The sequence below is a fragment of the Diadema setosum genome, chromosome 18 (assembly GCF_964275005.1).
Source record: "Diadema setosum chromosome 18, eeDiaSeto1, whole genome shotgun sequence".
NCBI classification, from domain to species: domain Eukaryota; kingdom Metazoa; phylum Echinodermata; class Echinoidea; order Diadematoida; family Diadematidae; genus Diadema; species Diadema setosum.
Window position 1 is genome coordinate 19,594,737 of NC_092702.1, and position 60,948 is coordinate 19,655,684.

The window sequence follows — 60,948 nt, forward strand, 5'->3', positions numbered from 1 at the left end:
TCGAACACGCTTTGGACAAGGTTTCATTTTTCGTCAGAAATTATTTTTCTTTTTCTCACAAAGATATGAATTAGTTTTGAATAAGGATAACGTTAGTAAACTGTTTTTAACCACTAGTACGGTATATTTATGGTGCTTACGGTGTATGTATAATCATAACAAGATATGACGAACATACAGAATAAAAGATTGTGCTTTTCAATTCATTTCTTCTCTTTAGTTCGCAGACATATTCATCTATCTCTTTATTTCTTGCTCCCCTGTCTGCTTTTATTTCTCATCCAAAGTATATTCAAATATTTCATTTCATTTCATTTCATTTCATTTTTCATTTCATTTCATTTATTTCCACTTTCATAATTGGTTTACAAACATTGCATTAAAAACAAACAGACAGACAAACAAACAAACAAAAATACATGGTGTCAAATAATGATAGTGGCGGAATCATGAGAAGCACAAAGTAGGCTTATTGAAAATGATCCCTTAAGAAATATCATGATGTAAATATGTGTAATCATTTATAATCATTTGTAATTGAGTTGAAACAAACATAAATACAAAATGCGATAAGATTCACAACTTGAAATCAATAAAAAAAAAACCCGGATACATGTATGTGTAGATATGAAAGAAAAGAAGAAAAGAAGAAAACTCCATATTTAACTATTCATCAACTTGTAGCGTGATTGCATCAATTCAATTCAATTCAATTCAATTCAATTCAATTGAATTGAACATCAGGAAGAACACTATTATTAAGTTTATACATGAATATTGCAGACTCTAATGAAATCAAATCTCGAAAAGGTAATATCTGTATTTCTAAAAACAGAGGAAAACTGGGGAAAGCATAAGTTGAATTGGTTATTAAACGTATTCCCCATTTTTGTAATTTATGTATGCGATCAATATTCTTATTAAAAGTGAAACCCCATACAATATTGCAGTAATGAATATGTGGTGAAATCAAAGCATGATATAACATTTTAAGGACATTCCTAGGAAGATACTGCAATTTATACAAAACCCCTATGTTTCTTCATATAAGAGGTATTGTTTACCATTGGTAGCAGTGATTTTTTAAAAAATGTTCGAGTTATCAAATTTGATGAATATGTGTAATCAGTAGTTGTATAAAAAAAATCCTACCATATAAAAAATGGTTGCAATAAAGCCTATAAAGAGATATTGCTATTTTTTCAACTGCAGAGAGTTTATTCTAGAAACAATTATATCATAAGTATTGTTCACATTTTGTATATTTAGCAATACTTAACATTGATTTTACAGTTAATTTGTTGTTGTTGTTGCACTGGTTGTTTCTATCCCTGACTCACATTTTAGAACTATTTTGAAACTCTAAAGCTGGGTTTTGGTTTCATCTGCAAATGGAATTAGTAATGCCTTTAAACAAGGCTCTATATCCAAAACTGGCATGGTACACAATTTATGACATATTAGGAGACCTTTTTTTGTCAACATACATGTACTAGTATAAGTGAAGTGGTGAAAATCAAATTTAGATAAGAAGATATTTCACTGCGAGCCCTGTACCGTTTTGGTTGAATTCACGACTTGTCTGGTCTGCTGACGGTAATATCTAGAACGCTGTTCGGGGGACTTATTTTGGTGCCGCTTGTGTGGTAATCTTGCTATCAGTAGCAGTACCGGGAAATCATCGCATCGTGTATAGAAGGGAGAGGAGAGAGAAATGGGTCCAGTGAGTACATTGCAGCCATTCGAAATAAATCGCAGAATTACTTCACCCCTATCCATATACGAGATTCGGGTATCCCTATTGAGTTTGAAGAGGGTGCAACTCGATCCGTTCCGCGTATAACGGCGTCGTGTAAGGTGCCATTTAAACATGACTTTTGGCGTATTTTCATTACTTATAAATCAAACAGAAAATCACATTATTCATAGAGGATTTAAGAGAGCATCGTTGTCCGTGTTTGAGAAAGAAAAGAAAGAAAACGACAGTGGAATATATATAAAGAGAGAGAAGGAGGGAGAGAAAGAGATAAAGAGAAAGAGAGGGAGAGAAAGAAATATAGAAAGTCGGTTTTCTAGCGCCAAGCTCAGTTTTCAGATGTCCTGAGGTCTCATATCCACCGGAATCATGAGCAAAGCTCCCGAGATCGTAACCGCCTAGATTATTGCTCCGTCTGCTTGTTTTTTCTGCTCTCTCAATGTCTTAATTGCCCTATTATACGACCGTCATTTTATCCCAGCAGTACAGAGGAGGAAGTGTATAAATACAGGTAAAAAAAAAAGAAAAGAAAAAGAAAAAGGGTTATGTGTGAGCGGGGACCAACAAAATAACCTGGTCAGATCTGCATGCTTGTGTGTATGTGTGTATTGCTTTTGTCTTGTGTGTTTGTTCGATGGCTTTAATTGCGTTCTGTAGAGGCGTGCGTGTGTTTGTGTACGTGTGGATGTGTACACAAATTCAGTGTGTGTGTGTGTGGGAATCTCCTCACATATCTTACTCTGATAGTTTAATTGCCACCGCCAGGCGAGGCTGCTTGGTGATTTTTACACGATAGCATCTTCCGATTCTCTCACTGGGTTGTCAGCCACTCTGTCACGCCATCTACTCTCCTAATACTGCCTCAACCCTACCTATGTGGGGTTTGTTCTCCTTATGATGTCTCTCCTGTCTTTTCTTCCTCCCCCCCCCCCATCTGTCTGTTCCTCTTTATAGTGCCCCACCCTGCTGCTGCAACGATTTCATTTCCGCAACACTTGCTGCGCTGTTCTAACGCACTCAATCATGTTATCATTCTGCGCGCGTGTGCACGTATGGGTTTGTGCGTGAGTGGGCTTGCGAATTGACGAATGTTCTCTCTCAATATATACATGAATGTAAGTAAAGTAAATGTAGTTTTCCCTCCCACGTTCATATATTGATGAGAGGTATGTGGAATATGCCATTCTTTTCGTATACTGTATTACATTCTTTAAATCAAGAACATGATTTCATTACAGAATATTGCGGCTAGCAAACACAATAATAGTGAATAAAAGTCTCTCAGTACGTTTATATCATGGGTAGCTATTTCCACGTAATGCAACAATATTATCGCAACAAACAATTCCCTTGCAATAGCATTAATTGTTACCCAAAGTCGGTAAAATTTGAGTGCGAAATGAATGCAACAAACGACCTCGACTCTTACACACAATTTTGACTGAATCCGATTTGAACTTAAAAAGTTCAAGTACAAACTTCAGTGCAATGTTCAATGTCATCTGTATCTGATATGCAACTGATTGTGACACAAGAGTGAGTCATGTTCACTCTCGATATAGTTTTAAACTAAATCCATTGAAAAAAAAAAACCTCTGCCATCTCTCTCTGAATTGTGAACCATATCATGCAAACACCATTTACCATTACATTTCAGCTATTTCAATAAGCTAGCCCGAATTAACAGCAATGTAGGCCAATGCAGCCAGCGACGGCTTTATTTACTGCAGTTATAGTTATGTATTCATTTGTTACTAAATTAGTGTGAGTTCTAACAGATATTACTTGATTGCTAAACGAAATTTTTCTAAGAGCGACAGTTCTTCAGAAGTGTACCTTTATGATTATTTTTTGCCTCGTTACGTGTTCATGGTTAATTTAAGTGCTAGCTTCTAGAGTTCATGTGATTTGAGCGAATGTGTCGCTTGTAGAGGCACTCTATCGCCTATCATCATAGATGGGCACGATGACCGATCTACATTAAAAAAGGGATTGCCATTGGTTATCCAGCCCACTAATTGTTAGCACCTTGGAAATCAAGTGGTTGATGATTTGATTGAAAAACAAAATGATTGAAAGTTTAAACGCAAAGTAGCTTCATCTGCGTGAGATATGTCTTCTGATTCTATCACAAACTTGTTGACACCAGTCATTCTCAGAATGCTTTAGCCCCAAATGTATGATGAAGGGTGCTTTATATTTGATGTGTAATCTCAACCCCACTTTTTCTCTCTTTTTTATCCATTCATTCGTCTATCACAAGTTGGGTGTACAGATGGAACCATTGGTCTGGGAATGGGGTTGCGACTGTTTGAAACTGGCTTGGGAGGTCTAAAACAGGGATTTCCAACGTTAGCATATACACATGACTCATGAGGCTTTCGGACAGACGAAGACCTGGTCCATACTCTGCCCTTCGCCCTCTTATGTCTTAACGACACCATAACGGTAAGCGCTACCTTCTTCCTCGTTTATCTCTACCTCGTTGACGATGGTTGAGCTTCAGCGCGCGGTGTAGCTGCGTATGCGCCGACGCTCGCTCCATCTTCCGCGCGTTTTTTATCGTCTGCTATCGCACGCTGACAGAAAGTTGAACTTTTGTGGAACCAAATCCCGCAGCCACTTAGCTGAGACCTACTTTAGGCAGGAGGCGGGAATATAGGGCGCGGAGGGATCGAGAGGTGCGCTGAGGTGGCCTAAATAAGAACGAAGGCGGCTCGGAGTTGAATTTGGCCCTTATCATCGGGGCTATGAAATGGTAACTGCGAGGCTGTTAGTGGTGACAATGTAAATAAATATCCGTGTGGTGGATGGGGAGGTAATGAGTTTCGCTCAATCACCACATTTCAGCGATTGGCTCTTGGGCTACGCCCGGGCGTTGATCCCGGGGTTTAACCGCTGACCATGTTTTTCTCGAATTCTCTTCTTTTCTTTCCACTTCTATATTGAACGTTTCGAGCTTCATATTGTTTTATCGCTATTTTTTTTTCTCTCCTGAGCTTGAAAACGTTGAAAAAGAGAATTATGAAAAAATAGCACCTCGTACCTCTAGTTCCAAAGAAAACATACATCAATCTGGATGGGATTTGTGAGCTAATCCCCGTCTAGGTTGTTATGAAAGGAGGTAGTAAAGTTTGATTGCATTTAGAGTGTGCCTCCCTTTACAATAACTATGACAACATGATGAAACTTAAACACATTTTGGCACTCACATGACAGAACTGAACGAATGGAGAGTATGTAAGAAAAACAATTATTCACTCCAATTTTGAAGAAAAATAATGCTTGTATATTTGAATCTAAATCTTCTGTCAGAAGTGGACTTTATGATCCATCTGTGATCTTTGTTTTTCTGTGAGAAAGACACTTACCCATCGCATGCCGCGAATTTAGCAGTGACTACTTTGGGTGAGATTAAATCTGTCATGGCGCATTTTATCACAATTGATTGCACTTATACAATCACATTAATTGTACGTCACAGTACAACATCGCTGAAACACCTCAATCTCACGATACATATAAAGATCAATTTCAATCGACAAAAATCAACAGTAAAAAACGAAGAAGAACTGAAACAATCGATACATTCATGTCGAAGGAGAGAGGAGTTATCTATTGTGGCAACATCGAAATTAAACATTGACGGAATATTTCTAACACAGTTGTCGCTTTTACACTTAATATTTCATTCAATCTTTGTTGTTGACAAGTTTGTTTGTTTTTTTTACTTTATATGCGTCATAAGAGTAATATTGCGATATAGCTTTTCTTACGCGTTTCTATATTGTTGCAAATTGAATTCATATCACCCAGATATTTGGCCCCCTTTATTTTCAGACTTAACTCATAAATCATTGAGTTTCTTAATGATAAAAAAGGAAAATAATATCTATGTATATGTACATATGTATATGTATATGTATATGTATATGTATATGTATATGTATATGTATATGTATATGTATATGTATATGTAAGAAAATAACATTTCTGAAAATTGTTATAGGTCGGACAATATAGAAATAGATAGTCCTTGCTTCAGTTGTAGATGTCGGTTTAATGTATTAGGTTATGATTGTATGTTACATTGTATGTCAATATGTTTCAGTTTCAGTTCCATTAGTATATGATATATATCGTATATTCCATGGAATATGCAATGCACCGGGAATTTCCCATCGTGAACAATGAATCAATCAATCAATCACCAAGCAATATAGACGTTTTTAATCAATTCGTGTTGCAAAAGCATTGAATGCTCGTTAAAAGTAGATCTTACGCCTGCATGAGATTTTGACTTAGCATTTGTAAAACCCTGCTTTAAAAAGTGTCCCTCCACCCCCCCCCCCCCCCCTGCACATGTCTTAAACCAACCATTCATTGTTATGGTCAGCATATTTGTTTTGAAGAAAGATTTTGCCGATTGATTTGACTGTCTCATTTGCGTGCAGTGTTCATTTATGTTCTGTTGAAAAATGAACTAAATTTTGACATGAATTGAAAGCGCTGAAAATGCGTTCTAACTAATTCAACCGTACTTAACATAAGCTTTGCATGGATTTGTGCAATCAACGCATATCAAATGTAAGTTGTACAATTCATATCATTTGATATTCTTTTTAGAGATATGATTGAGAGAATAGAATTCTACGTTATTTCTTTCAATGTTTATATGTGTTTGTATCAAAATAAAGTTTGACATTATCATAACAAGATCTTCTAGTTAGCTTATCCTTATATAAACAGAAAATTTAGTTTTTAGAATATTCAACGATAACTTATTGCAAACAAGCTAATAATAATTTCATTCAAAATCGATATTGATCTTACTAAACAAGTTCTTACAATTTACACGAGAGGCCAATAAAGTCGAATCATCAGCAAATAGAACAAACTTCACAAATTTTGAACAATTTACCAAATTATATATGTACAAAATGTTATCAAAATAACAATGGTCTAAGGATTGAACCTTGAGGTACACCTGATGAAATATTTTGGGGATCGAAGGAATGCCTTTGATATATAGAAAAATGTTTCCGGATTAAATGGAAGATGGAGTATACCTCTTTTCCATAATACTGCAACTTTGACAACAGTATTAAGTGTGACAAAGTATCGAAAGCCTTTGATAAATCCATAAAAATGGCAACCGCACGTCTCTTAGTATTAATATTATTCCAAAATTTGATCATAATCTATAAACTGATAACTGCAAATTCAGTGGAACATTTTTTCCTAAATCCACATTGATGAGGGGTAAACAGACTACTCGTCAAATAATAACAATAATAACAGCTCTCGACTATCTTAGAAAAATGATGCTAGAAATGGGTCTATAGTTATCATGGTCAGACGTAGTATCCTTCTTGTGGACTGGTGTAACTTTTGCTTGTGTCATTTTTGACAGATGAATGTCTGTCTGTAAAGATATATAAGTCGAAGATTTAAATACTTTAAATACTTTCAAAATTTTTACAATGATTGATTCTCCTGGTGACATTGATGATTTCGCATTCAGTTATGAGATTAAAGAACATTGATTGTTCGAATATTTTCGGCAGGAGCTAGATAAAACTCACATCGTACATAATATCCTACTGTCTGGCGTCAATGGGGTTGATCCAATGAACAAAATGCTTGATATATGTGATAAATTATTACAATGAAAGATATTTTGTGATGACCACATATACGACACAGATTGTGCGATATGTGTTTGTAGCTTTCTTGTACAATGTACGTTTCCTGAATGAAATGTGTAAACACAGCTCCGAAAATGCATTTTATCGTGATATGTACATCATGTGTGAATGTGTGTGTGTGTGTGTGTGTTAGTGTGTTAAAAACAATTGTGACTTGAAGATGTTTATTGGAAATGTATCAACAGTCACGTCAAAAAATCTTATTTCATCGTTGCGCATGTACATTTCCAAATGATTTCAAATTAGCCATATCGATTTAGATAAATTGATTTTTTTTTCCTGAAAGGGACTACAATAGAGAGAAAAAACAAAACAAAACAAAACTAAGCTTTTTAGCACTTCCCTCCATTTTCAACAGTTTACCTAATTACCCATTATTTGATTAATGATATGTGACTTTGTCTAACTGTTGTCACCTTACCATTAATTCACGTACTGATGTATGTATTTGAAATATACTTTGTATTCAGATAATTACGTTGTGTTTATGATTGTGTATATTTTTTGTTGGAAATGCTAGAGTAATATTTTTTGTTGGAAATGGAAAATAAATGAAATTATCAAATAAAAAATGAAACAATTTGATCGTTATGTCATTTCCCTACAGCTGGCTTATACAAATGATCATTTCATGAAATAATGGTACAGATGGCAACTAAAAAAAAAAAAAAAAGAAACAGATAGGTCCCTGCTTGCTTGCATGACTTCCGAGATAAAGATGTTTCCGAATGGGTCGTCAGAACTCTTACTAATAATCATTAGTGTGTATGTAATGGGTGGAAGGGAAGAGGAACCAGAAAGATAAAAGCTGGAGAGGTAAGACATTCGGTGGCTATTTATCGTAGCCTGGATGACGAGGAATATCGAGAAAGAGTCTCTTCGATGGAGGGATCGAGGAGACGAGGTCTAACCGAGTCATGTGAAGTAATTGTGGGCATCCCTCAAAATGTCTGACACTCTCGCTCCAAGCGACAGCTTCGGCATTTGCGGTATAATGACTTCATCACCTCAGCTCTTTAATACTTCTCTGATAGCCGGCGATGTAATGATCCCATTCTCTTCTTTTCCCATTTCCGTGTCCCGGCCTATGCCCGTCCTCATTCCTTCTCCGTTTTTTAACTAAGTTTTCTCGATCTCCGCTGCCGGCTCATTTTCCCTTCATTGTTTGCCTCCGCCATCCCCAAGCCCCGGCAAAGAGTCAAGTTGAGGATCGTTTTTCCATTTCTCGTACCTGTAATCCGTCTTGTAATTGATCGCTTTAATTTCCTCGATTGCGAGCACCCTAATCGTCGAAGGAGGGGGTAGGTAGGGGTATAACTGGCCGAGTGGCGGGAAAACTCGGGCTGATAGGGGGCTTTCAGAAATGACAAATCGTACTTCCGCCATTCTCCAGCCAGGATGAATAAAATGTCACGGGCTTCTGGCCGGGAAAAGGTGTCCCCACACAAATCTGGCGGTATTCCGATTACCAGTAATTCCTCTCTCGTTCCACCCATTCTTTTGATTTTCTTTTTCTCTTTCTGTTTCTAAATTCTTGTTTAAGTCTCTCTCTTTACTTTCTTTACTCTTTTTCTCTATCTCTGTTTAACTGTTTCGTTTGGGTGTGTGTCTGTCTGTCTGTTTATCTTAATTTCTTTTTCTAATCTTTCTCTCCTACAGCAGTTTTTCATCATCACTTGTCATGGAATTGGTTATGACATCAAAATTACTTGAGTACATATCATCTATCAATATAAATCTTATGTCTAACCACAAACTGTTCTGCTTATGGAAAGTACAAACCACCTTTTCCCGCTCATCTCCTTCCTCTGTGTTCGATGATGATTGTGTATAGTTGTGTCTCCGTGTGTGATGTAGTCAATACTCCAGCTACACTCACTTGTTGGAATTGCGCAAAATTTGAGCATTATTTCACCGATCACAGACACGGTAGCCATCCCAATGGATACTTGGATATCCTCTCTTTTTGGCAGCTGTCGGAATAGACTGAAAAATACCTAACCGATATAGATTAACCCAAACAGAGACTGATAGAACAGGAATGACTATTGTACCACAACTTTTCACGTACAAAAGCGAAATAAGTGTTACCCAAATACAAATGCTTAGTACACCTGCATGGTAAGAAAAAAAAAAAAAACCTGACAGTATACGAGTCAAGTAGATTATGTCAACAGCTCATGTTATGCGCAATCCAGTTGGTAACAGTCAACACAGACGCTTTTATATCATGTGTATATGCGTGCATTCATAGATAAACTAATGTTTAAAGATAGATAAACTCGATTTATTTCCATTGTTAGGGGAAACACACTTGAAACGAAGTGAGTCATTGTTATATACCAGACGAGGATGTGCATTTCTCCGAATTTACTGGGGCAGACGTTATTTGCACCAAGGACCACATTTACAGGGACACTTGTCCCTCTCTTTCGAGTAGCGATAGGGCCGCGTCTAGCGGACGAGCTACCGACTCGAGCACCCGCTATCAGCCCGTGACCGTCTCTCATGAGACCACGCATGTCCTCAAATGGTGCTTCATCTACGGGGTCCCATCATCCGACCGACATAACGACCGTCTCGGTCAAACATCCCTTGTCCGGTTGCATCGCTATACCTCTGATCGAAGAATCAAGGGGGGAAATAAAAAGGAAGGGCCCCTCTCGAAACTCTAATACCATTTCGCGCCGAACCCCTCCCCTCTCCCTTTCATAGCCCTGGCAAGTAATTTGTATTGCGGGTTGATTGGCTTTAGTTTGAGGGGGTGGTTATTACAATCTCTGCACGTCGTATTTGTTGCGAATTCTTCGCAGTCGCAATCTCGTCGACCGATTTGGCCTGCTCGGCGACTAGCGCGGCAAATCGATGGTCTCTCAGCCACAAACCCCTCGAGTCCTCAGCTCCGATCTCTTGCAGCTCTTTCGGGAAGCCATTTTACTGTCTGTATAGTTTTTCTACCGAGCGATACGACAGCGCCTTGTTGACTTTCTCTTCTTCGAGATAACTTGATTCATGCCCCTACTTGATGTTGCAGCTGGCAATAAATGGCTATAAGGACTCAATTACTTGCCAAGCTTAACCGCCATGAAATGAAAGGGAGATATTTTCTCATTTTTGGAATGCATTGTTTATCAAACTCAGCTATAATCCCCAGTGTTGTGATCACTGCAAAATATCACATGACAGGTGGATTTGGGGGTGTTACTATTAACTAGCAACATCAAACTGACTATCCTTTACGATACGTATCTGGGTTTGTGTGTGCTGTTTAATTCTTAGTATCTGTATTTGCAAAGAACTTGGATTATGGGAAGGTTGAAATTGTGCTTTCACACTTTGCACCTCAGGCCCTCACTAAGCAAACCGTCTTCATCACTTTTGCTCTAGAAGTGCAACAATTCAGATATAGCTAATGTTTGATACACCCTTCCCATGAGGCTCAAAGCGCTTAAAAATTACATAAATGGAACATTGATTATAACCGCAGTTCAGAATGATAAATATAAAACAAAATGACCAAGTTTCAATCCACTGTTTGGATGTCACATAATTATTGGTCCACTCAAATAAGAAAAAAAAAATTAGAATACATTCACATTTCTTGCCTTGACAGTGTCATGAAGGTATGTTCTTGGATAGAAATGAGATGATCACCACATTTACGTTCAGTCTGTGTATACCACCATTTCTCTGAACACATTGCTTGCACCTAGTTATGCACGATGTTTCACGATGGCTGCCCTTGTACTATCGTGGGCTCATGACACGCTGCCATTGTCATGTGACGAGCATGTCCAATTGCTTGATTGTGGCTCCAAACATGTTCATTTTGACGTGTATGAAGTATATTTACTATAAGAGAGGCAAAGTGTGTGTGAGACCGTTCTCTAGATCTGTTGTAATACCAAACCTATTCCGAAAACATCTTATAGATCATCAGAAATAAAATCATGATGTTGATATCAAATTGCATTGCATTCCTTTACGTGATTGACAATATAACTTTGCTACTTTTTCATGGATATGGTCAATGCAATAATGGTAGTTTGACATAGTAACAATGATATAAAAACATATACATATAATGATATCATATTATATTAAACTATATATAGTATAATATGATATGATATAATGTAATATGATATGATATGATATAATATAATATAATATAATATAATATAATATAATAATAATAATACAATATAATATAATATAATATAATATAATATAATATAGTATAATACAAGATAATAATGAGCAGAGAATATGAAGTAAACAATAATAGGCATATCTCTATATTCGAGTTTTAAACGCTCGCCACATAAATATGCGATATCTGAACAATCACATTTCTTTATCCTTCATCTCTCTTTCTGCTCTTTGGTGGTTTTATTTTTATCTCCTTTTTCCTCCTCTCATCCATTCCCTGTCCTCACCGTGTTTATGTCTTCCACTCTTAGTTTCTACACAACGAACACTCTCATCCCGGAGGTTTCGATGGCTGAGTCTTATGAAGTCTAAGGCACTCTGCCCGGGGCGAAATATTCGCTTTGATTATTTTCATATCCATCTCAACAGCGACTCCAGCGAGGTGAGAGTTGCTTTTAGTCTGAGATGCAAACCCAATGATTTGCCTGGGGGACCAGAAAGACCTACATACCCTAGACAAACCCAGACGTTAACGCAAACCGAAACGCAGCATTTTGTAAATAGTATTGTAAATTTTGGTTTTTTTCCCCCCTCTTTTTGAAAGTGATGAGGGAAGTCGTTTTATGATGTCAGACAATTGTATAATGATAGTGATTGAAAGAAATGCATGCACATGATAAAAAGCAAGCAAATAAAAAAAAAACAACAACTTACAATCGTTGTAACACTATCAGTGAGTATTAGCGAATAACAGGACGCAAATGATGTCATAACCATGCAGCAACACTTCATAGTCATGGTCTGAGGATGGTTAAGCCTGTGTACCAGAAACGAGATATGAGGAAAAAGTAAATCAAAGCATGAGACAGACCTCAATAATAGGTGATTGTCACCCCCACCATCCCCGCCCGGCCCCATCGTGCCTTATCAGATTTGTCAATAAAGGAACTTTTTCACTTTTCGAAGTCTTACTTTAAAACCGGTTGGAGAGAACTTTTATCAACCTGTTTGATAGGAACTTCGCAATAACCTTTATTGTAAGTGTAGTTCTAACGATTTGTTTGAGAACTGTAGGAGATGCCACAACTGAGAGATGTATTCATTCAAAACCTCTTCGATGTAAGATCCGCCTCCCACTGTGTGAGAAGTTAGTACACACAGTAAGAGGAAAAGACCGACCGTCACTGCTCCACCATCTAGCTGGTCGACGTTCCGCAGAGCGGGACAAAGTTCCTGAAGCGAAGCGTTACCCCCTGGAAACTGGAGATGAAGTAAGAATTGGGTCAAAGGAGGGTTGAACGAGCGACGCGAGGGGCAATAATCCCGATGATGAACTCGTTCGGCTCAAAAGACTGACCGTGAAAGTCAATTTTTTTTTTCTCTCTCTCTCTCGGATTGTTAATTTCTAACTGGTAACTGTCAGACAGAATACAGATACGGAGTGCTGCTCGGTAGCATTATAAACAACTATTTACGACGACAAACGAGACAAGAAAAAGAACAACACAAGCACAAACACATAAAGAACCGAAGGTAATAGAGAATGGGGATTTTTCGACGATCGCAACGATTGATAATGCTATTGTTACATATTGCGTTGGATGCGCAAATTCATAGCTGCACAATGAGGGACGTGAAGCTACAACGGAGTTCACGGTTGGCGCATATTTCATTTGACCCTACACCACAGACTTTTAGATAACATGAAAAAGTTTTGTAATGAAGCATTCTTTGTTGAAGCATACCATCTTCGTAATCAATGTAAATGAAATGCGTGGAGAGCTTTTGTTAAACATTGTTGATGAGTCGCTTTCACCTGTACGTTGGAACAAGTGTGAAACCACATAAATTAACATTCGAGATCCTCATTTGCCTGTGGGCATCAGTCCATTCTGTCAGAATGGCAATTAAGCTCATGACTTCACGACTTGGGATTATTTCCGTTCTTGAATATGTCCCTAAGTTTTTAAAGAAATATTGTAACGTCGTAAAATACCAAGCTAGTGTATGGTTTGCTGGATGATTTGAAATGAAATGCAAAGAAAACAAAACAAGACATATCGAACTGAAACTTTTCAAAGGTGATGTGTCATAGAAAACTATATATTATGTGTACAATGGATACTTACAATCGTTAACATGCAATCCGTGCAGGAAGTGCAAGTGTCATGTGTAATGGTATGTATTTTCCACTGTTATACAATATGACGGACTGTATTTTCCATAACTTAAAGCAGAATTCCAGACATGTACAAATTTGTCTGGTAAGAAAAAGTAAAATCTAATCAGCTCAACAGTGAAAATTTGATCGAAATTGGATGGAAATTAGGGAGGTTAGGAAAGTGTGAACGTCACTAATGTTTTGAACAGTAAATAAGAATATATAAATGAATAAGTTGATGATGTTTCGTCTCTTAACTTGCCATATAGATTGTACACAAAATCCTGACATTTCCATCTTTTTATTTTGTTCAAACGCAATTATCTCACAGTCTCAAATTATTACATGTCTGACTGATCATTACTTGAATTTTCCAACCAGGAATAACATCAAGTTTTGCATTCTTATAGCAAAAAGATAACTTTTATTAGCTTTTTGGATACGATCAATAGATATTGTGAGGCGTTGAAATCCCCAGATCACTCTTTGCATATTCATACCAACTGCTCGGGGACTGTTTTGTCAAAGATTAGGAGAAATATACAATGTCATAACTTCCCTAATCTTTATCCGATTCTGGTTAAATTTTCACTGTTTGGCTTATGAAGTTTTTCTCTTTCATTTCAGACCTGGGTATGACGGGTCTAGAATTAGATTTTAAGCCGCAGGGCGAACAGCTCAGTCTTTGGATACATGATATTCATCGACATTTCAAATTTTATTGTTCGATAACTTACGTTGATTCATCAACCTGTATTCAATGAGATTCCCTTTTGCAATTATTCTCCTTATTTTTATTTGGATAATTCGCCTACGACATTATAGATTATATTATCTACAGACATGCAAAATAAAACTCTTTTCAATTAGGGCATCCTCTTTACACGTTTCATTCGTGAAGAAGAGACATGAGGGGTGCTGATATTGACACTGTAGGATGAGTTAACACCCCAATCAATGTGGGAGTATTTGAAGTCAACGAATTCATAGATGGTCGTTTAATCGGAAAACATAAGGTTAAGATTTGGTAGAATGCTTTGCGTAAGTATGAATTGGGTCATGAATCCGTGTAAATGAGCAAAGTTGTTTCAAGGTTAAGTGACGCCGAAGAAACCAGGATTGAATTTTGATAACCCAGCTTTGCTGAAATTCTGTGGTATTTTTTTTTTCTCGAGTGTCTGGTAAACTTTTTATTTGTAAATAAGAATAATCCTTTCTATGACAAAAAATATAATGCCTATCATATCTTTAACGTCTCCAAACATTATGAAAAAAAAAGAAGAAATCGGAATGTTTCCAAGAGTGAACCACTTGAAGAAAATAATATGTTTTAGTAGCAACATGGCGACACGCTCAAACTTGATAGAAAGAAAGGGACAACGACAAATTAAGGGGGTTAGAACATTGAGAATGTTATAGACCAAAATTATATCATTTCTGTTTTATACAAATATAAATATAATCTTATCTACTCATGAAAACACTTGAAAAGGAATATGGACGAACATATTCAACTACAAGAGTGTTATATTTCATTATGAGAAAACGTATGTTTTAGGACATTGAATGCTTGGAAATAAACAATGAAAGAGAACAGCAACAACGAAAAAGAAAGAAAGAAACCGTCACTTCAGTCTGGAATCCAAGACTATCTTGGCATTATTTGCATGTACGCCTTCGCATTATGATACGTCGGCTTACTCAAAGTCGGTACATTAGCTCATCGAAGATGAACATCAACTCTAATACAATAACCTCTGGCTGCGGAGGTCGCGCGTAAGTGTTGCGAGCACGTGAGAGAACAACAACCAATCGTCGCTTGATAATATTTCCGATTCGACAGAGTCACTTGATGTTGGCCGGACTGATTTAACATCGACTCCGTCAATTAGTCGAAGTAATTACTCATTAAGATGTTTTAATTGATTGCCACGTTATAAGAACACATCTCGGCCCAAGAGCAAAACGCCCTTTAGCACTTGCCTCGAATCATGTCAGGGTCTTGTCTGATGTGCACACCTATGATCAGTACAGCTGCCAATCATAAATTGCCTACGCCATTATATTAATTGCTTCAAACGCGTGGTATCATACCAGCATGTGCATCTTCTCACTTCATTCTATCCAAAATTGATATAACAGATACACACAAAATATTAAGATAAAAACACTCTAAGCAAATGAAATAACTCGATTAGTCGGCGGCAAAGCAGCTTGTATCTGGCGCAATCACGAATGTGATCTACCTAATAATCAATGCTTACAACCTTTGTGAAGAGGTTCAAGAGAAGGCAAGTTCTACTTAAATAAGGTTAAATCACAACAGAAGAAGAAGAAGGACGCAACAGTCACCAGAAGAGGAGTGTAATGTTGTGTCTTTGACTCTGGTTACCAAGTTAAAAGATCTAATCAATCTGAAGAGCGTCTACCCTCGAAGTGGCATGTTTCCCGAGTGTTTCTGTGGATTCAGTGAAATGCAGAACGTCGAACAAAATGTATAAACAAACAAACAAACAAACGATCAAACAATAAAGCAAAAGCACCCGGCAAGTTAAAAAAAAATTGAACAATCTGTTCAGAAGTATTCAATCATATAGACTTGTCAAAAGTTTGCATAATGTCATATGCCGCCCTCTGTAGATGGAAACTATTTGTATAATGTAAAACAGCAGAACGATATCAAGAAAATATCAAAAACAAAATTTAGAGTTTATCAAAGCCTACTAAGAAAAATGTAGGAGACATGTTAAGACAGATATCTTTCTCATTTAATTCTGGCGGAGTTAGATAAGTAGCCTCTTGAATATCTTTCAAGTTTAAAGGGATCGTATATTATTGGTGGAGATGAGGATTGGGCCTTTAACTTTTTTTGTGAGATATCAAGAACCCACTAATAGTACGAAGCATACCATTCTAAGAGGGATTCAAAGTCTATTTGAAGAAAATCGGTTTTGGAATGGCTGAGACATGCAAAAACAAAGTAAAACAAAGCGATCGTAATAAAAGGTGTGTCCCACCTTTTATTAGGATCACTCTGTTTTGGATATCTCAGCCATTTCAAATTAATTTTCATCAAATAAACGTTGAATTCCTCTTGGAATTACATCCTCTTTCACATTTCATATGAGGTTTTTCATTATCTGACCAAAAATATTAGAAACCTGAAGTTAGGTCTCAACCAAAACTATACGATCCCTTTAAAGGAGTTATAAAAAAACCCAACAACTATGAGTTGTGTATACTGATTGTCTGGTTTCCCTCAACTCTCAAAAGGTGATTTTACTCATCTTTTTTGTCTATATTATATATATATATATATATATATATATATATATATATATATATATATATATATACATATATGGGGAAATTGCTCATTAAATATTCCGCAACTTTGAGAAGCTAGTTACTTAAAATTCCAACTTAGTAATTCTGCATTTATTTTTCATGACAGCACTCTTAGCAATCGAAAAAGAGACTTGGCTCACACTACTATAGTGGTTGTCTACTCGTCTTTGTTACCACTCACTTCGCTACTAAAAGCATTATACTGTATTATGATCCTTGCGTCGTTTATCAGTGGATGATTATCATCTCGAAAGTGTTAACCCAAGTTCGACGGACACCTGACAGCTTTTCCGCGAAATTGATTATCGTCATGCTTTCCTCTTAATCCAGTTTGGAATGGCAGAAAAAACAAACGCTATAGCGTTATAATATGATCAGTTTAAATGCTTCTTAGAATGTGGCCGGTTTCCCCTGGCCGCGACCCGATCAAAGATCTCAGTGTGTTTTAAGTGATGTTCAGTTTGCAGAAGAACGTGAATAACGGCACAATTATAAAGAGGTTACAGTTCGGTATCCCTGAGATTGATTATTCCGAAAGTTCGTCAATCCGAAAACGAAATGAGGTTCGTTATTCCGAAGGTTCTTTAGTATACGCACCTTCTTTTCAGCTTCTGGTTGACGAACTTTCGTAATAACGAAGCTCATTTCATTTTCGGATTAACGAACCTTCGGAATAACGAAACTTATTTCATTTTCGGATTAACGAACATCCAAATAGGGAATTTGTGTGTTTCGGAATAACGAACCTTCTGAATACAGAACATGACCCGATAAATATTACCTTACGATCACAGTGCCTTGGCTGGCATGGAATGCTGCTGTATATTTTGCGCTGATTAAAAACAATGATTCATTGATTAATTGACAGTTGGAAAAGACTGTAAGCTACTTGAAGGTGACAATCTGACCATGGATGCGACTCATTAGCACGAACAAAATACTGTTTCTTTTAAAGTCTTTAATATATAGTTACAGATGTCGTTTTAAGTTTATCACTTCATCTTAAATTTTTTTTTTTGTAATGGTAATTGGTAATTGGTAATTGGTAATTTCTTTTCTTTACTTTACTTTATTTTTTTCGCTCATGCCGCTGCTGTAATCGAAATGAATATCCTTCTCTGTTGCACCATTCTTTACTTTTGACGTTGACACAAACGCATTTCCGACCAACCACTGTTTGTTGGAGGAGATGGGGTGGGAGGGGGTAGGGGTGGTTCCACTTTCCTTGTTGGCTAGTGGTGGTGATGACACAAATAGTTAGTCATCTTTTCCCTTTTAACTGCATTCAAGTAAAAGACTCCATTTGTATTCTCTCTTTTTTTTAACAAGCATCTGAAACAGAAAGAAATCTTTTAAATCGAGTGATCACTGCCTTCCCAACCACCTGTTACCATGACAACGAATATATAGCTAGCTGTGGCCCTTCCAAATTTATGACTTTTGGAATTTGCCAAGGTCAAGAGTGGGAGTGGTGCACACTTGGAATCAGGAGGACTGAAACCAATTACTAAGCCCGCGATGACTTCTTTCCTCCGATGGAAAATAGTTTCGCGTATTTTATAGTCCCGCGTCAAGAAATGTAAGTTTGTTATGAATAACGGACAATGGCATCTTTCACTCGTAGCAATCAATGGCCATCTTCAAAAACTCTGCTATCAACTTAAGTTAAGTCGCAAGTGTGCAAAGAGAGTCGTATTTTGATGTAAAATGTGATATCGAAACCACGCAGTTGGCCCACTGACCGAGCGCGAAACAGCCCAGTTCTAGTGATGTCGTCTGCACGGAGAAGACTTGGAATGGTCTACATCTGGTTTAATGACTGGTGAAGGGGCCGTTTGTGAAAAAAAGAAATGGAGTTTCTAGAATCTGGAATGAATGCTAAGATCACACACTTTCGACGTGCCTTTGATAGAAGTTTCAAAACTTATTCACCGACTTCAAAGTAAGAGCGCAGAAAGAGTTTATTGCTTATTGATATCATTGTTAACCACACCGATGCTCTTCACATTACCACGTTAAAAAATAAAGGTTTACAGCTCTTTGATTATGATACATAGCTAAAATATTTCACCCTGCAGTATGAATGTTTATATGACGTCATTATGTACTGATTCTGGTTACTGTATATCAGTCAATGATGGATATTTTTTCCTCTTACGGAAAGTATTAAAATGAGAGGACAACAAACTAAAGATATGGATTAAAATTCTTGTTTAAGATCAGAAATGCATCAAAAAAATCTAACGGTTCTTGTTATCGAATGCACACAGAAGTAAGTAATGAGTGAATTGCAAAGAAAAGTATGTAAACAGTGACTTGTTTGCATGTGTGATCGAGGAATTGTTATCCATATAGTGATGGATCGTTTGATCATACGTCGTTCGAATCCAGTGCTGTACATTTAACAGACAGTATGGTATAAAACATTTTGAAACTGTTATGTATCAAGTAATTGTATGCTTAGATACAGAAATAAGACTTGCTGCCGGGCGGAAGCCCGGTGGTCTAGTGGAGATGACGCCTGTCCGGAGATCAGGTCGTAGGTTCGAATCCTGCTCGAGTAATCGTATGTAAGCCCATTATGTTCTATCATGGCTACTACTAAAACACTAATCAATCCAGTGATTATTTACGTCGATGTAGGGCAATTTGTCAATCACTTGCAAAGAAACGTTATCAAATGTAAAGGCAGTCTATTGTATCATGGCAAAGATAATGATGTTTGAAAGCGCACTTTCCTTTAGGTCTCTGCTTTATTTGCTATAAGCTGTAAGAATGTTACGATGTGTATTATTAATCCTGTATATTCAGACAGTCTCTCCCAACAGAAAGCTGTAGCGGGGTACAACGACCTCTACGGCCATGGAAAAGGGGAGCTTCAAGCGCAGCTACGCTGATGGCTATACGCTGAGGCTCACAACATGTTTCTGATATTCACTGGCTCAGCTAACGTACTCCGGTAAGTTTCTCTTCAATTTTGAGTCGCCGAGGAAAGCACGTCTTTACTCTCTGTGGATGTGTAGTGTAATAAAAAGTTGAAGTTCAGCAGTGCAGTTTATGAGGTCATAGCGTGATGCAAAGGAGTTGTAAGTTAAGTATTGGGTGCTGGTTAGAGTCTGTTGGAGCAAAATTTTGTTGATCTCAGTTCATAATTCACCACGCCTTCGTTAATGATGGAACAAATAAATTTCATGTTTTGCGGCAACACAATGGTTGCTGTATGTCGAATTTTGATGCAATCAGAATTTACAAACGAATTCCCCACTTTGAGGTAGATGTTATTATCTTATTCTAAAATATCCGAAATTCTTGAAGAGCTTTGTGAGATTTTGAGAACCTCTTCATTTTTTTTTTTTTTTTGGCAGATGGTTTTTAATGGTCGCCTGTCCCAGTCCTTGGTTAAATTCTTCCACATCCAAGGTTTTGATGGGTACTAAAAACTTGCATCTGATATGACAATTAAGGCAATTGTTATCTTTCGATACATCAAAATAACATCAAGCTCGAGAATGACTTATGATAAAGATAATGGATGTCATATTTTCTAATCCCCTCCTGGTACCCGAATGGAAACTGAGAGCTGAGGGAAGGTGTATTAAGTTTGCCGCGTGACTACATGCTAATTACTCCAAGGGAGGAGGAGGGGGGGGGGGGAGGAAGAAGAAGCATCACGGATGCTCCTTGGACGAGATGAGACGGCCCAGTCTGACAGGTTAAATCGAGTTTGAACATTGAGAAGCCGAGAAATTGAATTAGTCGTGTCGCTGTCTTCACTTGATCCTTCGTCATCGACCCGTGCGGAATAAACAACACGGTGGATAATGAGGGGAGAATTAGGGCTGGCGGAAACGAGCACTAATGAACGCACCATTTCGCCTCAGTGCGCGCTCACCAGCGTATATCTAGATCCGAAGACGGCCGAATGTTCATCTTTTTTTGTGACCCCGCTGGGCTCGGCCAAGAACCAGCGTTTGGTCTCGTCTTCTTAATTATTCTGATATGTATGTAATATTCCTCAGCAAATTGTTCACATTTATTATCTCGTTCCCGTTTCTAAGCCTTCTTTAGTATGTATATGATTACTAGGAACAAACGCTACGTACGTTTATCAAAAAGAACCCAAGATTGGATCACATTTGGAAAAAAACAAAGATCTGGAGACGCTAAAACAAAATAAGACTCTGGCAATAGCTAAGGAATCAAAGAAGACATTCAGATAAGATGTTATAGATAATTATTAGCATTAACAATCGACTCTTTGTGTGCATTGAATTAACACAACTCGAGTGAAAAATGCACTTTTTTTTTTTGGTCAAAAATGTAGCCGTCATCTGGGTCCTAGCGTTAGATGAAATTGGCAACTTTGTAAATATTTGGGAGAATATAACACACGAAAAGCAATTTTACGATGATGCGATTTGTAAAAGCGTGTCGCCTTGATGGTAGGCCAGCTATAAAGTCATCTAAAAAAGGCCATTACCATTGTTTTTATTTCCCCACTCCGGTTGGCCACTTGACTGGGTGGCTGTTGTTCCAGTCTGACCCGCAGCGGTACCTCGGGCGACTCGTTCCGCGTTCCCCCCTCAGTCCCACGCATTGACGTGAGTGGTGTATCTGACACTTTTGCCCATGAGGGGAAAATCATATCTAAAACGATACATTTTTTTTTTTATTCTCTCCTCCCGCCCTTCATTCCCTCACTGTCGTTTTGTGGGATAAGGGTCGAGTCTTGTCGCTCTCTAATGGCACCAATTAGCGCCTGCTGAGTAGCCGTATTGACAAGTACCAGGCTTAAATCTCACTTGGGAGCTGTTGGGTACCTGGGTGGGAGTGAGGAGGGAACTCAACTCTGAAGAATCTCGGAAGAGAAAAGAGGACCAGGAGAAAGGGAGAGAAAGAGAAAAAGGGAGAGGAAAAGAAGATCCATGAAGATTGAGGTCGAGGGGGAGAAAGATTTGGTAAACGATGCTATAATAACGATTTTGACTTCTCGCTTGAATGAAGGCCCGTGGGTGGTACGAAGGCTCGCAGTTGATGTTGCTAAGCTGAGCTGAGACGATGGGCTAAGCCCCAGGTATTTTCGCCTCATTATGACGACCAAGTTCTGCGGCGTAAATCCCAAAGCACACACGACATTAGCCTGGCTCGAGGCTCCCCTACTGATTTCTTTCCAAAACGGTTCAAAACCAGTCTTCTTTGACCTGATCGGAAACCCTGCCCGTTCCTAGATTCTTATATTCTTCATATCCTCCTTTTTTTCGTTCTCTATTTCTTCCTTTTTCTTCTTTAACTTGTATCCTTCTTATATAAGATGATAACGTTACGACAAGCTTTCTTCTCTCTGACGGTGGCTGAAGGCACATGGAATAAATAAAGTATTGCTAGAGGTCGGTATGACTGTTCAAACATCTAAGAAATATAGTGACAGACACAGCTGCCACAAAGAATTTTAATTGTTTAACAGAAGTAAGAGGCATATCTATATAGTGGAGAATAAAATTCCGGTTAAAACATCTTGAAATCATTGTTGTTGTTGTTTTTTTTTAAGAATCAGTGACGGCTTTCATCTCGAGAAAGTTCTCATTCCTCATTTATGAGTTCCCATCCGTTTTAAGTTTAATCGCTCATTTACATGATTGGTATACGTTTACTGCACACTACTATTGCTCATTATGTTTATCTATTTGTGTAATGTTATGTTATCATATTAAATCATTGCACTTGTTACTCCTTGTCTTTGTGTCTTTGAAACTTGTTATCAATTTGTATTTGATTGAATGCGAAAATAAATCAAATCAAATAAGAAATAAAATTCCTGTTCAGTTCCGTTTGTCAGCCTGTTTATTCTTCAAGGCGATATTATGGAATATTTATATATATTCACACAAAGAGTCTTCATGACTACGGCTAGATGAATTTACCAGGTTAACATGCCAGTGACGATTGTATTGCATGGTACTCCAGTAAGATGTTACGAAGCGCAAGTGTTTCTTAAAGTTCTTATCTGTACCGCATTGTGATGGTACAATGCAAGGATATAATATAACTCCCCAAAGCAAAATCGCGAATAGAATGTAGGCTTATCACTTATACGTGACGTTCGCTGTCTTGTGAATTCTGCAGCTTGTATCAGTTTCCTTAGGACATGGATTGTCGCCGGTTTAGTGTGCCAATGTGACACTGATTAATTTCCAAATCAATTGGTGCAATTACTTAACCGACATATTGTAAACACACTAGTAAGTAGTAAGATACTTTAGCAACCTTCCCTGTACACGATAAAGATCGCAATTTATTGTGCCTCTATACCTACTGTAAATTGTTCACCACGCTCACACTTAACGCAAGTACAATTCTTGGTGGCTACTACCTTTGTCCGTATAATGAGTATGTGTGTGTGTGTTTTCTTTCTTGGTCATCGCACAAACGTTTCTCATTACGTTTATCTATCCACCAATCTGTGCTAACGCCAATTTGTCACAGTACGTCAGATGCAGTCGATCGTTTTCGACCAATTAGAATGCTGTCGGTGGACATTCGCACCGCAAGCGCTTCATCAATACAATTACAAGAGTGTCGTCTGCCGATGACTAATTGGCGGGTATTTCATGTGCATGTTCACGGTACGGTTGGAAATCTATCTAGAAGGATGGATTGCACCCTATGCTAACGAAAACGAAATAGGAAACTCTGTTTCCTTCCAGTGATGAAAAAAAAAGAAGAAAAACGACGTTTGACCAATCGATTTAGTGATAAGCGCTAGAAATCACAGGAACCATATGGGTAATGATAACGTTGATTGTAAAGAGATTGAGAAAATGCCAGTGCACATGTCAGCAATGTTCTCAGGAACAACACCAATAATAATAATAATAATAATAATAATAATAATAATAATAATAATAATAATAATAATAATAATAATAATAATAATAATAATAACGAAGTAAAATATGTGAGATAGTGGAAAAGTAACTTCCGTAATAACCGTCCTAGCGACCGTTGCTATAGAAGGTGTAATTTGGGCTTCTAACACCGTGTAGTTTAATGGGAATATCTCTCAATACAATGTAGTCAAATTGATTGTGTTTTGAGTGAATATTCGTGCCGAGCTATGATGGGCTATGATGGGTATCTTTTTCTTTTTTCCATTTCCTTTCATTTAAACATTAAATTAGATATTACAATTAAATATTTCAGAAGTGTAACGAACCCAAACGAACAGAATTAAATATGCTCCAACTTAAGTGTGTATATACGCGTTATGCTTTCCTCTGTGTTGCTTTGTTATGCTGAACTACTTTCCTAAGAGGCGCTTCTTTTAATCTAATGTCGTAAACAATGATGGCTTTGTAGTTGAAAGATTATCCGTCTATTATACAATACATAGGCCCTATAATATAAAAACAAGCGTCTTTCTTTGGGAGGTTTACCCGATAATTAGTTTCGAAAAAGAGATAAAAATGACCGCTGAGGTAACAGAACTTATGTATATGTATATATATATATATATATATATGAAGAGCTTGCTTCCAAAAAGGAGCTAAATCCGTCATTTTTCAATGGATTTAGCGCCTTTTGGTTGCAAGCTCTTCATATATATATATATATATATATATATATATATATATATATATATTCAATTTAGTTACTTTAGTGTTGATATTTTTGTTGTTTCTTTTTATGTTTAAATTATTGGGTAAACTTGAGAAAGAAACATGTTTTGCAGGAGCGCCCGCATTCTACACAGACTACTGAGTCCACCAGAATGTGCACGTGATGCAATTCAACATTTGAATCATTACCAGTGCTAAAATATGAATTCTTAGATGCTCGTAAAACTCTAGTTGATTTACGAGCAATCGCGGTAGGGTTAAGCCCATGTGTGATACTAGTATGCTCCTAAAGCAACCAGTTCACCTAACGAGAACGCTGCAAACAGACGGTTGGAGAGACAGACTAGCCAGTGGATGAGAGGGTCGCAGAGCGCATGCGCACGCCATCGTGACGTAGAGGGGAAGGGACAGCCCCCCTTTTCCGACTGTCCCCCCGTCCGTCCTTGCGCGGAGGAGATCACAACAAATGACTTCACTTCACGCAGCCCACACCGGCCATCTACCGAGGGGGGAAACTCCGGCTCGCTGACAGGACCAAACGCGAAAACAATCGCCAGGGCGTTGATAGCTCGTTGGTCGCCCAAGAGGTGCCGCTCGTAGGCATCCTCCCTGTCGCGATTATATCTCCTGCAGGATACTCACTCACGCACCCAGCAGCACCTCGGAGGACCTATTTAAATCAAAGCGGTTCGTCACCGCCTGTCACTGTAAAATCTTAGGCGAACCCGACCTGGAAGGACCCGCGTTCGTCATTCAAGCCCAGTTTGGAATTTCCTGTTTTCTCCGAGACCCAGCTTTGCGGGATTCCAGGTCTCATCAACGGTTCGACATTCAAACAACGTTATTTTCAATTGTTTTCAAATGTGAACGAAATATCAGTGTCTTCTTTTAGACCTGGGACAGGATTTAGAATGTCTTACCAGGTCCTCGTGTGTTTGGACAACATCAAGTGAGATAAGACAACATTCACCGTGGTTATATGCGAGAATAAATGATTTATGTATTCGAACTGGATTTGACTTCTTTGAGAGCTTCTGTGGGCACGCTGCTGTGACATAAATGCTCATTTTCCTTCTTCTTTTTTTTTCAATTTTGGAGACCACTTTTAAGATTGCATTCAGATCGCCCAATAATTGGAAAGGCTTGGATTTATGACTCTTTCCATTAAGGATACATAACCAAGACTTTGGGATAACTGAAGACGAAGTGGCAGAAAATAGACATTCTTCGTTAAGCTGTATAGAGTGGTGTAATTTTCCTAACTTCCTGTGTAAAGACGTAGAGAAGTCTTGATTTCTGTGTAATGTTTCCTCATTGTCCACCCGAACTCATGGCTTTTACCCCAGTCCACTCGGCAAAGTTTCCCCACCATCCCCCCTTTTCCCCTCTGGGTCCTGCTTTCCCTCCAGTGGTAGCCATCGGGACATGGCATCCCCACACGTACCGCCCACCGACAAAGCGCCCTACCCCGTACTTCATCACCGACATTCTCGGCCTCACCGACCCGGCAACGGCGGCGGCGGCGGCGGCGATGGCCGTCGACCGTCAGCACCACCACTTCCACTACGCAGCGACGGGCGCTCTACCACGCTCGCCGCCCTGCCCGTGGGACACGGCCAGCCTGGCGCAAGCGGCCGACTTCCACGCGCACTGCCGAGGGTTGCGCGCCTCATTCAAACAGGTCGTGGAGAAGGCTGGTTTCGAGAAATCCAAACACGATTCGTCATCCTGCGAAGGGCACATTTTGTTAGGCCATAAACAAGCCAAACTCGGGGCAGACGACAAAACAATCGACCTACTCCATGCGGACACAGGTGGTGAGTACAATTAAACCATCCATTTACGCCATCCAGACCCCTGTAAAGTAATGTATATCCTTCATTGTCTAATTACCGCTGATTGTACATTTCGGTGGCGGTAACAGGCATTTATATTGCACCGGGGGTCTGTAACCAACCACCATTTGCCACTTTTCACCGCCGCAGCCTCTCCATTTTATCGCAACCATTTTAGTTTTTATTGAGGTTCGTCACCATTTTACGAGCAACAGTAAAGCAATTAGCAAGCGCATTGTGTAATTTTCTAGCCATTAAAGCCAAATTATAAGTGTAGTAATGGGCCATTTAATACCCGTGTGTGTGGGAGAGGCAGGGGGTAATGTTTTACGTGACGTATTTATTGTTGAATTACTAAATTGTCACGTCGACTCGTGTACCCGCTTCTCTGCCTTTCAGTGGGGAAAGGTAAGTCGCCAAGTTGGCGATTCTCTCGCATATTCACCGTGACCTCCAAAATAAAGACACTCCGGAGTGACTGGTGATTAAGCATGCACATTTGCGGGCTGTTTTCGCAAGGATTGGGTCGGGTGTTTATCCTGCTAGGCGCTGACGGTGTCTCGTATCGCGACAGAAGCGCGGGTAGCAACTCAAGCACGCTTGGCCCAGCGCATCCCGTGTCGAATGGCTCGCCGCTGGAGATGTGCAAATTCGAGAGAAGAAGAAGAAGATAAAAAGGACAATCAAAACATTTTCCCGAACGATTTAGTAGACGATGGCAGATCTTTTTTTTCCCCTCTCAGCAGCGAGTCTGACTCGCGACTAGTATGATTAGCCGTGGGTCATTGTATCCACAAGTGCATTTAAGATGGTCTCTATTAAGTTACACGGACCAGAGTGGAGCGATTCAAAGAGGGCAATAGCCAGCGAGGATAAGAAAGTCAAATCAGTTCATGGCTTACACAGAGCATCAGTTTGTAACCGTCTTTCCCTTATTCTATTTTCCCTCTTTTAAATACTTTTCCGGAAGCAACTGTCAGCGTCCACTCGGCAACTATAAATAGGTGATATCTGTCGTAGAGTTTGAGGTGATGAATCGATACCTAATCGTGTCAGTGGGCGCCTGCAACTTTTTAGGCAATAAAATACACGTATATCAAAGCTTTCAGGATGAAAATTAATCTTGAGTGGAGAACATAGTTTTAGCAGACACACAATTCGTACAACCCCAGCTAAAGCATTTTCTGCCTTTCAAAGAATCATTACTCATAGTAATTACCAGGGAGGCGTGTCTCATACCTCCCTTCCCAGAAAAACGGAGTACATTAAAGCTTAACGTTTAACAGGTTCTGAGTAATACCAGGAACATAAATGGAACACATTTTCAAGTTGAGACTACCATGACAGTATAAGGTCTTATTTACTCAGGGTAGCCTCTTTAGTATTGCCACTGCTCTACCAGAGGGCCCTGTCATTATTATTACCCTAGCGTTGCCAGGTACCCATTTATACACCTGGGTCGAGAGGGACATGGTGGGTAAAACATCTTGTCCAAGGACGTAAGCACTGGGCGGGATTCGAACTCGGGTCCTCCGATCGGGAGTCGGGAGCCTTTCCCCACATGCCACAGTGATAACTGAATATACGCATTTTTTAGAGGTAAAATAGGCATAGTTTGATTTCCTGCCTGTTCAGTCCGTGATTTCGTTCTTGTCCTTGTCCTTGTCATAGTCCTTTTTTTATTTTCTGATTATTTCCCCTGACGTCAGGATATCAAAATTTTTATACATGGAGTCCTTGACGGATCTTGAGATGCCCTCACCTTCCAGAGTAATTCACAAATTTTTCAAGCTATGTTTTTCTTGTGAATTTCTCTTTTCCATGTAGAGTTACAAATTAAGATTGTATTGCTTACTTGTTTATTTATCCAAACTAAAGTTGATATCTAATATTGTATTCATGTACGTTTTGTTGAAACTTATGTGATTTAAAGTTCCTTGAAATATTATGTACTCATGTAAGCATTATTTATATTACTTTGTATTACTTTATATGGAAATAAATTTTTATTTTAATTCATTTTGAATTGAAATGACTTGACTTGAATTGAATTGAATTGAAATGAATTGAACTGAATTGAATTGAATTGACTTGAATTGAATTGAATTGAGTTGAATTGAATTGAATAGTAGTTACAAATTAGAAGATCTCAGTAAGTAATAGGTACCATAAGCAATAAAGAAATTTGACTCAATTTGTTTTTTCTGTGGTGTTAGACAGTATGCAAGTAGGCCTATTTGGGGAAGAACTTTCTAAAACTCTGATGTGATGTGTAGATTAAAGGAGAAATCAAAAGACATACACGGAGAACAGAGGTGGAACATGATTATTTATATACTTATTTATTTACAAACACATACGCTCACGTGCACATGTAATACATAATTTTACACAGAAACATTTGGAGGAAGTTATTCGCACATCTCATGAAAGATACCTCTCTATACTTCTTTTATTATCAGAAATTCGGGATTGAAGGGGGTGTGGTTGAAAGCAGGGGTGTAATTTCGTCTCAGTTTGTCTTATCTATTCCCTCTATTTCTTTTCTTTCCTTCCAATCTCTTTCCCATCTCTTTCTCATAATGCGGAGCTTCGGTTTTAGTTTTAGTTTTAGTTTTAGTTTTAGTTGTTGTCGTTGTTGTTGTTGTTGTTCTTCTTCTTCTTTATGCCATTCTGGTATAATTCATACTCTGTTATTGTTATATGTTTGATTGTCTCACTAAGTTATACAAGCTGTGCTTTTGATTCAGGCTCCCCCACTTTGGTTCTTATGACTACTACTTATTTTCCATTTGTTGCAGATGTTATGTTTGCATTAATAGAATAGACGTTTCGAATATCTTTATACGTAAAAAAAAGACAAAATGTTATTGTATAGTAAAATAATTGTAACTCAGTTATGTTTGTTTCTTTGTTGTTTGTGAACTAAAGAGGAAATGAATTCAAATCAATCAACCAATCAATCAATCAATCAATCAATCAATCAATCAATCAATCAATCAATCAATCAATCAATCAATCAATCAATCAATCAATCAATCCATCCATCCATCCATCCATTCCATCCATCCATCCATCCATCCATTCATCCATCCGTCCATCAATCAAGTAACAATACATTTACTTGCTTAACAGCATAAAATAAGTTTGCTCACTGCTATAATGAGCAATTCTACGTCGTAACGTGGAACAAGAAAAGAAAAAAACTAGTATTGCAAAGAAAAAAAAAATTTTCAACACTGCGAGTCCAGTCATACAAATGCAAATTTTACACCGAAATGTGACCAAGAAAATGTAGTTCAAAGTTTATCTTCCAAAAAAAGTGGAAATGTTTCACCTCAGGAGCTTCAAACACCTGAGAGCGATCGTTTGCTGAGATTTTATGGTCAGGCCACAAAGAATATTATTGGCAGAGCCGAGGTATGTCCCTTTTATACTGCAGATCGAGTGGCACACTAACCTTTTGGTGTGTATTTCTGAATGACAAACGATTAACTTCTCGGAATTAGTCGTGGTTTCATGTATAGAGCTCTGTTTGATAGAAATCGTCGCACTCGGCCGTTTGTACCTATCCTCTTCTTTGATGACGTCATAATGAAAATGAATAAACAACTGCACCCCGCTACCAATCAGCAATCAGTAAAGTGTGAGGTTGCTGTGAAAATCATTTTATTTAATCATTTCTAAATAGGAACATGGTGTTGTTTTAGTCTACCGTCACATTTAAAGATTCGATGTAATCTAGATAGATATAATAATTACAATTTAGACGTTCAAGATGTATGAACGACAGTTTGAATTTTGTGTAGTAGTGGAGGGAGAGAAAGAGAGAGAAGGAAAGAAAGAGAGGGAGCGATAGCTATGATACATTGTCTTAGTTTACAACCTTGTTCAATTTTAGTCGTCAGTCCTTCGCTCATGTTGCGAACACATGGGGCTAACCATTTCTGAATCATAATTATGTCAGAAATTCCGTTGTTCTCAATGCAGTCAGTATTGTAACCACAGAGATGAAGCCAATGAATTTGTTTTGTAAATATTAAGTCTCAGGCATTGACGTAATCTGTTCTCGTAGCAGTCTCAATCTCAGGAACGTCTATCGTAGATCAAGTAGAGTATGGCGTCACTTTTGCGGTCTTGGGGCGTGTTCGATACGGTTCCTTTCGATACTACGTCCGACGTCACTATAGGGCCCTCACTATGTAAGTCGTCCTTAGCGTCGAATAGAATGTGAACAGAAATAAATGTGTTCTCATGAATAGGACATGCACACACACACACACATACACCACATAAACACACAAGCGTGCTCACGCTAGTCGCACTGATCTTTGGCATGCCATGGAATAATAAGAAAAAACAACAACAGCAGAAAGTTATATACGTCATATCACGTTTTATCTGTTTAAAGCTGCACATTCACGGTTAAATCTGCGCTAGGGAGGAAAGATTTTTTTTTTTTTAAAGAGGTTAAACGTCAATAAACTCATGAATGTTAAATGAATGCAAAGTACTTGTCAATGAAATATGAAAAGAGTTATGAAAATTGTAACAAGTTTTATACCATTTGAGTGATGAAATGGCGCCTCAAGGGTGACGCAAATGGTCATCAGGGTCACGTGAAAATATAAATTCTTGCACTGGAATCTCGCCAACCAATTTAGTTAAGTATAAACAAATAAAAACTGAAGCTTCCCTGCTGTTTATGACGATCTTGACTGTTTTCACAGACGAAGGAACACAGTGCCGTTAAGACACCAGTGATGCAAGAAAACAAATTAGGCCCACAGGTATGCAAATTGTGCAGCATGACTATATGATATTAGACATGTTTACGCTTTGTGACCTAAGGAATCCAACGCAAAGAACATCATGGACAAGCATGTATTGTTTTACTGTCCTACAAGAGCACCATATCAAAAATAGATAAGATCAATACACACACACACACACACACACACACACACACATATATATATATATATATATATATATATATATATATATATATATATATATATATATATATATATATATATAGTCATTGGAATGATAAATGAGTGAACTATTAAGTTTTGAAATGTACTCTGTATTTGGAAGGGGAGGTGAGAGTTGGGTCTCACTTAATTTCGACGCGATTTTTTTCCATTTTCAATAAGTCGTCTACGTTAGCCTGACTATTAATTGATAGTCACGTGACATTGTGTGTACATCAAACTTATAAATAAATTGCTAGTCATGTGACACTATGTTTGTTGGTTGGCTCTGATTCTTTGATTTTGAACAAGCCGCTATTATCTGCTGGTGAAGGGTTACCTTTACTCAGCAGAATATTAACGCAAATGCCGTTAACATTGGTTTCACTAAAAATATTACGCTCTCTTATTTCGAAGGCGATTTTTAGCTCTTTATTTTGTAATGTTTATGGGTCTTAAATAAAGTACACGTCCATGAAGAAGAGAATTACAAGTTCATCAGCTACGTACTGACGTAAAGATTATCATTCACTCGACATGAAGGTTGTTTTTAATATAATATGACCTGAGGTATAAACGTTTAGCTGAATAATTTCTTAATACCGAAGATGATCGCTGGGTGCACATCAAAACACGAACATGTATGGCTAGCTTTTGTGCACAGTAGTCAAGCTGTTGGTGTGACAATGAATTGATCAGCGTATACACAATTCGCTTCTCCACAATCATTTGCCTTTGACGCTAAATGTTAGCGTGCAATGGTTTCGATTGTTTGTTGTTGTTGTCGCACGTATTTAACATCGTTTGTCAAATAGTGCAACCGAGAAGGGGAGGGGTCATCAAGACTTAGTGCTCAAGGCCTTGTCGATAGCGCTAGATTTGCATGTAACTGTCCGGGCCCGCGGTCGAATGGCTTTTAACATGGGGGCGAGGAATCAATATCACTAAATGCTCGGCTAATACTGTAATAATTGGACTAGCTCCAGACGCGCCTATTGATCGAAACCAAAGTGTTCTCTTGCGATCATTTGGCGTTTGGACCCATTATGCTTTGGGGATTGAGAGTTACCAAGAGGCATAGCGAGGCTTCGAGAAAGACAGACGTATGAGGAAGTGGAGGAGGAGGGGGGGGGGGGGGAGATAGGGAGGGGCGGGGCGGGTCGAAAACCACGCTAATATGGGCATTCTGCCGCTTTGTCGGTATAAAAGCACTCTAAGTGATGTGAGACTGGTGATGAAAAACAAGAACAAAAACAAAAACCAACCACTCAACAACGATTGAATGAACAATGAGACATGTTAAATCACAATAGCTTTAATAATTATGACATTTTATGGCACAAAAAGATAAAGTGATGAAAATAGATATTTTGCTGGCAGAAAAAGACCCAGAGACTATTTTCCAAAAGGACATTTTACATTCACGAACGGTTTCAGTGTTTTATTTCTTACCATTTATTATATTGCATCATATTGAAACTTAGGATACCGAACTGCAATGACAAAGACTCAGTGCATTAGTTATCGTTCCAGAGCCTGAGCTTGCTCGCATCGATAGATGTGTAGCAAGCATAGCTGGGGTGGGGGGGGGGGGGGTCAGAAATCGAAACGGAAACACTCGTGTTACGTCTATCATTAGAGAGGTGTTAATCTGTACCCTCCCACTTCAGAGGATATTTCCAGTGGAATATAATGTCCATGTGCAAGGCTGCAATTCACAATAGAAGTGCCTTTTTTTTCTACCTTTACTGCTTTTATTGAAAGTACAAAAAGCAACAAAAAGCAACAACAACAAAATTCATAGTTCATCGACACATTAAACCGTGACTACATACACTCTTCTCACGTAAATGTTGAACCCCATCTCATCCCCCACGAGTCTTATGGCCTGAAGTGGAGTGAGTATAAGGATAGTAGACTAGAATGGCATTTAAACAAAAGTCTTTTGACTTCATTATCAATCAAGATACCGAACGGAATATGTCGCTAATGGGCTCCATTGATTAGTTGTCTGTCAAGTCGCTTTGATTTCTCCAGTGTTTACTCGATGTGTCGATTGCTAGTATTGCACTGGTGTGTCAGAATTGTAACTCTCCCCTATAAATGTCTTTGTTTTTAAGATATCGTACTGTATACTGAATAACAGAAAAGAGTGCTTGTCAATTATCAGATATCTGTATATTCAGCTAGAATATAGAGATTATGATGTTTCTCATATTTGACTTGACACAACTAGATCAGCTGTCGAAACCTTGACTAACAGACGTACTCTTACGAAGCAAACATATCACGATGTGTCATCATTATTTTCCTTCTATCTTTTTTTTTTCTCTTTTTTTTTTTTTGCTGACGTATAGATACAGCAGCTTTGCACCGCAATTTCACCTGCTAAATCTCACTTGTTTTGTGAAAAAAACTACATAAAAAATATTTCCCCTTTAAAAGTTTCTGATTGGAACATGACAAAAGAGGACATCGGAAAAAGTAAGTTCATTGTCTTTACTAGAAACACATTGCAATTTGTATGACATGATATCTTTATGAAGGTAAACTCTTCAACACCGCACAATGCAGAAAAGGATTTTACTCAATTCACAATTTAGAGTTGGTTGTTGTCCTCATCTGAATGTCTTTTAACAGAGTAGTATTGTCGTGACACAGAGTAGTTGAACTGTCTGATTTTAATCTTAATCTGATTAAACACAAACATATATTTCACTGTTTTTCACGGTCAAGAACAAAATCAAAGTTGGTTGCAAGACATGACGCCTTAAGCAAAAATTTTGATAATCTCTTCTCAGCCGATCATCTTTACAAACCAAAAATAGTCTAATGACGGACGAAATAAGTATCTGAATTTCAACTACATAAAATGATCGTGTGCCAATGGCGTACATTGTTGAGAAATAAATAATAATTCCATGCTTTTGTTGATTTTTCTGAAAGAAAAGTAGAATCAAATCACCCAGAGTATGGGAGAATATTGGATTTTTGGCAAGGAATAACAATGCTTTGGGATTTTAAACTTTCATAATTATGGTGAACTGTAATAGTGAAATATCTGTCACGTCACATTATGCAAATCAGACGAGATGATGGTTTCTTGGCCTCGCACTTTTGATTGATTGATTGATTGAGTGATTGATTGATTGATTGATTGATTGATTGATTGATTGATTGATTGATTGATTGATTGTTTATTGAACTTATTGATCGATTGATTGATTGATTGATTTGTTGACTTTATTTCTGCATTTCTTTTTCATACATCAATGTAACCAAAACTCAATTGAACAAAGTTATCGAGTATGAATCTAACAGTTGAAACAGATAGGTGATTAGCAAAAATGTACAGTATTATTAAGTGATAATACAAAATATATATATATATATATATATATATATATATATATATATATATATATATGAATTCAAGAAAGCTAAATTATATCCTTCGTATTTCAGTAAAACTTGTTTTACTGTTCTACACATGTTTGACTATATATCATTCCTGATAAAGTGTACTTGAACACTTAGCTAAATTTCACTTCTGTTTTACATGGACTCTTACCCCTCTACTATAAGTATATAGATAACGGTCAAAGTAATTCAAGGGGCAAGTGCCGCCTAGTTTCATCTTCTTAACGGTGACTTCCCTTTCCCCTGCAGGGAGGGGGGGGGGCATAGGTAAACTTTTTTAAGGGCATGAAAACGTCTTACTATCGCCTAAAGAAGAGAAGAATAAAAGTTGAATGTAAGTAAATGATACAATGTGCAAATCTCTTTTGAAACTTTCCCATTATGTACACATAAAACGCCATTGCATTGAAGGGATATTCCAGACGATTTGTATAATTTCACATCGTGTAGTACCTAAGTTGATAGTGCCGTATATACATAGATTTGTCGAATTTTATATGATCCTTGAGCAGATAAGCCAATACTCTAAAAACACCAAATAGAAAACACTGAACGAGAATGATGACATAGGACTCTCACATATTCCAGCAATGTAGCAATGTGATTCCATTACAATACTACTTGCTCAACAAGTCCACATGTGTATAATTTGTGCATACTTTCTTCTTATGTTCTGCTTCCTTCCCAGTTATATGAAGCTGTTGTGTCATCGTCCTCGTTCATTATCATTTGTTATCAATTTTGAATACACTCTTATTCTTCATGCCAAACACTATAGATTCTGATACTTTCTACCCAGTATAACCAATTAAAGGATGTTCAAATGCAAAAGAATGAGAACCGTCCGGAAGTTTCCTTATACACCCAGTTATCCCAAGCTACCATTCATCAAGGAATCACGTGATCATGTCGCAATCTCCACCTGATTTAAACTCGCATGATGTACATTTCACTTTACACATTGTCTGTCTTTGTCATTCTATACTAGTTAAATCATCGCTGTTGCCTCGGATTCTCATCCCCTCTTTATCTCCCTCTCATGTGTTTTTTTTTCACTGTCATTTTGCTTTTGTTTTAATGATCCACTTCTTAATTATCACATGATCTCCACCAAGTTTAATTAACCCCTCTCAGATCCTGTTTACAAGAAGGAATGCATCACCGTCCGGGGCGATAATTGATAAACATATTAATCATCATGTTATGGACATCCCTCCCCCTTCCCCACAACTAACTACCGCGTCTCACGACAGTTTCTGTCATGTGATCATCGGATATCCGACTACCGATGACTCAAATGTTTTGGAAAACCTTGGTCATTGTCACAGTTGCTGTTAAATTACCAGTAGCAAATTTAATTTCGTCACTATAGGTATATATACATAATCTGTGATACCCATTGTGAAACTTGCTGGCCACGGATTAAAAAAGAAAGAATGAGAAAAACCATGCATACAAGTATAGTATCAGTCAACACGATTTGTTTTTAGACATTGCTTTATAAATCTAATTCTGCGAATATTGCCACTATTGAAACATCGTTATACATCGAAACTCAATGACTCACAGTGTTATGCATCAAGCTGAACGATAATTGCAACATTTAATATCCAAAGGGTCAAAGCGGTAAACAGTTACGAATGTTCGTTTTATTAACCCGTTGACTGAGGGAAACGGCTGTATTTTGTGTTAACTCTGTTGGGGAAGTTACTCTCACGGAGGCAGCAAGAGTATTACTCGCATTTGGATTGTACAGTGAATGATACAGTGGTTTTGCAATCTGGAATAAGTTACTGGAATAAGTTACTGATATAAATTAGCAGTGCTCATGCACCTTTCGTATAGTATTTAAGACACAAACACACACAGTATCTCCTCCCCCCCCCCTCTCTCTCACACACATACACACACGCTCACACGAATATGTTAAACAAAACTTCCAGTTATCATATCAGCTTGTTTTATGATTTAAGAAAGTGCTTTAATCCCACTACTAGAGGGAATGCTCTAGAAACAAAGCCGAATTCCCTCATTGATATTCAATTCTAAGACCCAGTATTGATGTCACCTCATTATAAAGAGTTGTGATAAACGATTACATGTAGCTATAAAAACAGTAATGCTGTATGCGCTCAAAAAGTGTCAAATCTAGTTTTATCTTGTCGGCTATTGCAATATTTATTAGTCACACATAATATACTTCATTGCATCTTTTGATTTTAGATAACATTAATGAAGTCTGACAAACTTGCAGAAGAGAACGTGCAGTGACTTGACTTTAGTCATGCAGTCTAACTATAAATGGCAGCAAGTTTTATTTGATCAAAGTTGCATCATATTCGTTTAGATTGAGAGATATCTTCTCTGATATTGCCGGAAATAATATAAGAATTTCACACAATTACAAACATCTTCTTCCTACATCTTTCATGTGATGGATCGCCTGTTTTGTCTCTATCTTGTGAGAAGGAAACAAAGTGGAAGACAAAAAAAAAAGAAAAGAAAAGAAAGAGAACATCAAATGTCAATATATCTTAATTGAATCTTGCCAAAAGGAGAAACAAAAATGAAATGATGAAATGGATAAGATTCTGGATGCTTTGGTATGATGGTTATGCAACAACACTAGACTTACAGAAAACAAAATGGATAAGAATGTTCCATCTGCATTCCATCCTTTGAAGCTCGGTCTTCCTTGTGACAATAAACTGACCAATGGTCACATGAGAAAAGAGAAGAAAGTGGGGGGAGAACATCGGCTTCGATCGCCGAGGAGAGAAGAAGACATTGATTCACCATCAGACTCGGTCCCCCATTCAGACACTTAATTGTCAAGCCCATTACACAACAATTAGTGGCAATTAGTGAACAAGGTTTGGCGGCGGAAGCAATGTGGATCAGATTTACGGGACGCGAGTCTTGTAATGCCCCTTACTGACTCGCAGCAAGTGCTCAAAGGCCATGAGGTTCTGTGAAGGACAATTTCGTCCTTTTTATTTCTTCAGCTCTCCCTCTCTAGTATACATGCATAACAGAATGTATTTATGTGTGTATGTGTATGTGTATGTGTATGTATGTACGTATGTATGTATGTATGTATGCATGTATGTGTGTGTATATTATGTATGTATGCATGTGTGTGTGTACATACATGTACATATATAATACTATTTCAATTCAATTCAATTCAAGATATTTCAATTCAATTCAATATATATAATACTATGTTGCCACACCGTCGTCATTATCTTCACCTCCCGAGGCAGTCCTTCTTTTTCTTACGTTAGATCTTCCCTTTAAACACAATAGGTTTTTTTTATAACTTCTTCAATTTTCCCCATCTCTTTCAGAATATCAATTCTGCTTGAACTTAACAACTCTTGTTGACAACTTGTTTAAAAACCATAATTTGTTTACTTTAGTTTTCTTCTCCCCACCCCACCCCTCCCCCTTTTCTCGTGCTCTAAAAGGTCATGAAAAAACGTGAATTGACTACCACCAGTGTAGCCTTTCCCCTTTGTGTTAGTGGGTATTGTCGCCGTAAAAGTTAAAGACCAGCAATCCTGGGGAACCATTAGCACAACCCACTAATAGGTGCCAATTAACGCAACACTCGTCACCGGACTGCTATCTGGCTCGTTAAGTGTCGCACCAGTCACGGTAAATGTTGCCACTCAGACCCGACAAGTGTCCTACCATGAATCTCTCATCCCTCGTTCATCACTTTCACTAAAGTCCTAACGATGATAACACTATCGCAGTACAATTCATCTGGCCTTAACCGACAACTGACGTGTGCATTGAGTCTCAGAAATACGATTTTGATTTAATGATAGTATAATCTTTTACCACAGTCATGCAAATTGCATTAAAACATTTGGATATGGAACGTTCTCTGATGAAGGCATTTATACCTGCACATGTTTGTTTACTTAACTATTTTTCATTTCGATTCACGGAATGAATAAAAACCGTGACATATTTCGATGCTAACTTGTTCGATGCAAACTTGTTGACAGTATTATGTCGGATACGACTCGTTTCGGACAATTTCGACAAGGGGGACGAGTATTTTTCCTTCTTGCCGGCTCCTTTATCAAGCCTGTTGTCTGTCCAGGTAATGCGATAAATATGACGAAACTGTCTGACAAGACTTTGACGGACAGCGGACAGCAGCCCTTATACACTCTGCACCGATGAAGTGACCGATGTTTACCTATTTCTGGACTGACTGGCTGACTGACTACTGACTGACCAATGTTTGGGTGGGCATTCTCCGGCCGCCCTGCCTCGGGTGACTCTCAATGCTCAAACTCTTCAACACTCATTGTCGACACATCTTGATTCAAAAGAACCAAGTCTGAAAGCGCACGTCCGACTTTACTGTCTCCGTTAGATAGCGTCTCGCAATCACGCGTCCTTTTCAATCAAAAAGGAAGCTGTCTCTTTTATCTTTCTTTCTTGTCCTCCATCATCTCCTTGTTTTTCTGTCAGCTGTTGTCCACGTCACTTGTAGTTTTGCTGTCCTCTCCTTCTTGTTAATGATGTATTCATTATTTGTCTGAAATCTTATGTATTCGCGAATAGGACATATGAGATTCAGATGTATTGTTACTTTTCTTTGACTTTTCCCCATTTTTGGAGTATTGTACTGAAGGTTCTCCACTAAACGTGTTCTTTTAGGTGAATAATGTGTCTTTGTATCAATTTCTTTCTCTCTGCCATTTCAACTTCATTTGTGATTTGGCAGGATCGTGCCATTTGAATCCGAATCTCCCTTAGCGTTGTTTGTGTTGTCTGTTTGTTGTCTCTTGAGTAAATTTTGTTTTGTTTTGTCTCGCTTTATTTTCATTCGGATGTTATTCCACATTCAACCGATATAGGAGCTAGCCTCAAACTCTTGCCTCGCCCCGGGCGATCAACTGCAAATTCTTTCCCCCCTAAACCACGACCAGCACCAAACGGGAATCGCAACACGCCACTCATGTCTTATGTAGCGACTAAGTGCTTCCAAATGGCGTCTAATTGTGTATTTATCACGTCAGATGTTTTTTAACTCCCATACCCCTCTAGTCCGCCATGGACGGCGAGGCTTAGGGTGGTGTTGTTGTCGTTGTTTTTCCAAAGGTGTTTTCAATACGATAGAGTAGTTGCGCTGCGAGAAAGGACGGGGCAAAGAGCAGATACAGGCATAGTGGATGCAATTAGTGGAGGAAGTCGGATTGATATGCGTGTTGCTACTTCACTCGCAAACTGTAGTGACACATCGTCGATACCCGCTGAAAGTCTAATGACGTGGTTAGCAAGGCAAAACGTGTCGGGGCGGCAGGGGCAGAAAAACTTGCTTAACCCGTGGCAGTACGTCGTCGTACTCGGCAGGAGAGAGAGAGAGAGAATCTCTGCTTTTCGCACGGCCTAGCTCTCGCGTAACCTGATAGCACCCACCCGATTCATATTCCCGCTGTGTACGAGTGTTCGATCTTATTCATGCTGCCTTGTATCGAAAGCCAAGCAAAGTGTCCAAAAATGCTTGTGAAGGATTCATTGCTGACGTAACAATTAAAAAGAGATCCCTCGTTTACTTCTCAGCAGTATTTGGCCAATAATGTCTCAGGAGTGCGTTTAAATGAAATTGAAATAATTGACGAAAGACATTAAGATGTGGGCCATGAATTAAAGACTGATGAAATATTACATTATCAGAAAATAAGCTGTATATGATAAATAATGATGAATTTTTCTCTTTCCGTTCAATTCAATTAGATTCAAATGAATTTGTTAGGAATTTTCTGCATTGAATAAATATTACAAATGAAATGCAGTCATTTCTTTTTACTTTCGAGACAATAAAACATACAGTGTGTACATCCGAACATAACTGAGATATACGTATACAGATTGAAGAAAAGAATAAGAGAACACGTCAATTGGGAACCACTCGGGATATATTGAAACAAATGATCTGACTGAATTATGGCGCATGTATTGGGAGTGTGAATGCAGAAGACTGTCGTCAAATGAGCATACAGCTTGAAGATACGACAGCCTTAAAAGAGTACACTTTTCTGCAAATTTTGTGTAGAACAAATAATACACTTTCATGACGTCTGTCTCTTATTAACATCCCGGCGTATAACAAGATATTGAACAAGCCATGATACAGTATTGGTTTAGTGGAAGTAAAGATAAAGAAAGATACTCTAGGATACCCTTAACTAACTAACTACTACTACTACTACTACTACTACTACTACTACTACTACTACTACTACTACTACTACTACTACTACTCCTACTACTACTACTACTACTATACGACTACTACAACTACTACTACTATTACTATTACTATATACTACTACTACCATACTACTACTACTACTACTGCTGCTGCTGCTGCTGCTACTACTACTACTAATTATGGTACAAATAATAATACATGCATATAAAGAAATATATTGTAAATAAAATTACCACTTCTGAGAAAAGAGAGAAAATGAAATATGTCAATCATATTTATATTTGTTTCTCGTGTGTCTGTAGGGCCATATAATGAGTGTAAAGAATGCAAAATCTACTTTTCAGTGTTTTTAACTTCGTTATATCACTTCTTACTCAATGGTTTGGAGTCACCATCCGTGTAAATTTTCGTCTTCAAGTAAATGAATGCTGCCACTGAGGTGTGGTTTGGGAATCCTTTGTCCAACCACCCCTAGAGGACACGGGCACTGTCTTGAAATGGGCTAAGGCTTCCATTTTTTTTTTTTCGTAATGCCTTCTTTTTGTAATCCACATTAGTCCATTAAAGGGCCTTCAAATTTGAGAGATGTTTGAAACATTCCCAGTTTGAAAAAGAAAGAAGTCCCTCCTTAAAAATAGATTTACCCATATAATTGTCTCCTTTTTTAAGGAGGAGGTAACACATGAATAGCGCCGCCACATTCAACAGTCCGTCATTCTGACAGATTTTCGCCAGCAGTGAATGCGGAGCGATTTCTCTTTTATGTGCGACTACAAGACGTTATAGAAGATGTCTCAATTTACAAATCAATAGTCGCGACACAAGCGAACATTTTACTTTTGTCGTCAATGGCCGAGCTTGTGTCGAAGGCAGTAAGTGTGAGGCGAAGGACATTCTCGTGTTTGTCTGAAGTGGATCGTGTGAGACGGTCGGGAGAAAAAAAAAGAGACAGGGTTCTTAACGTCTAATAACTTTTAAAGTCTATCAAAGCTCTTGATTGTGCACGCGGTGAGGAACTGGTAACACTTGCGACAATGCCGACAAATGGCTATTAACGCTCCGTGACACTTCGACTAAATTGATGAAAAACCCTTTTCTGTGCGTCCTTTCGCTCCATTATCCTGGGCCAGCGGCCATAGTGGGAAAAAAAAAAAACCCGGAGTGCAGCAGACAATCACCTGATTACTCACTGAGGGGGAATCCAAATGGATGCCGCGCTAAACCGATCGATCAAAAGCAGAAGACAGTGTAAAAAGGGGGTAAATATGACTTGAGCGACAAGTTTTTTTCTTACCACCATAGTATACTGTCTCAAACACTCGGTGGGGCAAAATCCTACTAGCAAGAGAGAAGGGAGTCGAATGAAAAAAAAAAATCTAACCCGATTAATGCTCGACACAGGTAAACCGGCATAATCTATACGCGTCAACAGCTTCATAAAAAGGGGATTTACGTTTCAAAATGACACCCAGACTTACTTATTGCTTTCATCTATTGACAAAATTATCAACTTGTCTTGCTTCGAATCCCATGAAATTAGCAGTGCGCTCGTCAATGATGTCGATGTTGTTGGAACTTATAGTCCGGGAGCCAGCGGGGGTCAGCCTAGCTGAAAAGGTTACCAATTTTTATGTATATAGCAATTTAGTACATATGCCCCTAAGTATGGAAATGCACGTCTGGCTGGTCATCGGTGGTGGGTGTGGCCAGGAGGGCCAAAAAAAGGACCCCTCAAAATTAGGCTAGCCTAGCTGGAAAAGTAACCCCATGAAAACCACTGGAACTTGTTCGTTACACTTACAGGATAAATGAATGACCATTGCCAGACGTTTTAAGTGGTGGGGGGTAGCCGCCAGACGCTCTTAAAGGCCCAACTCCAGCTAGGCTAGCCTAGCTGAAAAAGTAACCTCATGAAAACCACTGGAACTTGTTCGTTACACTTACAGGATAAATGAATGACCATTGCCAGACGTTTTAAGTGGTGGGGTGTAGCCGCCAGACGCCCTTAAAGACCCAAATTTTTCCAGCTAGGCTAGCCTAGCTGAAAAAGTAACCTAATGAAACCCACTGGAACTTGTTCGTTACACTTACAGGATAAATGAATGACCATTGCCAGACGTTTTAAGTGGTGGGGGGTAGCCGCCAGACGCCCTTAAAGACCCAAATTTTTCCAGCTAGGCTAGCCTAGCTGAAAAAGTAACCTAATGAAACCCACTGGAACTTGTTCGTTACACTTACAGGATAAATGCATGACCATTGCCAGACGTTTTAAGTGGTGGGGGGTAGCCGCCAGACGCCCTTAAAGACCCAAAGTTTTCCAGCTAGGCTAGCCTAGCTGAAAAAGTAACCTCATGAAACCCACTGGAACTTGTTCGTTACACTTACAGGATAAATGAATGACCACTGCCAGACGTTTTAAGTGGTGGGGGGTAGCCGCCAGACGCCCTTAAAGGGACTGTACAGTACTGGCTGAGGTGGGGATTCATGTTTTGAACATTCCTAAGTGAGATAATGAAAAGCCTCTTATGAAATATGAAAGAGCATGTAATTTTAAGAAGGATTCAACGTTTATTTGATGAAAATTGGTTTTCAAATGGCTGAGATATCCAGAAAAGCGCTAATAATAAAAGGCGACATGCCACAACTTTATTACGATCTCAATGTTTCACCTTGTTTTTGGATATCTCAGCCATTTCAAAACCGATTTTCATCGAATAAACTTTTGATACCCCTTAGAACAACATGCTCTTTGACATCTCATAGAGTGGTTTCTGAATATCTCGCAAAACGTTAAAAGCTAAATCCTCACCTCGACCAGAACTGTACACACCCTTTAAAGACCCAAATTTTTCCAGCTATATAGGCTAGACTATAGCTGAAAATATAACCTAATGAAACCCACTGGAACGTGTTATTTACACTTACAGGATATATGCATGGCCGTTGCAAGACGTTTTAAGAAGTGGGGGGGGGGGGGGAGTGTAGCCGCCATGATGCCCTCAAAGACCCAATTTTACCAGCTAGACTATAACCCTGGCTGGAAAAGTAACCTCCTGAAACCCACTGGAACTTGTTCTATGTTTGTATCTCACCTGATAAACACTGTCGACATAGTATTCTTGTGTTCTTTCAATAACTTTCCACACTTTTGAGCTATATGATCACCAAATTCACTCCTCAGATCATCTAATGATTGCTGTCAAGTGTTAATATTGGTGAAGTCCGACTACGTCAACAGTCAAAAAGTCAATGAACTAGGCCTATGCCATTTGAAAATCTCTGTAATCACAAAGTCGATATGTGGACGAGACATCACTTCGCTTTTGCCTTGTTAAATGGTGAATATTAAATTAATTTGTAAGCTTCCGTTTCTAATTCATACAGCACCAGCATATATGTCATGTCTGAGAATAGCGGTAAAGAAGATTAGAGTCTTTGGCAACAAGTGCAAAATTAAATTCTGTGCCTTATTTGCTAAACAAACATGGTAGGAGGACAACGACCTGTTAGGCAATATGGCGGACCAATAGCTCTATATTATTAGTGTTATAGAATACTAATGACAATGATGTAGTTCTGAAGCATACTTTTCATTAGATGCTTTTGCAATGACTCAATGTATACTTTTAATCGAACTAAGTATATATCCATGACTTGCTCATGAATTACGGCAGAACGATTCCGTGAGGAAAGTTTTCTGTCATGTCATTACGGAAGAAGTGAACGTGTCAATATTTTGCTATTTGTTCCATAATTATTTCTGAAGTGGTTAAATGTATTTTCCTAAAACATTTTTTTCTTTTATATAATACCTACGTTGCATCCAAATGCCTATTCGTTGAAAAAATGCGGGCCATGTATTCAAAGGTCAAAGATCATAGGTTAATGGAAGTAGGGCATACATTGTACAACATTTCACTAAGTTGTTGTTGTTGTTGTTGTTGTTGTTGTTTTTTTTTTTTTGGGGGGGGGGGGGTGATTCAAAGTGTCCTAAAACCTTGTATTTTAATACATCTATTTAGTTTTGTAGTCACGACTCTTGCTATGTATGATGCCAAACTCTTCCCGCTCATACAAATGCAGCCGTTTCAGGGAAATAATTATGATAATGATTGGTAATGCTGAAGTGGTTCATAACATTCCATTGATACTATGTATAGAACAGAAAGTGAATTTGACAATGGTATATGATATCCGCAATTTACTCTTTGACAGGTTCTATCATCCGATTAATAATGTATAAATTGAATATACAGTAGTCCCCTATTCAGTAACTACAAGTTAGTTAGATAAGCTGCATTCATTTTGCACGCGACCATGGCAGCTCATGGCGTTATAGCCAAAGATGATTGAATTCTGTAAATCTCTGTGTGCCTGCACAGGATTGGAAAACGAAACAACTTTCTGTGTATAGAACAACGAAACAGAAACTGGTGCATGCATTATCTCAGTCACTTTGTTATGCATCATGATGGTTTGCTCATTGCAGTTCCGGAATCTCAGCTCGAGGGACTCGAATTGATCCTAAATCAGTCGGCATGCGTGTATCACCCAAAACAATATCTGAACACAATTATAACTGCAGTCCTCCATAGTCTGTATTGGTTGTCGATAAGGGCTGGTATCAAGTTTGATTTTCATATTATTTACAGTACCGAAGTTGTATTTAATTGTTTTCATCGAAATGCCCGTATACGGTATGCGTATCTCAGTTAACTCTTTAAACCATAGTTGTAATCTACGTGCCAAGAATCTCATGTTTTCAATAAGCGTGAACTCCAAGACATGTCGTGATAAGGACTTTAAGACAATTGGCATCGTCATTATAAAACGAATTCCCCTTTTACAAGACACGTTTTAGATTTTAGATAGAAATATGGATTCGTTTGAATGCATACAAACAGCTTCTTAAATCCTCTTACATTTTGTTTTTAAGATATGGTGTATACTTTAGAAGTGTAAGAAGCATGCTCTTGTTTGAGAGGCTTTGAGTACTGGTAAGAAGCATATGCTATTCTTATAGATTATGTGAATAAGTACGCATTCAAGAACGTTTTGAATAAAACGTATCCAGACAACTGCATATCATATTTTCACCTCTTCCTTGAACATGCAGATGTATACTCTTGCCGAGAAGGTTAACTGTTTGATAGATATAGTGCTCACCTTATTGAAAAGGTAATTGGGTAAATTTTTGGTTTCAGTATATTATTCAAACACCACTAAGTTAACTTTTACATTAACATTTTCACAACTCACAAATTCTGCACGCACACACATTTCATTCATGATTCACAAGATCCAAGTTACACTAATCCTATTTACTTTGCAGAGTGCAACAACAACATACATGTAAGTTATATGCTGAGCAAATACGCTTACATCAGTTCGCACTATTCAAGGTTTAGAGTAGTTAAGGAACTGAATCGTACCCGATTTTGTGATGCTAAGTTGCACCTTGAGATGATGGGCAATATTGCCCCTGTAAAGGAGCAGGCAGTGACACTGACTTGCTCCTTTGAAGGAGCAATTTTGCAGCAGTCATGGAGCAAATAAGCACCACATAGGTGCAACATCATACCAATAAGGCACAAGGTTGCACCCTCAAGAGAGGGTACATTCTTGCATCCTTCGGGCATAAAGTTGCACCTAAAGGTACGAGGTTGCGCCTTTTTCAAGGGGGCAAAGTTGCTCCCGAGGGTGTAACTTTCACCCTTTCTTGCGGGTACAAAGTAGCATCCAAAGTTCCAAGATTGCACCCTCAAAACAAGACACAATCTTGGAACTTTGGGTGTTTCTTTGCACCCTCACGAAAGGATGTAAAGTTGCACCAAGATGTAAAGGCTACACGGGGTGCAAAGGTGCGCCGAAAGGTAAATGGTGCAAGATAGCACCCTCAAGAAAGGTGCAACTTAGCACCACTTAATGTGGGTGGAAAGATGCACCCTCACGAAGAGGTGCAATCTAGCACCACTTAGTGTGGATGGAAAGATGTACCCAAGGGAACATTTTCGCACCCTCAGTAAAGGGTTCAACTTTGCACCCTCTCTGCAGTATTATTTTATACACACGTGAATTCCTTGTTCCTGTGAGCTACGTTTAATATGAGCGTGACCCAGTATTAGACACGTGTCAAGCCTTTGCAGACACAGAATTTTTTTCTTCATATTCTTTAAAGGTCATTTAAAACAAATTTAAATATATATTTATTTCTTTTAAGTTAAGAGGAGCAAATGTGGAGATCATGACCTGTGATACATGTTACGGGAAGTCTATATTTTTACGTCTACTCGTTTTTTTTTTTTTTTTCAACTACAAGGAATTACCTATGAGCTAATTGGATAAAGAAGCTGAGCATTCCTTTTTTTTCATCAGTTAATGTCAGTGCTGGTGTATTATTCTTGAAAAGTTGGCATCTAAATGTCCACCAAACCAAGTACTTACTGTATAAAATTATATTTCTGTGAGTTACATTTCTTATGAGCATGACAGATCTGTAGACACGTGTCATCAGTGGTTACAAACACTAAGTTTCCTTTGCTTTCATCGTTATCAAGAAGCGATTTTGAACAATTTCAGATGTTCATTTTTTTTCAATTTCGTTACAAGAAGGCAATAATGATTTCATGTAAAATATGTTAAGGAAAGTTGATAGTTTGGTTATTTTATCATTACTCATCTTCGTCTTCTCAACAAGAAGATGATACACATGAGCTCATTTGCTAAAGAAGTTGAAGGATGTTTAATTGCTGGTAGCCACGTAGGGGCTTTTGTCATAACATTTTGCATCTTAATCCCTCGAAACTAAGTACATGCAGTATTAGTTTATAGAAAACATAATATTTTTGTTGTTGCTGTGACTGAGCTTATATGAATTTTAGACATGTTTCTCATATGTTTCTGTCATATGCTTTACTGAAGAACAGCAAATGTTGAGTTTATTGGCAAGAGAGGTTGATCATTACTTTACATTTAAGCTCATTGAAGTGCCGGATCATAAACTTGTCTTGAAATATTAGCATCCAAAACCCTCCAAACCAAAAACGTGCAATACTAGACACGACAGGAATTCCTTGTTGTTGTGAGTAATGTTTCTTAAAAACACTGATTTTTTCTTCTTTTGCAGTGTATATGTTCAAAAACACTCTTGAACAATTATCAGATTTCGTTTCTTTCTTAAGAGAAGAAAACGGTGAGGTAATGTGAAGCATGTTCCTATAAGTTTTATTTCGTTAATAATTTTTCTTTACCCATCTCCTCAACCGTAAGGTGATATGGTACCTAACAAGTCATAGGCCAAAGGTGTTGAGCTTTACTTCCCCTTTTTAAAGTAAATTTAAGAGCGGGGGCATTATTTTTTTAAAAGTTGGCATTTTAACCTATGTACACCGAGGACGAGTCTTACTGAATGGATTTCTTGTTGCAGTAGAATTGTATTTTTTATGAGCTTTGTATAGCTTTGTAGAATTGTATAAAGTGTTTGCAAAAACTGTTAATGTATTCCCTTTTGCTAATGTCCAAAGAGTTCATTTGCCAAGTTTTGATTGTCTTTTGTTTTAATCATCAGGGGTCTGTTTTATCATGGTCATAGAGGAAAGAAACTTAATTATAAAAAAGCCTTCATATAAGAAGAGATACGTGTACTGTAGGACACAATTTCATCAAAAGTTGTGATTTTCAACATTTCCAAAATGCAATTGATGAATATTTCTCCCCAGGGCACAGAAAGAAAGTAGTTTTTGGTCTTGTTTTGTTTTTTGTTTTTTTTTTTCACGTCAGTTTGTTATAATACCCGCGGGTTTACGCCCATCCCACCAATTTCCATCCGGATACTGTACTCGGCCCTGGATTTTTTTTTTTTTAACACTGTAAAGAAAATGAGAACACTGATGTTTGAGAAAAATCCCGACATGTTTGATTGGGCAATTCTTTTTTGATGTCTATTATTCTTTCCAAATAAGTTTTTTGGTTATCACTGAGGACAAATACAGATACCCTATTTCTTCTACCAAAACCACAGCACTGTATATTCTCATATTTCTACAGTATTTTGTCTCAACACTTGCCCTATTAATATTTCAAAGCATGTTTCCATGTGCGCTCAAGAAACTCCCCCATTAAAGGAGACCTCCGGGTGATTCTCAGATGTTTACATTTGTACAACTATGAATTAGTTATACTGAGGACTGAGTTTCAGAATTTGTGATAATTGGGATGAGGAATAAGAATATTTTAAAAAATAGAGCAAATTGCAATGAACAAGGATGATGACATGGGAGAGTCACCATAAGAATGCATGAGTTGGGGCTCAAGGAAGCAGAGCAAAAGAATAAGGCATGCATAGATTATACACAGGTGAACTCGCAAGCTAGCGGTATTGTTATGGAATTACACTGCTATCATTTCTGAAATATGTGAACCTTATAGCTGGTAAAATTGTGTCTTTGAGAGCGTCTGGGGGCTACGCCCCACCACTTAAAGCATCTGGCAACGGTCATGCATTTATTTTGTAAGTGTAAGAACAAGTTCCAGTGGGTTTCATGGGGTTACTTTCCTAATTTTCAGCTGGGCTAGCCTAGCTGGTCATAAGAGTTTGGTCTTTGGGGCGTCTGGCGGCTATTGTCTGGCAACGATCATTCAATTATCCTTTGATTGTATCACAAGAACAAGTTCCATTGGGTTTCAGGAGGTTATTTTTCCAGCTATATATAGGCTATAGCTTAGTCTAGCTGGAAAAATTGGGTCTTTAAGGGCGTCTGGCGGCTTCCCCCCCCCCCCCCCCCCAACCACCACCATTTAAAACGTCTGGCAACGGCCATGCATATCCTGTAAGTATGAAGAACAAGTTCCAGTGGGTTTCACAAGGTTACTTGTTCAGCAAGGCAAGCCTAGCTGGAAAAAGTTTGGTCTTTAAGGGCGTCTGGCGGCTATATACCCCCCACCACTTAAAACGTCTGGCAGTGGTCATTCATTTATCCTGTAAGTGTAACGAATAAGTTCCAGTGGGTTACATTAGGTTACTTTTTCAGCTAGGCTAGCCTAGCTGGAAAAATTTGGGTCTTTAAGGGCGTCTGGCGGCTACCCCCCACCACTTAAAACGTCTGGCAGTGGTCATTCATTTATCCTGTAAGTGTAACGAATAAGTTCCAGTGGGTTACATTAGGTTACTTTTTCAGCTAGGCTAGCCTAGCTGGAAAAATTTGGGTCTTTAAGGGCGTCTGGCGGCTACCCCCCACCACTTAAAACGTCTGGCAGTGGTCATTCATTTATCCTGTAAGTGTAACGAACAAGTTCCAGTGGGTTTCATTAGGTTACTTTTTCAGCTAGGCTAGCCTAGCTGGAAAAATTTGGGTCTTTAAGGGCGTCTGGCGGCTACCCCCCACCACTTAAAACGTCTGGCAGTGGTCATTCATTTATCCTGTAAGTGTAACGAACAAGTTCCAGTGGGTTTCATGAGGTTACTTTTTCAGCTAGGCTAGCCTAGCTGGAAAAATTTGGGTCTTTAAGGGCGTCTGGCGGCTACCCCCCACCACGTAAAACGTCTGGCAATGGTCATTCATTTATCCTGTAAGTGTAACGAACAAGTTCCAGTGGTTTTCATGAGGTTACTTTTTCAGCTAGGCTAGCCTAGCTGGAGTTGGGCCTTTAAGAGCGTCTGGCGGCTACCCCCCACCACTTAAAACGTCTGGCAATGGTCATTCATTTATCCTGTAAGTGTAACGAACAAGTTCCAGTGGTTTTCATGGGGTTACTTTTCCAGCTAGGCTAGCCTAATTTTGGGGGGTCATTTTTGTGGCCCTCCTGGCCACACCCACCACCGATGACCAGCCAGACGTGCATTTCCATACTCAGGGGCATATGTACTAAATTGCTATACACATAAAAATTGGTAACCTTTTCAGCTAGGCTGACCCCCGCTGGCTCCCGGACTATTATGCGTAAGTGGTTCTTTCCTCAGTGTGCGGAACGGAAATGGAGGTTCTAAATGCAACACTAAAAGTGCGCGATTAAACTTAACTCAGCACATTTTTGATGTTAAAGGAATCCTTCATGTTCTAACTTCTTTCTTTTTCTTGACATTTTGCAGGCAAAGGCTAAGAAATATTTTTCAATACCTTGACAGCAATAGATTTACGAAAACGATGCCAATGTGATATCAACCAAAGTCTTGTAGGTCTACATGATAAATTATCATGAGTAAATAAGTGAAAAATGTAGGGATGTATTCTGTTTGTATTTTGTTCTTTTTCTTCTTATATATATATATATATATATATATATATATATATATATTATATGCATAAAGAGAGAGAGAGAGAGAGAGAGTGTGTGTGTGTGTGTGTGTGTGTGTGTATTGTGTATATCAACAGCAGGCCCTTGGAAGATTAATGAAATGGAAGCCTGATATAAAGTATCCACCAATCTTAACCGAAAAAAAGATGATTCTTAATTTTTCAAGTTTACAAAAAATACTTGAAAAAAAATATTCATGCACGATTGTAAGGATCAATCAGTGATGATTTCAATATATATACAGGAATTTGTAAATGGAAGAGTCGGTAATCACGGTGAAAATGTGTCGCGAAACCGCGAAGTGGAATTTCGAGGGGAAAATAACCTTGCCTGTAAGTACGTAATTTTACTTCTCAGCGTATTTTTCCCCGTAAAATTACACACTTACAGGCAAGGTTATTTTCCCCTCGAAACTCCACTTCGCGGTTTCTCGAAATAGCAAAAATCAATATTGGTACCTTTTCTACTTGTCTTTGAGGTCTTCTCTTTGCATAAAAAGATGCAATCAAACTTAAGTCACAAAATCAAACATAATTATAAGTCAGGTATCAGCCGATCAGAATTGAGTATTCGGGGACCAATGTTAGTTTTTTTGACTTGCGTTTGATCGCATCGTTTTATGCAACAGGACCCTGGTTATCTTGGGCACCTCTGAAAAAAAGGCAAAAACAATGGTTGTGATATTTTCTCAATTTGTATTCTATTTACAACCTTTCTAGTAACGTGTCATGTCACTATACATTAGGTATATAAAGCTAAGGCTTATGTCATTATTGTTACCCTTGGAATTAAAAGGCTTCGGAATAGAGAGAGTGGGTAAGAGAAATGGTACCAGATACAATTCACAAATCATCATGGAGTCATTACCAGGTAATCATTAATAGTTAGATTTTGTGAACAGTACTGAATTTGTGAAACACGCTCGCATGTATATCATGTCAGCCTTACGTTTTAAAGTTAATAATTTGTGTATTGTGCATGTGTTTGTGTGTGTGTGTGTGTGTGTGTGTGTGTGTGTGTGTGTGTGTGTGTGGGTTGATTTATGATTAATTTGAATGAAATCAATAAAATATCATTGAAAAACAAAAAGTGTGTGTGTCGTGAGTGAGTGTTTGATTCTTCATGAATATTGCCTCCCGGCAATGTGTATTCAGATATGACTTTATTCACAGGATTGTTTACTCACGCCAAGCAAAAGGCCAGAGCCACATAACGCGCGGGGAGACGATCGAGGGTATCATTAGCCACACACAGGGTCCGTCGCGTGCCACTTGCTTTTGAGCGTTTTTGACGGCGTTCTGTCGCCTATGCTCGGCGGTACAGTGGTGCCGCGTTGCGGCGGGAGCACGCTCCGCAGTCGAGCGTTTAATGCTACGCGGGAGGAAGCGCTACCCTTCTACATACGGAAAATGGGGGAAAAAAGCGAATACACAGAGAGACAGAGAAGGAAACCAAAACATATATCTGTTAAAGCCCAGTGCTGATGTTTTATGAAAAGTACGCATAATACCCACTCTCCCAGTCCGTATTTTTTTTTTTCAATTCTCCCCCTCCTTATTGCCTTCCACACCTCTACTATATCGTTGTAAATGTTGTGTTGATACAGTCGTCGCTGTGCATAATGATTAACAGTGCTGAATATCAAGTATATTATTCTATGTGATTACTAGCACGAATGGCCGTTGAGACAATTCTCAATCACTCGCTGCCCTGTATAACTGAAAGTATAGTGAAATCAGAAAATCCGATGGGGGCAGACCTGTGTGTATGGTTGAATTTCCCTCCGTATCCTTATTTTCACTGCGTAAATGTATTAAAGTCCTGAACTCCTGCAATCCTTAGTGAAACATACATTTAACAAAACCGAAGTCATACTGTATCGTGTCTCCAATGCAGCACCAACTTCAAACGTTTTAATATTCATCGTTTTTAACATAATTGATTTGTATCAACATTCTACTAACATAATTGATTTGTATCAACATTCTACTAGGAAAATTCGGCAAGTAAAAAAAAAAATCAATATGACACTCTTTGAAAAAAAAATGTTTAAAGAGTTGAGATCTACTCGGTAAAAAACAAAAAACAAAACTGTAACCTACGTCGTCCCCAGTTATGGATAGAATAGACATCAGCAAAAAAAAAAAAAAAAACAAAAAAAAAAAAAACTTCACCCAAATCGAACAGGTTTATAAATGGTGTTCTTCATACTGCAGATATGCCTATTTTTATTTTGTGTTATTGTTGATCTTCCTCCTGTCCATTCCAAGCTGAGAAGTAGAAATAAAAAGAAGGTCAATGATTCTTCTGTCGTCTTTGACCCCCCCCCCGTCATATTTTCAATTCAATTCAATTCAAATTATAATATTCATTTGTCCTGATTCATCTTGCGGTAATATCAAGCTTTTCAACACCTTGCTATATGTCCTCCTCACAGGTCACGACAGCGACATCTCTGACTGCAAGTCGGACACGAGTTCGATATCGAAGAGGAAACACCCCGCGGACGACGACGACGACGACTCGTCATCGCACGACGCGTCGAGCAAGGAGAAGAAGAAGAAGGCGCGGACGACGTTCAGCGGGAGGCAGATATTCGAGCTGGAAAAGCAGTTTGAAGTGAAGAAGTACCTGTCGGCCAGCGAGCGGGCTGAGCTTGCTTCACTGCTGAACGTCACAGACACACAGGTATATGACCATATACTCCATCTCTCAGACTTATTATGAATTAAAGAGATTGTGTAGTTTTGGTTGAGATGGGTGTTTGGGCTTCCAACTTTTTTTGTGAGATAATGAAACACCTCTTATGAAATATGAAAGAAGATACAATTCTACGAGGAATTAAAGGTTTATTTGATGAAAATTGGTTTTGAAATAAAACCAAAGACAAAGAGGTCCTGATGTATAAAAGGTGAGACCCACCTTTTTTAAGGACCACTTTGTTTTATGTTGTTTTTGGATATCTCAGCCATTTCAAAACGATTTTCATCTAATAAACTTTGAATTCATCGTAGAATTGTGTGCTCTGTAATATGTCACAACAGTTTCTAATTATTTCGTAAAAAGTTAAAATCTGAATCCCCATCTAAACCAAAACTATACCATCCCCTTAAATTGTTCTCGTTCCGTTCTCCCAGCATGCACTCGTGCACTGCAAGAACAAAAAAAAAAAAAGAATATGCACAAGAGCCCAAAGGCAGCAGTTTCGATCATTTCGAAATCTCGAACTTTACCACCAACAAATAATTGCTCTTTATCGGCGTCATCGGGCACGGGGAGAACATTTGTAGCGGGTCATTGTTTCTCTTTAATGCTGTTAATTGTGTTTATCTCAAACGTTTCGTGGGCCCAGAACAAACAATTATAGAGCGATAAAGACATCCGCAAAGGGGTTGGGCTTGTAAAGTGATATGGTAACCTCTTGAGGTGATACATCGGAATGCGAAGGAAAGAAATTGATATCTTGATATTTAATATCAGACATGGGTAATGTAATGCATATCGATCGGTTTGTATATAAACACTCACACCCAGAGATAAGGACATTTTTCATTCACTTGATTCAGCTATGCATTTTGAGAGATAAAACAAATTGTACCAAATTTCTCTCTACTGGGGACAATTTTCATAACCTTTTCAGACAAGTCACTGTAGTATTCATAAGTTACGGACACTTTTATTAATCCAATTAATCATTGCAAGAAAAGCTTACAAAAAGATGTGACATAATTTTTCATGATCGTTACAGATTATGAGCTTGCGAAGTCTTTTTCAACTCGGGGCAATGAACTAAAATCGATTTATTATAGTGAATTGGCATAGGCAGGGAACAAAAAAAAAAAAATCAGTTAGATATATTGTTTCTCGTCACCATTTAGTTTATTTTTTACTTAATTTTCCGAGGTAGAGATTCAGACATGCTCTCGACACGCATGGCCGTGCTTCGTTTTAGGGCACTCGATCTCCGCGATTTTAGTGTCTTGAAACAATCCAGTGATTCAGAGGAGATATTAAAATTTGATACACTGAACCAAATTTCCTCGGTCAGCTGAAATGTCATGAAAGGCAATTACGTCCCCATTTTGATACCATGTGAACAAAACCGGAAAATGTTTCCATTAGTAGAGCTAGTCCATCTCCCCCTTCGTACACCGATATATGACCGCTCTCCCCCTCTCTGTCCTCTACCCCGCCCCCCCCCCCCCGCTCTCTCTTTCTCGTGCCTCTTTTAGATTGTAATGTATTTTCTTATCCTACGGGTAGATTACAGTTTTTGATTCCACTCATTCTCTTCCTCTGGATTTCATTTTCGTTTTATGTCATGGGCGAGTGAAATGATGTTTCCATCCATTGAGACGGCGCCCACTGGGGCGCGCAACGCATCAAGCCGAGCTTGAATTGCCGCCTCCGTCCAGAGCTTGATGCATCGTAGACCCGGCGATCGTCATGGTCGACTTTTGAGACGAGATCGTTTTGATATCTAAATAGACTTGTTAATGATCATAATTGCTCGGCATTCGAGGGCACGTGCCGCTACGGACAAGCAACTTGCGGTTTTAATATGATTTTTACCCCTTTTTTTTCAACGTCAGGAAGGGAGGCAAGGACAGGGAAGATTCGCTTTAGATTCATTTCCAGGGTTGTTCGAGATTCGAGCATTGCTACTCAAAAAGCAGGGAAATGCACAACAACGCATTTCCACTAATCCCTCATTCTATTTACATCAGATACTTTTCTCGCATCGAGCTACCTACGCGGTCACGGAAGAGCGCGCGCTCGTACAAGTGCATTCGATATCAATTTCCGTTAAATCTTTATGGAATTTCGAGTGATAGAAGGAGTACGGAGGAAGAGAGAAGGAAAAAAAAGATAGAGAGAGGACGAAGGGAGATAGAGGCTGTGGCCAAAACTCATCAAATGATCACGTTTATTTGCTCGGTATCGTCTTTGCATCTTGAGAAGAATGCACGGTTCGAGTGAAAACTAATCCGTGAATCATTCGCCAATTACATGCTCTCCCTTTTCCTCAGAACACTCATGCGCTTACTGTGTACAATTTGCGGAATCGTTCTTTTTACTCTTTATTGCTTGTTTACCCCCTCCACGCGGACAAAAGCCATACTGTAGAAACTTTTTTTGTCTTACACTTCGTGTATTTCTTTCAGAGTTTGGCTGCCCACGTATCTCCGCCAAAAGTTATAATCAATCAAATTTTCGTCACTGGATATCTTAGACAGGATGATCAATCAATTCCCATTGATTCTTGCGAAAGAAACAGTGGCGGGAAAATAAGAATGAAATTGAGACGGGGCAGAACGTTTGAAGTCACTCTGCTACATAAGGGCCGGGCGGCGCGAATGGGAAAGAGGAGAATAGAGAGGGGGTGGAATGATTAAAATGGATGGCCGTCGGATCATGCAGCGACAGATCTCGAAAATTAATTTCGAGCGCGGACGCATGCGTACGCACATACCTTGGATCTCGATAACGGGGGTAGAAAAAAGAAAGAAAGAAAGAAAGAAATGCAAAGACAGCTTAACCAGGCAATTATGCGCGGGAAGGATTCAAGTGCGTTTTGTTTCCTGTCATTTGTAAGGATTATTGCATTGGAGCGTGACTAAGAAAGGTAATGATGACAGATCTCAGGAAATTCACGCCGTTGTCGACATGTACAGCAATTCTTTTCTATCACACACACACACACACAAAAAAACACACACTCAAGTGAGAGTGTGTGAGAGAAAAGAGAGAAAAAAAAAACATTAAGGAAACCGAAAGAAAGAGATACTTCTTTTTTTTTTTAGAATTGTGAAAAAGTTGCGTGCACTTTCTCCCTCTGGATTGATCAATGGTTTTCGATAATCTTTTGCGTGATCTTAAATTTTGAATCGCAATCAAAAGTGCTCTCTATCAGTGAATTGTGACTACATGCTGATTTGGATTTCTTTTTTTTTTTCTCTCGCTCTTTTTTTTTTTTTTTTTTTTTTACAGAAATAGCTTGCACTGTCTGACTGATTTCGCTGGCGTTAACACACTTAAGATGGCGACGAAGTATTTGACTGCTATAAGAAACAGGCCGATTATCTCAGTGATAACAGGCGACTTTTTAAGTGCGCACAGAGAGAAGAGGCGATTTTTTCGATGTTCCCAAGGTGCAATTACGCATGTCTCGCTCCATCATGCTAATAATTTGTCGTCGCGTGTTCTCCCGCGAGCTAGTTTTGTGGAATTCTCAAGCTATTAACAACACGCCACCGTTTCGCGACCAATTTGTCTCTGTTCATACTTTGATTGCGCTAAACGCCGTAATGGGCGCTCCAGGAAACCTATTAGTTGCGTTCAGGAAATGTAGCAACTCGTCCGGCTCTTTGTTAGCAGGAGGCGCGAGATCCCGTCGGATCGTGGGCAGGAAGAGCAACATTTTACTCCGACCCTGTGGTTTCTCGCGTCCTTTTTTTCCCCCTACATCCTGGCGCGAAAACGTCCTCTCCATTGGCTGCGTCACAAAGCGACGTCCGTGCTCCGTTGAGGGATTGCTCGTTAAAGACGCAAGCGTGCGCGCACGTGTCTACACGAACGGAAATGCTAATTTGCATTTTACTTATCGAACTAGCGTGTTAACAAGATAATGGACCGCACGAATTTCCTCGTGTCTTTTTTTTCGTTCGTCATCCCTTCAAATCTACATGCCTATCCCCCTCACTATCTCTCATTGTTGTCTTTGCTTGCCCCAGGTTAAAATATGGTTCCAAAATCGCCGCACGAAATGGAAAAAGACGGAAGGGATTTCGAACGCCGAGGCGGCGGAGCACAAGATTGGCGGTCCCAAGCACATCGACACAATCCGACAGAAACAGCTCGACGCCAACAAAGGCAAACTCTGTCAGGACACTATCGCCACCAAGAGCGAGAATCCAGACGACGCAGAGACCCCGACGAAACATCCCGCCGACGAAGTCGTTGTCGAAGGTGCGCCGAGTCTGACGTCGATAAACGGAGCCGCCGAGCCCGCAGGCGACACACGCGCCGAGTATGGGACGAGCACCCAGACGGACATCGACATCAATGATCAGGACAACGAGACGCAACGAGAAGCCGATCCCGTGAAACACAGCGTGCGCGATGTCTGCATCGAACTCTGTCGAGCTCCGGTTGAGCGATGCCAGTTTGGGGTGGGACTTCTCCCGTTAGTCTCGAAGGAAGAAAAGCAGGACCTACCAGAGTCCATCTTAAAACCAGAGAACATCAGCCCCCCACTGCAGAGACCACTCGAACAAGACGAACCTACCTCGGACGTATGATAATATATTGAACTCTGCCGACATCTTATATCATGTACACTTGATTTTGACCACTTTATGTATATTATGAATCCATTTATATCATGCCCTCAGATTTGTGTACTGTGTAACTGTTCTGATTATTCTTAGACGCGCTTATATAACTTTGGAGACCCTCTAGAACAAACACACAAACATAACCTGAAACAAATATTTGTAACGTGAGTTCTATATGTAATCGATGTGAATGCCGTCATCTATTGATTGATGAACGCTTGAAATGACTGGGGACGTCTTCTGGTTGCTGCGAACGATTTCTGGTCTGAAGACTATCATGTTCGCTGAGTTTCAACCAAGAAACGAGTAAACGAGTTGATGGATTGCTGCAGGTCATCACAACACACAAGTAGTGAAGGAAAATATAATATCGTCATAATAACAACTTTCTTCTAGTATGATATGCAGCAACATTCAAAACCAATTGAAGTTATCATTGTCCAAATCAAATTTATATGATTTTAAAGCAAAATGTTGTCTATGGTTACACACGCACGCACACACACACACAACAGCAACGTGAGAATCAATAATTATGGCGCCCTACATGCACTCACACATGGTTGATAGTCACACATATACACACGAAAAAAAAAATCATTTGAATTCATCGCTGACCAAACTGTATCTTCATGCTCTGGGTTTCTGTGATGCTCATTACGTAGGCTCCTACAATTCCGATTGAAGTTCATAGGGTTTGATACAGTCTAACAGCTGGTCGTATTAACCAGTAAATTATATCCCGTGATCAGCCAATAACATTGTTCTATTACAACGGGTATACAGCTATATGCGGGAACCAAGATCTGCTCTCTCATCACCCAAAGTTGGTTGCGTGTGGTATATGTAATCATTGAATCCGACGACGTTCTAGCAATCCTCCCATTGTGAAGGTAATCGAAACACAAATTTCCCGCTTTTTAATTGGGTCGTAGCATTTGGCAGGTAGGTGTAAAAACATGGCTATTGTGCTGTAGTGTGGGGAAAGCAAACTGCGATGTCACCAAGGGGGGCACATTGCGCCCCTTCATGTGTCAATGAAAATGTTCATTCAGCTATTCACTCAGTAGGGCCAGCGTGTTTTGTTTGCCGCCCCTTGTATCTATTTAGACACCATGTTGACGCCTGTATTCAAAGTGTAATGGCCTGTTGATTCAGAATACTGTCACGTGGTTTTTATGAGAAAAACCTGACTGAATAGACTGATCGATTTCTGAAACGGGTTAATTCATCTTCTCTTGTTCATTTATTCCTTATTTTCAGCATTATCATCATTTCTAATACTGTTATCTCAATCATAATCATGATGACGATGATATTAGTAATGATAATGGCAATTATTTTCACCATTTATTTTGATTACTTTTATACTCCTTATTTTTATTATAATCCATTATTTTAATACTTGTTATTATTGTTATCATTCTATTTCGTTTATTCTTTATTTGACATTTAAAGCAACCAACGGAATATAAGTTTCAGGATGGCCATATAAGACGTTGAACTTTTTTTAAAATCTTTTTTTCTTCGATCTTCTTCAACGAAATGAACAAGCGGATGATAAGCAAAATTTCATTCTAAGCTTTGCAATGGACAATAATGGCAAGATATATCACCTCACTTGACAAGTCCTTCTAGATACATTGTATGTCGTAATGGCCTGGAATGATTCTGACTATGGCAGCAAATCCGTTTGACAGACTTTTAAAGTTACTTTATATACTATATTACAAGAAATGCTCAACTGAGCAGAATCTTCCTTCCAAGATTTTGGAGACAGCAATATTGTGATAGCAAGTAACACTTCCAGGCGATCATTATTGGTTACCCATATCCCGTGGATCATAGCGGTGCGGGCTGAAGCAGACTGGCACAAGATAGGTTTTATTTCTTCCTACTTCACATATCAATGCAATTTTGTAAACACTTAAATGTTCGAGTCACTGTGGTATAGATCTGATGTTAGCTACAAGATGCAATTACAGTCTAAGATGACGATGGGTTGAGGTAATCGCGATGAAAAAAAGCGGCCCATGTTGATTGCAATAAGAACTAACATTTCATTACGAATAGATCGCATTGAGACTGATGAAAATGATGCAGCC

General features: G+C 38.7%; 1 protein-coding gene across 1 annotated transcript; it reads left to right on the top strand.

The window, feature by feature from the left end:
- The first annotated feature begins 26,044 nt into the window (after nt 1-26,044).
- LOC140241380 (uncharacterized) lies at nt 26,045-58,895 on the top strand. The gene is made up of 3 exons (XM_072321111.1): nt 26,045-26,558; nt 53,944-54,194; nt 58,241-58,895. Exons 1-3 carry the CDS (start codon nt 26,045-26,047, stop codon nt 58,805-58,807), a joined length of 1,332 nt encoding a protein of 443 aa, XP_072177212.1. The 3' UTR covers nt 58,808-58,895.
- The last annotated feature ends 2,053 nt before the right edge of the window (nt 58,896-60,948 follow it).

Excerpts from the sequence above, each read along its gene's own strand:
- LOC140241380 (XM_072321111.1), top strand. The coding sequence starts at position 26,045 with ATGTTTCCTCATTGTCCACCCGAACTCATGGCTTTTACCCCAGTCCAC. Across the intron at positions 26,559-53,943 it reads ACTCCATGCGGACACAGGTG|GTCACGACAGCGACATCTCT; the intron begins GTGAGTACAATT and ends TCCTCCTCACAG. Across the intron at positions 54,195-58,240 it reads TGAACGTCACAGACACACAG|GTTAAAATATGGTTCCAAAA; the intron begins GTATATGACCAT and ends TGCTTGCCCCAG.